This window comes from Ovis canadensis, chromosome 4, assembly GCF_042477335.2.
Source record: "Ovis canadensis isolate MfBH-ARS-UI-01 breed Bighorn chromosome 4, ARS-UI_OviCan_v2, whole genome shotgun sequence".
NCBI classification, from domain to species: Eukaryota; Metazoa; Chordata; class Mammalia; order Artiodactyla; family Bovidae; genus Ovis; species Ovis canadensis.
Genome location: NC_091248.1, coordinates 126,703,388 through 126,774,114, shown reverse-complemented (window position 1 = coordinate 126,774,114; position 70,727 = coordinate 126,703,388). Strand labels below are relative to the sequence as shown.

Here is a 70,727-nt window from a genome sequence, read left to right as displayed (position 1 = left end):
AAGGAAAACATATTTTGGTCAGATGACTAATGACAGTTAAAAGTTGCTGTTCTCTGAATCAGAATATCACCATGACAGAATGAACTTCTAGAGAGGAAAAAAAAGAGGGGGGGGGGAAATCTGAATTTTCTTGATAAGGAAATTCATTTATTATTTAAAATTATTAAGTACTTAAAATTTTGATGCTGGGAAAGATTGAAGGCAAAAGGAGAAGGGAGCAGCAGGGGATGGGATAGTTAGATAGCATCACTGACTCGATGGACATGAATTTGAGCAAACTCTGGGAGATAGTGGAGGACAGAGGACTCTGGCCTGCTGCAGTCCATGGAGTTGTGAAGAGTCGGACACGACTCAATAATTGAACTACAACAGAAAAGCTAAAATTTTAAAGTTTAACTTATAAGGCAAGAATGGCAACTACCAGCCTGTCAATTGCTGGGCACAGAAACAATTGTATTACTAAATACAGTATTTTCAACTGAACTTCTCTGGGCAGAAGGCTAGTTCTGACAGTATAATATGGTAACATTACCATTAAATGTTCTTTCCTCTTGGATTGTTGTTGTTCAGTTGCAGCTCTTAGCGACCCCGTGGGCTACAGCATGCCAGGCTTCCTTGTCTTTCATTATTGCCCTGAGTTTGCTCAAATTCATGTCCTTTGAGTCGGTGATGCTATCTAACCATTTCATCCTCTGTCTCCCTCTCCTCCTCTTGCTCTCAATCTTTCCCAGCATCAGGATCTTTTTCAATGAGTCAGCTCTTCTCATCAGGTGGCCAAAGTATTGGAGCTTCAGCTTCAGCCTCAGTCCTTCCAATGAATATTCAGGGTTGACTTCCTTTAGGATTCACTGGCTTGATCTCCTTGCTGTCCAAGGGGCTCTTAAGAGTCTTCTCCAGCACCACAGTTTGAAAGCATTAATTTATAGGTTATGGTCTAACTCTTTTTCTTTATGGTCCAACTCTCACATATGGACAACTATGTATGTAGCCATCCATACATAACTACTGGAAAAACAGTAGCTTTGACTAGATGGATGTTTGTTGGCAAAGTAATATCTCTGCTTTTTAATAGACTATCTAAGTTTGTCATACCTGTTTTTCCAAGGAGCAAATGTCTTTTAATTTCATGGCTGTAGTCACCATCTGCATTGGTTTTGGAGCCCAAGAAAATGAAATCTAACACTGTTTCCACATTTTCCCCATCTATTTGCCATAAAGTGATAGGACCAGATGCCATGTTCTTAGTTTTTTGACTGTTGAGTATTAAGCCAGCTTTTTCACTCTCCTCTTTCACCATCATCAAGAGGCTCTTTAGTTCTTCTTCACTTTCTGCCCTTAGAAAGTATCATCTGCATTTCTAAGGTGATTGATATTTCTCCTGGCAATCTTGATTCCACCTTGTGCTTCTTCCAGCCCAGTGTTTCTCATGATGTACTCTGTATATAAGTTAAAGAAGCAGGGTGACAATATACAGCCTTGATGTACCCCTTTCCCAATTTGGAACCAGTCTGTTGTTCCATGTCCAGTTCTAACTGTTGCTTCCTGACCTGCATACAGGTTTCTCAGGAAGCATTTAATGTGATCTGGTACTCCCATCTCATTAAGAATGTTCCACAGTTTGTTGTGATCCATACAGTCAAAGATTTTAGCATAGTTAATGAAGCAGAAGTAGACGTTTTTTGGAATTCCTTTGCTTTTTCTATGATCCAGCATATGTTGGCAATTTCACCTCTGGTTCCTCTGCCTTTTCTAAATCCAGATTGTACATCTGGAAATTCTCAGTTCACACACTGCTGAAGCCTAGCTTGAAGGATTTTGAGCATAATCTTGCTGGCATGTGAAATGAGTGCAACTGTACAGTAATTTGAACATTTTTTGGCATTACCTTTCTTTGGGATTGGAATGAAAACTGGCCTTTTCCAGTCCTATGGCCACTGCTGAGTTTTTCAAATTTGCTGGCATAACGAGTGCAGCACTTTAACAGCATCATCTTTTAAAGTTTGAAATAGTTCAGCTGGAATTTAATCACCTCCCCTAGCTTTGTAGTGATGCTTCCTAAGGCCCACTTGACTTCACACTCCAGGAAATCTGACTCTGGGTGAGTGACCACAAATAAGAGCTTATTAAGGTAACGACTTTTTTTTAATTCTTGGCCTTCAAAATTTGGGGGGATGGTGATGACATTTTACTGAAGCATTTTAATGACTGCGGTTTTACAAACTGTTTCAAGAAAATGCATATTTTCAGAAGCAAATTCAAGATGGTCATACTCATATTTTTTATTTCTAAACCCTAATGACAGAGGATGAGATGGCTGGATGGCATCACCGACTCAATGGACATGGGTTTGGGTGGACTCTGGGAGTTGGTGATGGACGGGGAGGCCTGGGGTGCTGCAGTCCATGGGGTCGCAAAGAGTCAGACATGGCTGAGTGACTGAACTGAACTGAATGTTTTGGGGCTTCCCTTGTGGCTTAGCTGGTAAAGAATCCGCCTGCAGTGCGGGAGACCTGGGTTTGATCCCTGGGTGGGGAAGATCCCCTGGAGAAGGGAAAGGCTGCCCACTCCAGTATTCTTGCCTGGAGAATCCCATGGACGGAGGAGCTTGGTGGGCTACAGTCCACGGGTCACAAAGAGTCGGACACGACTGACATGACAATTCCAAAAATCGTTGTGTGACATATCATTTGTCATTGGCTGAATGGAAATTGTGAAAGTGGTCTATGATCTTTCTACAATATGTCTACAAAATCACTGAAGCCAGTTATTTTCTATTACATCTTCTTAAGGCATAACCATTTTCGGATATAGAACTGAAGAGCGTAAACAAATTATAGTATGCTTGTTCTCATTGCTTTCACCGTATTTGTTCCTTAGTCGATAATTTTATACATTTCTCTTTACAAGTTTTACATTCCATGAACGTTTCTCAAAGTCCAGGTCAATATGTGTGTGAAACCTGGGAATCTTTCATCAAATAAGGAAAGAGGTGACACAGTTGAAGTAATCCTTAATCCTCTATGTTGTCAAACCTTAAAAAAAAATTAACGTTGATTCTTCATGTCCAGAAATACATACTGTGGTAGCATATTTTGTAATTTCAATAACCTTTTTGGGCACAACAAAGTATAAATCAGGAAAAGATTTGGGGAATGCTTCTAAGATAAATCAATATTTAGAATTCATAGCTTGGGCTAATGTCAAAAATCCTTTCTCTTCAATTGTTGAAAACTGGTTATCAGTCTACAGTAATTATTTCTACAAGCTTTAAAAAATATTACCCTTCACAGATCCCAGGTTATGAGCCACTGTCTTATTAAAAGGATTCGTGTAAAGTCCATTGTTTAGAGAGAAGAATGTATACTGGGTGTCTCGTTTTATCTAAACTCTCCCCTTTTTTCCCCCTGCTGTCTCTATATTTTTAATCACATCTCAATCAAAGATGATTTATCATGTCTTGTACATGACATTTTTGTCCTTGTGAAATTTGATGTAGCCATGTTCACATTCTGCATTTAATTTTACCCTTCTAATATGTGAAAAATTACCAAATAGGGCTTTTTCTTTTTAAAGAGCCACAGACTAAATGGAATTAGATAATTAAACCTTAGTTTCTAAAGATTACTTTGTGTTATGAATGCAATTTCACCAAATAATTCTATAGTAATTAGAATTGTGATATGATCTAATCTTTATTATTTTGCCCTGTGGACATATTTATATTTTTTCTGAACACCTGTAGGCTCATAAAGGATATAATAAGTTATCCAGGTAACATTCTTTCAATATTCATATTAACTGGTAATATGTTTATTTGAAAGTTTTTATTTATTACATAGACTCAACACACACCTTTTATAACTGTCAGTAATTATTGTAGCATTTTACTTTGGCAATATTAAACATACATTCATTGTATACCTCAACTGACTATTAGAATTTCAACATCTAAAGCAGATCAACAGAGTTGCCACCTCAAGTTAAAACTAGAATTTAGAATACTTAAGTTTGAAAGTAGAGATTCATATACTAACAGTGAATGGCATACCATGTTGATGTTACTGAAGGTTGGTGCACTGATGGGATGCGATGGAAATCTATCCAACAGTACAGTCTTACTCATTTACAGGTTTAAGGCTGCCAGAAATGGTATTGCGTAAGCATTCACCTATTCCACTTTGCAGTAGCCAAGGCTGAAGCCACAGCTAAACAGCAAAATTTGGCCAAACACTGAACTTGAAGCCAAAGAGAAAACAGTGCCCTCCCAGGACATGTGCATGCAGTTCTCATCGGGGAATATGCAAAAGGCCTGGGAGTTGTACAGTGATCAAATTATTATGACTGCAGATGGAAATCCAAGCGGCTTATTCACCTCAGTTGAAAGAATGGGTGTTATTTTTTAATTATTTAAATATTTTTTATTTATATGATGCAAACAGGTTGAAATCATTTTCTGTTTTTGCCACCAGTGACCACCAGAATTCTGAAATTGACACCTCTACATTTTCTTTTTTTAAAATTGGCCGTGCCATGCACAACATGTGGAGTCTTACTTCCCCCATCAGGGATTGAATGTGCACCTCCTGCATTGGCAACATGGAGTCTTAACCACTGGACTGCCAGGGAAGTCCCTACTTTTGCCTTTTGTCTTTCTCTAGTAACATTTATTATACTTTTTCGTGCTTTGCAGAATGTTTGAAATATACAGCAATGTAGAAAGAAGACAGGGGCTTCGCTGGTGGCTCAGATGGTAAAGAGGCTTCCTGCAGTGGCAGAGACCTAGGTTCAGTCCCTGGCTCAGGAAGATCTCCTGGAGAAGGGAATGGCTACTCACTCTAGTATTCTTGCCTGGAGAACCCCATGGTCAGAGGAGCCTGGTGGGCTACAGTTCATGGGGTTGCAGAGTCAGACAAGACAGAGTGACCAACACTTTCACTTTTTCATAAAGAAGACAAAAGCTACCTATAACTGCACTTATTCAGAGATACTCGCTCAGCCTTTTGGTGTCTATCCTTCCAGGCCTCTTTTTTCCCTCTGTATGTTTGTTTGTCTGTTTGTTTAACATAGTTGGAACCGTAAGTACTATTTTGCAAGCTGCCTTTGTTACTAAATATACTTGAATATCTTCCCCAGCATTAAATATTCTTTAAAGATATAAATGAATTGCTCACACAGTATTTCATTGCAGAGGTTTTAATAATTTATTTATACATTTAGGTTCAAATTTTTACCAATACATACATTTAAGATGAGTCTCCTTTTCCTGATCTTGGGAGGCCTCGTTCTGCAGCAGCTTGAAGCAGGGTTTCAGTTCTGGCCAGGGATTAAAGTCAGGTTGCCGCAGTGAGAGCACCCTATCCTAGCCACTAGGCCAATGGTCAGTGACAAAACCTTGGCCCTTCAGCTTTACAGAAAAGGATACCCACAAAGATGGAAAGTACTAAAACAAGTAAAGTGTTTATTAGGAGGAGAAAGAGTCGAATACATGTGGATAGACACATAGGAGGACTCAGAGAGAGTCACGCCCTGCTGCTGCTGCTGCTGCTGCTGCAAAGCTGCTTCAGTGTGTCTGACTCTGTGCGACCCCATAGATGGCCACGCCCTAGTGGTAGTTTAAATCACTTGCAGGGCGCATTCTTCTGGGTTTTCTTCGGCCAGTCATCTTGCTTTATCTGGTTTTGAGTCCATATTTGGTTAATCTCAGGATCCTCCCATGTGTGCACACGCATCCCTCAACCAAGATGGATTCCAGCAAGGAGGCCTATGGGTAGACTTGACATCACTCCCCTTTTGACCTCCAAGGAGTTTTCTAGTCAGGAAGGTCTCCTTGACTTCAAGAATAAGAAATATGTGGCCTCTTATCTTATCTGGGCAGGGCTCAGCTTGCTCCCTCGACTGCCCTGCTATTTTCACTTTGGTTGTTGGTCTACAGGAGACGAACTCCAACTGCTCATCCTGGGGGGTGTGGGGTGGCCATCTATCTCCTGTCTCAGTTCATAATTTTTATAAGCTTTTTTGATCATTTCCTTAGATGCAGTTGCCATGAATGAGAGATTACTGGGCAAAGTATGATTATTTTAGACTTTTGAGATATATGACTAGATTTCTATCCAGAGAAGTTAGGCCAGTTTACATTCCCACCAGCAATATATAAATCTCACTTTTGCTTTATTTTTGTTGTTATTGTTGTGTCTTTTAATGTTCCAAAGTTTTGTTTTGGTTTTGGCTACACCGTGCGGCATGGAGGATCTTAGTTCCCCGACCTGGGATTGAACTCCTGCCCCTTCAGTGGGAGTGGGAGTTCTAACCACTGGACCACAAGGGAAGTCCCCCAAAGTTTATTTCTATGTATTCAAATCTGTCAGTGTTTCCCTTTATGCCTTCTAAATTTGTGTTTTGTCATGTTAATCTAGAAGTATAAAGAAAATTCTTAAATTTTCTTCTGGTTATGGGAAAAAAAAAAAAAACTTCAAGTCTTTCCCTTGCATGATTTGTTATAGCAACAACCTCTAACATTTATTGAGTACCAAATGTCAGGGACCGTTCTTTGCTCTTTAAATATGTTATATAATCCGATCTTCTCAGTTCAGTTCAGTCACTCTGTCGTGTCCAACTCTTTGCAACCCCATGGACTGCAGCACGCCAGGCTTCCCTGTCCATTGAACTCCCGGAGCTTGCTCAAACTCATGTCCATCGAATCAGTGATGCCATCCAACCATCTCATCCTCTGTCCCCTTCTCCTCCTGCCTTCTCAACTAGTCTATAATAGAGATAACATGCCTTTGTGAAATAATTCTCCCAAGGTGCAGGACTAAGAAGTGCACAGGTCAGGATTCAAATACAAGTTCCTTTAACCTCCCAGCCCCAATTTTTTCTTTTTCTTTTAGCTTTATTGAAATAGAATTGATTTACAATGTAGTGTTTAATTTCTGCTGTACAGCAAAGTGACTCAGCTATACATGTACATATGTATTCTTTTTCATATTCTTTTTTTCTTATGGTTTATCAGAGGATATTGAATTCAGTTCCCTGTGCTATAGAGTAGGACCTTGTTCTTTATCCACAGCCCAAGCCCTTTTTTTAAAAAAAAATATTTACTTATTTACTTCGTTGTGCCAGGTCTTAGTTGCAGCACTCAGCATCTTCAGTCTTCAGAGGCATGAGGAATCTTTGCTAGTGGTATGTGGGATCTAGTTCCCTGACCCGGTACTGAACCCAGGTCCCCTGCATTGAGAGCATGGAATCTTAAATACTGGACCACCAGGGAAGCCCCCACAGCCCAAGTTCTTGACCACATTGCTGCACTACTTTCTTTATGGCCTTTAAACCAACATTAATGTGAAATTGTTAAATGAATGAGGTGAGAAGAGAGAGCCTACCAGAGATGGCTGAAGATGGCTACAGATTTTTCATTGCAAAGACATTATTATTTAAAACATTCAGTAGTATGCAGTATTATCTTTTTCCTACCAGGTATAAATGGATAAGGGCTTCCCAGGCAGCTCAGTGGGTAAAGAATCTGCCTGTGATACAGGAGATGTGAGTTCAATTCTTGGGTCAGGAAGATCCTCTGGAGGAGGGCATGGCGACCCACTTCAGTATTCTTGCCTGGGGAATCCCATGGAAGAGGAGCCTGGCGGGCTACAGTCCATGGGGTTGCAAAGAGTTGGACACGACTGAAGCGACTGATCATGCATGCATAAACAGATGAACAACTTTTGGGTTTTGGAAGAGTCAGCAACGACCACTGACATCACAACATTTCTTTTAAGTTTTATGATCACTTATGAGTACCTCCAAGTGCCAGCTATTGTACAGGGGATAAAAAGTAGAGTAAGACAAACTTTCTCTCCTTGGGGGCCATGGCTTTATTTAGGAGTGGGAAGTGGCAAAAAAGCAAATAATTTCAACTCAACGCATAATGTGTAATTATATACTGTATTCATTTCCTAGGGTGGCCACAACAAAGTACCACAACTGGGTGGCTTAAAAAAACAGAAATTTAGTTTCTCACAGTTCTGGAAGCTGTAGTTCTGAAATGAAGGTGTCCGCAGGGCCATTCTTCCTCTGAAGCTCCAGGAAGGGAGCTTCCTTGCTCCTACCTAGCTTCTGGGGTTTGCTGACAATTCTTGGTGTTTCTCGACTTGTAGACACATCGCCATCACTACGGCTTCTGCCAGTGTCATCCCATAGTGCCCTTCCTGTGTCTCTGTGTCCCTGCTTCTCTTTTCCTCCTCTTTTTTTGTCTTTTTAAAAATATTTATTTGGCTCAGTTGTGGTATGCTGGGTCTTTTAGTTGTGGCACCAGGGATCGAACCCAGGCTCCTGTATTGGGAGTATGGAGTCTTAGGCACTCTACCAACAGGGAAGTCCCTCTTCCCCCCTCTTAAAAGGACACCAGTCACACTGGATCAGGGGCCCACCCTACTCCCACATGACCTCATCTCAACTTGCATCTTAGTCATATCTGCAAAGCCCCCATTTGCAAATAAAATCACATTCATAAATACCAGGGATTAAGACTTCAACATGTCTTTGAGGGCATGTAATTCAGCCCATGACAGATATAAACATGACATGAAAGAAGCTGTAGTAGGTAGCATATATCACAGGAATTTTTTGCACGTCCTGGGAGCTTCAGGGAGCAGGTGACATGATAGCTGGGGCCTCATGCAGAAACTCGGGGCCTTGCCCGTGGTCCACTCTGCTTCTGCGCTATTCTCGCCCTGTGCCGGGGCTCTGCAAATGTCCCAATTTCTCTTGGGCTCAAGTTCTGAGTGCTGCTGAAGAATGTAGCCTCGGAGAAGACCATCTTTGTCAGTAAATGAGGAAAAGCTAGGAGGAAGACTGGAGACAGCTTCCTCTAGGAAAAGATGGAAAACTTAACCAGTTTGAGTGGTTTTCCTAGTTCAGAGTTACCATGAATACAATAGTGTTTTAATGAAAAATTTGAATACTGGTTTTAGAGTTTAAAAGACATATCCCAAGCCTAAGCCAGGAAACTCTACATTCAATTAAGTATAACCTGCCAAGTATGGACTCATATCTAGAATATGTAAAAAACTCTCAAAACACAACAGTAGCAAAACAAACAAAAAATGAAATTAGAAAATGGGTAAAAAAACATAAAGAGACAGTTCACCAAAGAGGATATGTGGATGAGAAATAAGCACATGAGAAGGTGTTTCTCATCATTATTCATTAGAGAAGCACAAACTCAAACCACAATGAGATCATTGCACAACTATTAGAATAGTGAAAATAAAAAATAGTAATCTTACCAAATGCTGGTGAGGATGCTGGGAAATGATCTTTCATATGTTGCTGGTAGGAATATAGAAGGGTTCAACCACTTTGGAAAATAGTTTCTTAAAAAACTAAACAATTCCAATACCAAAAAAAAAAAAAACCCAACCCTAAACAAATAACATTCCATATAACCCAGCAATTATAGTCCTGGGCATCTGTCCCAGAAAAATGAAAATGTACCCCCACTCAAAAACTTACATGTATGGGACTGTTTATAGCAGCTTTTTGGGTAATAGTAAAAAAACTAGAAACAGCTACATCATCCTTCAAAAGGTAAATGGTTAACCAAACTATGGTACATCCATACCATTGAATACTACTCAGCAATAGAAAGAAATGAAATATTGATAATGAATAAAAACAACTTGGATGGATGTCGAGAGCATTATAATGACTGCAAAAAGTCAATTTCAAAAGATTGTATGCTATGACTTCATTTTTTATAATGACAAAGTTACAGATAGTTATAGATACGGTGAGCGTGATTATGAAGGAGTAGCCCAAAGGAGACCTCTGGTGATGGCATAGTTTTTTTCCTCCATTGCAGGCTGATCACATGAGCCAACCCATGTGATGAAACCCCTAGAACTTTACACACAGTGCCAATGTCAGTTTCATGGTTTTGACAGTGTACTATAATAATGCACTTTTCTCTACTACCATTGCAACTTTCTGTGAATCTAATCATTTCAAAGTAAAATGTTTCCTTAAAACTTAACACATCTGAAGCAACCTAGATGTCCATCAACAGATGAATTTATGGATAAAGAAGTTGTGATACATATATACAACGGAAAATATGACTTGGTCATAAACAGGAATGAATCTGACTCATTTCTAGTGAGGTGGATGAACCTAGAGCCTGAAATAAGCCAGAAAGAGGAAAACATCGTGTATTAACACATATATATGAAATCTAGAAAAATTATACTGATGAACCTATTTGCAGGGTAGCAAATAGTGATGCAGGCATAGAGACGTGTGGCACAAAGTGAGAAAGTAACATGGAAACATATACATTACCATATGTAAATAGATGTGTGCTCAGTTGCTCAGTCGTGTCTGACTCTGCAACCCCATGGACTGCAGACCGCCAGGTTCCTCTCTCCATGGGATTTCCCAGGCAAGAATACCAGAGTGGATTGCCATTTCCTCCTCCAGAAGACCTTTCCCAAACCAGGAGTCGAACCCGAGTCTCCTGCATTAGCAGGTGGATTCTTTACCACTCCACCACCTGGGAAACCCCAGTAACTTGATCAATTTATGTAAATGCACCTTGAAACATTCAAGCTATTTAAAGGGTGTAAAGGATGTTTGCCTCTGTGCCCTTGGCTCAACTTAAGATGTAAGGCATTAGTCAAACTGACGGAGTACCTGTGTGACCAGCTCTGGTTTCTGCCATCACCTCTTCAGCACTCCTCCTCCGCCCCAGTCCCTATCAGTCACCACTATCCCAAATTGGGTGCTTATTCCTGAGCAGATCTCTATCATTTTCCTATATATATATTACTGATAAATAATATATAGTGTTTTATATGTCCTAAAGTCTTTGTAAATGGTACCATACTGTGTGTAATCTCTAACATGTTTTTTTACTCTGCATTATGTTAATACTATTCATTTGTGCTGCCTTTAGCTATAGTTCATTAATTTCTACTGCTAGTTTTCAGAATATAGGAAAAAAAAAAACCAGCCCATAAGATATCTATCCTCTGGGTGATTGGACATTTAAATTATTTTCCTGTTTTTACTTTTAAAATAATGCTCCTTTAGAGATCCTAGGATATGGCTCTTGTGTATATGTGCAAAAATAGCCCTGAGATAAGAATTGCCAGATGACAGGATATGCACATTGTCATAAACATATTGCATTTGCCTGACTAATGGTGAGATGGAACATTGTGGTGCATTTATTGCCTACTCATTTTTTTTTCTTTTCTGTGAATTTTGCACATTTTCCTCTAGGGTAGTTTATGATTTTTAGCAGTTATTTATATGTGTTTATATGCTATTCCATGTTGCAAATATTTTTTTCTCAATCTGTGACATAGTTTTGTCTATTATGTCTTTCAATGGAAAAAGTTTTAAATCTTTTTTTTCAGTTAACTACAATCGATTTATGGTGAGAGTTGGACCATAAAGAAGAACTGATGCTTTTGAACTGTGGTGTTGGAGAAGACTCTTGAGAGTCCCTTGGGCTGCAAGGAGATCAAACCAGTCAATCATAAAGGAAATCAATCCTGAATATTCATTGGAAGGACTGATGCTGAAGCTGAAGCTCCAATACTTTGGCCACCTGATGGGAAGGGCTGACATAAAAAAGATCCTGATGCTGGGAAAGATTGAAGGCAGGAGGAGAAGGGAAGGACATTCTAATCTCATCGAAGACGAGATGGTTGATGGCATCACTGATTTGATGGACATGAGTTTCAGCAAGCTCTGGGAATTGGTGATAGACAGGGAAGCCTGGCTTGCTGCAGTCCATGGGGTCGCAGAGTCAGGCACGACTGAAGGACTGAACTGAACTGATAGGAACAGTTGATTTGGGCTTCCCAGGTGGCTCAGTAGTAAAGAATCCACCTGCCAATGCAGGAGATACAGGAGATGTGGGTCAAATCCCTGGATTAGGAAGATCCCCTGGAGAAGGAAATAGCACCCACTCCAGTATTCTTGTCTGCAAAGTTCAATGGACAGCGGAGCCTGGCAGACTAGAGTCCATCGGGTCGCAGAGAGTCGGACACATCGTAGTGACTGAGCACACACACACAGACGCATGCACGGTTGATTTACAATATTATATTAGCTTCAGGTGCACAGCAGTGATTCAATCTTTTTATAGATTGTACTCCATTTAAAAGTGAAAGGCAGAGTAAATTTAAGATCCATTTCATATTTAGGTTATAGACCTTTTCCTGGATTTTACAGACTGAAGCGTGTTCCTACTTTAAGTCCATTGGGTCAACGATGCCTTGCCCCGGCCTGACATCCTAAGGATGAATACCGAGCCTCCTCACCCTTGGCAGAACTGTTCTCAGGGGTGGCCTGCACCCTGAGTCCCCAGCAAGAGGGACTCCCAGTTGCCCACAGGGGAGACCCGGTCGTTAATCCCCCTTGATTTCTCACCTCCTTCACTTGATTCCTGGGACCACTTCACAGGTAACCCCTTGAACATAATCCTTGACTAGGGAAGGCTTTGGCGAGGAATCAAACCCCTGCACTAACTCTCATTGTCTCTATCTCATTAAAGAGCAAGTCTCCTCTCCTTCCATTTGCAGTTGACGTTGCATTTCACCCCCGCACCTTCTTTCTGTCTCGGTCTCCCTCCCCTGGCTCTCCCAACACACTGCCAGGACTGGTCATCCAGGTTGCACCCGATGCCAGGTCCGCACAGAATGGGCGGCTCCCGCTCCTCCCGGCCGCAGGGGGCGCTGTGGGGCGGAGATGCCTGTGAGTTCCAGCGTGCACCGCGCCCGGGCCGGGCCTTCGGGTCGGAGCGGAGCGCGAGGCCGCCACGGGGGAGGTGCCGCGGGGCCACCAGGAGCTTGGCTTGGCGGTAGCCCGGTCGGGCACCTGGTGGGACCGCGAGGGCCCATGGCCGAGCCGGCTCCGGTAAGACGGGCTCCCCCCGCGCGGACGCCCAGACCCAGGCTCGGGGAGGGTCCGCGGGTTCCGGCTCGGTGGGTCAGCGTCCTGGGGTCCTCGCGCGGCGGACGCGGACCAGTGGGCGGGGTGTGAGGGTCGCGCTAGGCGCATGGTGTGGGGACTGGACCCTGGACGGAGCCGGGGACCTCCGCTCCTCCGTGGCCAAACCCTGAACAAAGCCGAGCGTGAAACTGCAGAGTCTGGGCCATGGGCGCCCGTGAGTGATGGGGCCAGACGACGGAAGGGATCAAAATTCTTGTGCGGCCAGCGCTGGGTGTTAAAGTTCAGTCGGCTTTTACATTATAGTTACCGAATTTAGAATAAATATTTTTTAAAGTTTAGATTCTGAATGGTTGAAATGATAGCTGGCAGGGTCAAAATTAAGCCCTAATGTGTTGAAGTGTGTTGAGTGTAAGAAGGAAGGAGGACACGTTGGAAAGAATAGAAGTCGAATATAAAGACCTAAGTAGGATATACATTATTTTATTTAGTGTTTTGTTGAAATTGAGATTTTATGTCTTTCCGTATTTTATAAATTTACGTATTGAGCGTTTTTACACCGAGTTCCACAAGCAAGTTTCAGATGGAGGAGTAATTTCGTCTGCAAGTCTTACTGCTTAAGAAATACATTTCATAAGGCTATAGCTGATTACTAAATGAACTCATGAGATCATTACTTTTAAGGTATTGTTAAAGACCTTAGCAAAATAAAACAGCAACAACAACAACAACAAAACTGAAAAATATAATAAATAATCTCAGCAAAAACTGTAATTCCTACATACTTAAAAGATACGCAACACGTTTATAGTGAAAATTACAGATGTAGGCATACCTCAGAGATATTTTGGGTTTGGTTTTAGAACTACTGCAATAAAGCAAATATCACAATAAAAGAAGTCTTTTTCTCTTTTTGGTTTCCCACAGTGTATAAAAATTATGTTTACACTATAGTCTGTTGAGTATGTAGCAGCAATATGTCTTAAAAAGCAATGTACAACCCTTAATTAAAAATACTCTATGGCTAAAAGTCCTCACCATCATCTGAGCCTCTAGGCAGTTGTAATCTTACTGCATGTTGGAGTGTCTTGCTCCATGTTGATGGATGCTGACTGATCAGGGTGGTAGTTACTGAAGGTTGGCATGACTGGCAATTTCTTAAAATAAGATAACTGCAGTTTGGGGGATGGATTGACTCTTCCTTCCAGGTATGAGTTCTCTGTAGCATGTAATGCTATTTAATAGCATTTCACCACAAGGAAATGGCAACCCACTCCAGTGTTCTTGTCTGGAGAATCCCAGAGACCGGGGAGCCTGGTGGGTTGCCGTCTACGAGACAGCACAGAGTCGGACACGACTGAAGCGACTTAGCAGCAGCAGCACTTTGAAAATTAGAGTCAGTCCTCTTGAACCTTGCCACTGCTTTATCAGCTAAGTTTATGATATTCTAAATCCTTGTCATTTTAACAATCTAAATGGCATCTTCAGGAGTAGATTCTTCAGATTCCATCTGGAGAAACCATTGTTTCTGCTCATCCATAAGATGCCTCTCCTAATTTGTTAAACTTTTATCATGAGTTTGTAGCAGTTCAGTCACACCTTCAGCCTCCACTCTGAATTCTAGTTCTCTTGATGCGTCCATCACATCTGCAGTTACTGCCTCTGCTGAAATCTCGAACCCCTCAAAGTTATCCATGATGGTTGGAATCAACTTCTTCCAAACTCCTGTTAATGTCGATATTTTGACTTCTTTTCATGAATCATGAATGTTCTTTGTGGCACCTCGAAGGATAAATTTTTTCTAGATTTTCTATTTACTTTGCCCAGACCCATCAGAGGAAGTACTTTAGCCTGATGAAATGTATTTCTTAAATAATAAGACCTGCAAGTCGAAATTACTCCTTGATCTGAAGTTTGCCTGTAAAAGTGGGTATAAGAAGGGGTGGAGCTTTAGAATTACTGTAAAGTAGTGAAGGAGCATTATCTGAACTCAGAGGGAAGGTTATCACACCAAGTGGGAATAGGTAGGGTTCACCACAGGGTAATCTAAGGCAGCTAGAAGGTGTTAAGGGGATGTATGTGTGCACTTTGTATATTCCTACTCTGTTCAGTTCTCATAGTAGCAACCAGAACTCTCAAATTCCTAGGAATGAATCTGGCAAGACTTATATAAGATTTGTACAAAGAAAACATTAAATTTTACTAACACAAAAAATCTAGGTAAAAGATGTTTCTGGATTGGAAGATGTCATAATTTAGAGATCCAGTTCAATAAAAATTTATATATTTAGTATATTCCCATCAGAATCCCAATAGTATTTCTCTGTTTATTTAGAAGAGAAAAGAGACAAGAAAAGTCATGACAATTTCCTTTAAAAAAGGAGGGGAGGTGATGTGAGTGAGGCTCAATGGAATGAGAGTGTGTACATACATACATACATATATATATACATACACACACACACATATATATAAATGACTGACTTGTACAGCAGAAATCAACACAACATTGTAAAGCAAGTATCCTCCAATTAAAAATAAAAGATCAGGATCTAGGTGGTGGTAGATGTTGGACACGACTGAGCGACTTCACTGGAGATGGCCATATCCCTTTAAATGGCAAATAATTTGATAAAAATTATAAGAATTAAACAGTGCAGTATTGGAGCAAGAATACACAGAATCACCAGTGGAACAAAAATATAACCAAGTATAAGTGGAAAACTAGTTTATGAAAAAATGATCCCAAATCCATGGTAAACAAATAGACTAGTCACTATGTTTTATGACAGCTGAATATCTCTTTGGAAAAAGAATTCTGTCCCTTCTTGTTATGATATATATAAAAATAAGTCCCAGATGGAAAAAGATTTCATTCTAATAAAGTCATAAAAAACATTACAAAGATTTCAGAATATCTTTTATAATTTTAGAATAGGGAAAGTCTTCTAAGTCATCTATTAACCCTAATGTAAGAAAGTTCGATTCATGGGGTCGCAAAGAGTCGGACACGACTGAGCGACTGAACTGAACTGAACTGAAGAAAGTTAATTCAGACGATAAAAGCCCACTAAAATGCTGAGCCAAGGATGAGAGCAGGCATGCACAAAGATATGTGGGGAACCCCCTCCCCCCCCCCGCTGAAATATGAAATAAGGTTGCAGAGTCTCACAAATGCAAATTAAAACAATGAAATACAATTTTTTACCTGTCACATAGGCCAATAAATAAACAAGCGAAGTTTAAGAACATCTGTGCTGGCAAAGATGTAAAGAACCTTTACACCTTTGGACTTGCCTTGGTGGCTCAGTGGTAGAGAATCCACCTGCCAATGCAGGAGACACAGGTTCAATCCCTGGTCCAGGAAGAGCCCGCATGCCACGGAGCAGCTAAGCCAGTGCACCACAACTATTGAGCCTTCACTGTAGATCTCAGGAACCACAACTACTGAAGCCTGTACACCCTAGAGCCTGTGCGCCACAACGAGAGAAGCCACCACGACGAGAGGTCCAAGCACCACAACTAGAGAATAGCGCCTGTTCACTGCAACTAGAGAAAAAGCCCACGCAGCAACCAAGACCCAGCACAGCCAAAAAACACTAAATCTTATTTTTAAAGTGGGCCCTACAAAGCATTCTAAAGGAGCTCTTTAAACAAATGTCTCTCTTTATTGGCAAGAGTTAAGTGCTGGATTCTTTTTGGAAGGCAATCTAGTGATATCTCGTAAATAGAAGGCGTTTCTATCCTTCGATTTAGTAGTTCTCATTTTTAGCCTTTTCCTGCAGAAGTAAAACCACTCATATATAAAGAAGCATATCAGAGCATTGTTGGTAATTCATAAAGGAAATGGAAAATATGTATCATCAGTGGGGTATGTGTACTCATGAATAATGCAATTTAGAAAAACCCGATTTTGCCTATATTAATTGACCTAGGACTTCCCTGGTGGCTCAGACAGTAAAGTGTCTGTCTACAATTCGGGAGAACTGGGTTCGATCCCTGGGTCAGGAAGATCCCCTGGAGAAGGCAATGGCAATCCACTCCAGTACTATTGCCTGGAAAATGCCATGAACAGAGAAGCTTGGTAGGCTACAGTCCATGGGGTCAAAAGAGTCAGACACAACTGAGCAACTTCACCTTCACTTTTCAGGAAGATGACATTGAAAGAAGTTACACAGTGATTTGTTCCCACTTTTGTTTAAAGGAAAAATGAAGGAATTCCATTCTATACATATGCATTCGGAGCTGGATGAAGCATAGAGAAACAAGTGGAAGGGGTGGTTGTGGTCACCAAACAGAACCACACGATGGGAGTAGGGGAGGAGTTGTTCCCAAGGGAGAGGCTGCCTAACAGACAAAAACACTACACTGTGAAATTCTTAAATTGATGACAAGGAAGTGGGGTTTTGAAGCAATAATGACTGTATAAGCCTGCTGTGCTGCAGTCCATGGGGTCACAAGGAGTCGGACACGAGTGAGCAACTGAACTAATGACTGTATATGTATTATGTCTATAATTTCAGTTACCTCTGACTTTTGAGGATGTGGCCATTTATTTCTCAGAGCAAGAATGGCAGAATCTAGAGGCATGGCAGAAGGAGCTTTACAAGCAAGTAATGAGAGCCAATTATGAGATTCTCCTCTCTCTAGGTAAGAAGTCTTTAACTCTGGCTAATGCATGGAGGGATTGGGGGCAGGAAGAGAAGGGGACGACAGAGGATGAGATGGCTGGATGGCATCACCGACTCGATGGACGTGAGTCTGAGTGAACTCCGGGAGTTGGTGATGGACAGGGAGGCCTGGCGTGCTGCGATTCATGGGGTTGCAAAGAGTCGGACACAACTGAGCGACTGAACTGAACTGAACGCATGGAACTGGCTCCTGTTAGGGGTCTCAGTCACTTGATAACCCCCTTTTCTCAGTTTGCCAGGTTTCTCAGAAATTAACTCAGAAAGGCACTTTTACCCAGAGACTTTCATTAATATCTGTAAGTATTGCTAACCCTTACTCAAGGGTAGATGTTGGTACATGAGAATACTTATGACTGTGTAATATAACATGGTCAGAGGTGACTAAATATATGGCAGGACTTTTAATCACTGTAGACTCAGAGGTTGCCATGATTTTCCACATGGACACATGCCTTACCCATATCCATAAACTACCCTGTGTATCTTTAACCTATGATGTTCCTCCGTGTGTGTGTGTGTGCTGTGGTCAGTTTTGCCCGACTCTGCGACCCCATGGACTAGCTGGACTCCTCTGTTCATGGGATTTTCCAGGAAAGAATACTGGAGTGGGTTGCCAGTTCCTCCTCCAGGATGATGTTCCTACCTGTCAGCTTTTACAGTCGTGTCCATATGCCTCAGGAAAGCTAATGTTATCTTTTTTTGCAATGTGATTTCAGAAGGCAATACACACTAAGCTGTTTAACTGCAATTGTTTCTGGTAGTTATTCTAATGGTGTTCCTTTTAGTCTTTTTGCTTAGTCTTTATAACTTTATTATTAAATATGATTTTTTAAAAAATCAGTCTGTTTGGAAGAGCTTCAGAATGGAAGATAAAAGTCTCTTGCTTCACTCTCATCCCATCCCTGCCCCCACTCAGTTCATTCCTCAAAGGCAATAACTTTTAACCATTTCTGCATTAGTTCTTACTTTGGTTTCCTTTAGTCTATCATGCTTACACCTGTGTTTCTTAGTTTATCTAGTTAAGACAGCATTAAATCCTTACTGTGTACTATCCTTCTTCTAGCTCCTTCTCCAATTTTGATAGTTTTTTAGTGCCTCTATTTGTGACCTTTATAATTTAAATGATAAACTTCTAGATCATGTTTCATCAACTTGGTATCTCTTGATCCCTTTAGTCTATAAAGATAAGATAATTAGTTCTCCTATATTCCCTCTGCTTCTCCTGCTAACATCTACCAGCCAGACCACTTCTTTCATATTGCAGCATTTCTCTTACTAATGGAGTAGCCATCATGGTCAACAAAAGAGTCTGAAATACAGTACTTGGATGCAATCTCAAAAACGACAGAATGATCTCTGTTCATTTCCAAGGCAAACCATTCAATATTACAGTAATCCAAGTCTATGTCCCACCAGTAACGCTGAAGAAGCTGAAGTTGAACGGTTCTATGAAGACCTACAAGACCTTTTAGAACTAACACCCAAAAAAGATGTCCTTTTCATTATAGGGGACTGGAATGCAAAAGTAGGAAGTCAAGAAACACCTGAAGTAACAGGCAGATTTGGCCTTGGAATGCGGAATGAAGCAGGGCAAAGACTAATAGAGTTTTGCCAAGAAAATGCACTGGTCATCATAAACACCCTCTTCCAACAACACAAGAGAAGACTCTACACATGGACATCACCAGATGGTCAACACCGAAATCAGATTGATTATAATCTTTGCAGCCAAAGATGGAGGAGCTCTATACAGTCAACAAAAAGAAGAATGGGAGCTGACTGTGGCTCAGATCATGAACTCCTTATTGCCAAATTCAGACGTAAATTGGAGAAAGTAGGGAAAACCGCGAGACCATTCAGAAATGACCTAAATCAAATCCCTTATGATTATACAGTGGAAGTGAGAAATAGATTTAAGGGACTAGATCTGATAGATAAAGTGCCTGATGAACTACAGACTGAGGTTTGTGACATTGTACAGGAGACAGGGATCAAGACCATCCCCGTGGAAAAGAAATGCAAAAAAGCAAAATGGCTGTCTGGGGAGGCCTTACAAATAGCTGTGAAGAGAAGAGAAGCAAAAAGCAAAGGAGAATACGAAAGATATAAACATCTGAATGCAGAGTTCCAAAGAATAGCAAGAAGAGATAAGAAAGCCTTCCTCAGCAAGCAATGCAAATAAATAGAGGAAAACAACAGAATGGGAAAGACTAGAGGTCTCTTCAAGAAAATTAGAGATACCAAAGGAACATTTCATGCAAAGATGGGCTTGATAAAGGACAGAAATGGTATGGACCTAACAGAAGCAGAAGATATTACGAAGAGGTGGCAAGAATACACAGAAGAACTGTACAAAAAAGATCTTCATGACCCTGATAATCACAATGGTGTGATCACTCACCTACAGCCAGACATCCTGGAATGTGAAGTCACGTGGGCCTTAGAGAGCATCACTACGAACAAAGCTAGTGGAAGTGATGGAATTCCAGTTGAGCTATTTCAAATCCTGAAAGATAATGCTGTGAAAGTGCTGCACTTAATATCCAGCCAATTTGGAAAACTCAGCAGTGGCCACAGGACTGGAAAAGGTCAGTTTTCATTCCAATCCCAAAGAAAGGCAATGCCAAAGAATGCTCAAACTACCACACAATGGCACTCATCTCACACGCTAGTAAAATAATGCTCAAAATTCTCCAAGCCAGGCTTCAGCAATACGTGAACCGTGAACTTCCTGATGTTCAAGCTGGCTTTAGAAAAGGCAGAGGAACCAGAGATCCAATTGCCAACATCCGCTGGATCATGAAAAAAGCAAGAGATTTTTGCTTTCTTGACTCTGCCAAAGCCTTTGACTGTGTGGATCACAAAACTGTGGAAAATTCTGAAAGAGATGGGAATACCAGACCACATGACCTGCCTCTTGAGAAACCTATATGCAGGTCAGGAAGCAACAGTTAGAACTGGATATGGAACAACAGACTGGTTCCAAGTAGGAAAAGGAGTACTTCAAGGCTGTATATTGTCACCCTGCTTATTTAACTTCTATGCAGAGTATATCATGAGAAACACTGGGCTGGAGGAAGCACAAGCTGGGATCAAGATTGCTGGGAGAAATATCAATAACCTCAGATATGCAGATGACACCACCCTTATGGCAGAAAGTGAAGAGGAACTAAAAAGCCTCTTGATGAAAGTGAAAGTAGAGAGTGAAAAAGTTGGCTTAAAGCTCAACATTCAGAAAATGAAGATCATGGCATCTGGTCCCATCACTTCATGGGAAATAGATGGAAAAACAGTGGAAACAGTGTCAGACTTTATTTTTTTGGGCTCCAAAATCACTGCAGATGGTGACTAGAGCCATGAAATTAAAAGACGCTTACTCCTTGGAAGAAAAGTTAGGACCAACCTAGACAGCATATAGAAAAGCAGAGACATTACTTTGCCAACAAAGGTCCATCTAGTCAAGGCTATGGTTTTTCCAGTGGTCATGTATGGATGTGAGAGTTGGACTGTGAAGAAGGCCGAGCACCGAAGAATTGATGGTTTTGAACTGTGGTGTTGGAGAAGACTCTTGAGAGTCCCTTGGACTGGAAGGAGATCCAACCAGTCCATTCTAAAGGAGATCAGTCCTGGATGTTCTTTGGAAGGACTGATGCTATAGCTGAAACTCCAGTACTTTGGCCACCTCATGCAATGAGTTGACTCATTGGAAAAGACTCTGATGCTGGGAGGGATTGGGGGCAGGAGGAGAAGGGGACGACTGAGGATGAGATGGCTGGATGGCATCACGGACTCAATGGATGTGAGTTTGAGTGAACTCTGGGAGATGGGGATGGACAGGGTGGCCTGGCATGCTGCGATTCATGGGGTCGCAAAGAGTCGGACACTACTGAGTGACTGAACTGACTGAACTGATATTCCCTCTGCTTCTCCTGCTAACATCTGCCAGCCAGACCACTTCTTTTATGTTGCAGCATTTCTAATACTTACATTCTGTCTCATTACCATAATCAAACTTTCTAGTTTCTATGCAGTGTTTCTAAAACATTAATCCAAGATATTACATTATTTTCATTGTTACCAGTTAATTGAATCTATAGAGAAAGAAAAATAATCCAGTCATGATTACTGTGCCACCCAAAAAGAAATGTTCCAAGCATCAAGATCAAATGATGTGAAGTGGTGTATCATTGTGTGTTTGGTTTGCATTTCCTAAATGGTTAATCATGTTGAGCATCTTTTCATTGTATATCTTCTTTGGAGAAATGTTTATTCAAATCTTAATAGTTGGCCCATTTTTTAAGTTTTTTTTTTTTTTTTAACTGTTGGGATATGAGAGCTCTCTATTTCTTCCGAATACTAGACCCACATCACATATGTGATTTGTGCCTATTTCCTCTGGTTCTTGGGTTGTCTGTTTTTGATGGTGTCCTTGAAGCGCAGAAGTTTTAAGTTTTGATAAAGTCCAGTTTATTTTTTTCTTTTGTTGCTTGAGCTTTTGGTGTCATATCTAAAAAACCATTGCCAAATCCAAAGTTACAAAGATTCACTCCTATGTTTTCTTCTAAGAATTTTATAGTTTTAGTGCTTATATTTAGGTCTTTGATCCTTTTTATTCCCCTTCTTTGATCCATCTTGAGTTAATTTTTTTTTACACGGTGTGAGGTAGGGATCCAACTTGTTCTGCATATAAATATCCAGTTGTCCCAACACCATTTTTTGGAAAGTGTACTTTTCCCCCATTGAGTTATCTTGACAGCCTTTGGAAAACTAATTGACCATATAAATGGCAGTTTATTTCTGGATCCTCAATTCTGCTTCTATGATCTCTATGTCTAGCCTTATGCCAGTACCACACTGTTTTAATTACCATTGCTTTACCATCAGTTTGTCAGTTTCTACCTAAAAAGAAAAAGCAGATGGGGTTTGGAGAATATTGTCATCTTAACAATACTAAGTCTTCCAATTCATATCATTTCATTTATTTAGGACTTTTTAGAATTACTTTCCACATTTTATGATTTTTATTGTATCTTATTTTCTTTTATTAAATTTATTTGTAGTATTTTATTCTTTTTGACATGGTTATACATGGACTTGTTTTCTTATTTTTTTTTTAGGAAGATGGTTTTATTTTAAAAGATGCAGAGAGATCAACCCAGATGAAGATTGAGAATAGGTATTTGGATTTGAATAAAAGATCGTGATTCCTTTTTTCATGAGAGGAACCTTGGAATTAATTTGGGGTTGAAGTCAAATTTCAGAGGGCTAGTGACGAATCTGGCACAGTGTGATCAGTTTCTACATATACATGATTCCTCTCTGACATTTTATCCCTAAAGCATTACCCAGCTTATCCTCTTTCTCTGATCTGGACCTTTCGTTAATCTTCCTTTAGCAATCCATGAAGTACATTTTGGTTCTTTAAATATCAGTTCAGTTCAGTTCAGTCACTCAAGTCGCGTCTGACTCTGAGACCCCATGAACTGCAGCACGCCTGGCCTCCTTGTCCATCACCATCTCCCCGGGTTCACTCAGACTCATGCCCATCGAGTCCGTGATGCCATCCAGCCATCTCATCCTCTGTCGTCCCCTTCTCCTCCTGCCCCCAATCCCTCCCAGCATCAGAGTCTTTTCCAATGAGTCAACTCTTCCCATCGGGTGGCAAACGTACTGGAGTTTCAGCTTTAGCATCATTCCTTCCAAAGAAATCCGAGGGTTGATCTTCAGAATGGACTGGTTGGATCTCCTTGCAGTCCAAGGGACTCTCAAGAGTCTTCTCCAACACCATAGTTCAAAAGCATCAATTCTTCAGTGCTCAGCCTTCTTCACAGTCAAACTCTCACATCCATACATGACCACAGGAAAAACCATAGCCTTGACTAGATGGACCTTAGTCGGCAAAGTAATGTCTCTGCTTTTGAGTATACTATCTAGGTTGGTCCTAACTTTTCTTCCAAGGAGTAAGCGTCTTTTAATTTCATGGCTCTAGTCACCATCTGCAGTGATTATGGAGCACCTAATGAACTCCCCAGGTCATTAGGTGCCCAATATGCTACTGGAGATCAGTGGAGAAATAACTCCAGAAAGGATGAAGGGATGGAGCCAAAGCAAAAACAATACCTAGTTGTGGATGTGACTGGTGATAGAAGCAAGATCCGATGCTGTAAAGAGCAATATTGCATAGGAACCTGGAATGTCAGGTCCATGAATCAAGGCAAATTGGAAGTGGTCAAACAAGAGATGGCAAGGGTGAATGCTGACATTCTAGGAATCAGCGAACTAAAATGGACTGGAATGGGTGAATTTAACTCAGATGACCATTATATCTACTATTGCGGGCAGGAATCCCTCAGAAAAAATGGAGTAGCCATCATGGTCAACAAGAGTCTGAAATGCAGTACTTGGATGCAATCTCAAAAACGACAGAATGATCTCTGTTCATTTCCAAGGCAAACCATTCAGTATTACAGTTATCCAAGTCTATGCCCCACAAGTAACGCTGAAGAAGCTGAAGTTGAACGGTTCTATGAAGACCTACAAGACCTTTTAGAACTAACACCCAAAAAAGATGTCCTTTTCATTATAGAGGACTGGAATGCTAAAGTAGGAAGTCAAGAAACACCTGAACTAACAGGCAAATTTGGCCTTGGAATGCAGAATGAAGCAGGGCAAAGACTAATCTAGTTTTGCCAAGAAAATGCACTGGTCATAGCAAACACCCTCTTCCAACAACACAAGAGAAGACTCTACACATGGACATCACCAGATGGTCAACACAGAAATCAGATTGATTATTCTTTGCAGCCAAAGATGCAGAAGCTCTATACAGTTAACAAAAACAAGACCAGGAGCTGACTGTGGCTCAGATCATGAACTCCTTATTACCAAATTCAGACTTAAATTGAAGAAAGTAGGGAAAACTGCTAGACCATTCAAGTATGACCTAAATCAAATCCCTTATGACTATACAGTGGAAGTGAGAAATAGATTTAAGGGACTAGATCTGATAGATAAAGTGCCTGATGAACTACGGACTGAGGTTTGTGACATTGTACAGGAGACAGGGATCAAGACCATCCCCGTGGAAAAGAAATGCAAAAAAGCAAAATGGCTGTCTGGGGAGGCCTTACGAATAGCTGTGAAAAGAAGAGAAGCAAAAAGCGAGGAGAAAAGGAAAGATATACCCATTTGAATGCAGAGTTCCAAAGAATAGCAAGAAGAGATAAGAAAGCCTTCCTCAGCGATCAATGCAAAGAAATCGAGGAAAACAACAGAATGGGAAAGACTAGCCGTCTCTTCAAGAAAATTAGAGATACCAAAGGAACATTTCATGCAAAGATGGGCTTGATAAAGGACAGAAATGGTATGGACCTAACAGAAGCAGAAGATATTAAGAAGAGGTGGCAAGAATACACGGAAGAACTGTACAAAAAAGATCTTCACGACCCCGATAAACATGATGATGTGATCACTAATCTAGAGCCAGACATCTTGGAATGTGAGGTCAAGTGGGCCTTAGAAAGCATCACTACAAACAAAGCTGGTGGAAGTGATGGAATTCCAGTTGAGCTATTTCAAATCCTGAACGATGATGCTGTGAAAGTGCTGCACTCAAATATGCCAGCAAATTTGGAAAACTCAGCAGTGGCCACAGGACTGGAAAAGGTCAGTTTTCATTCCAATCCCAAAGAAAGGCAATGCCAAAGAATGCTCAAACTACCACACAATGGCACTCATCTCACACGCTAGTAAAATAATGCTCAAAATTCTGCAAGCCAGGCTTCAGCAATACATGAACCATGAACTCCCTGATGTTCAAGCTGGTTTTAGAAAAGGCAGAGGAACCAGAGATCAAATTGCCAACATCTGCTGGATCATGGAAAAAGCAGGAGATTTATGCTTTATTGACTATGCCAAAGTCTTTGACTGTGTGGATCACAATAAACTGTGGAAAATTCTGAAAGAGATGGGAATACCAGACCACATGACCTGCCTCTTGAGAAATCTGTATGCAGGCCAGGAAGCAACAGTGAGAACTGGACATGGAACAACAGACTGGTTCCAAGTAGGAAAAGGAGTACTTCAAGGCTGTATATTGTCACCCTGCTTATTTAACTTCTATGCAGAGTACATCGTGAGAAACGCTGGACTGGAAGAAACACAAGCTGGGATCAAGATTGCCGGGAGAAATATCAATAACCTCAGATATGCAGATGACACCACCCTTATGGCAGAAAGTGAAGAGGAGCTAAAAAGTCTGTTGATGAAAGTGAAAGAGGAGAGCGAAAAAGCTGGCTTAAAGCTCAACATTCAGAAAACGAAGATCATGGCATCTGGTCCCATCACTTCATGGGAAATAGATGGGGAAACAGTAGAAACAGTGTCTGACTTTATTTCTTTTAAATATATATATATATAAAATTGAAAGAAAGTTTTACTTGAAAATAGAGTAAACTTTTCTTCTAGGGGACCAGGGTCATATATTAGAGAATTGTGTAACTATTTTCATTTGTTCATTCATTGCAACCCCTTCTATTCTAGCAGAATTCAACTGTGTTTTCGGTTGTAATTGTAATGTTACCAAAGGTACTCCTCAGAGAATGTTTTAGCTGAAGCTATGTACATTGAAATTTCCTAGAATAGTCATTCTTGTTCTTATTTTTGTATACCCTGTATTCCCAAGATATTGCCAGTTGTCTCAGGTGTTGTTCCAGCATTCTCAAAGCACACTACTTGTGAGTTTTAATAAACCCATGACAGAATGCAGCATTGCTAGCTCTACAGGGTCTAAAACAAAATTAAACATACAACTCATGTAAAGGTCCCAGTCAGTTAGGAAGCAGTGTTACAAAATGTGGGCAGTTTTGCTTCTTTGTGTATACCTATACTCTATTTTTCAACCATCTCTTCTCATATATTTTACCAGGTGTAGATTTAGGAAATTTAGAAACAACTTACTGTGCTTCTAAATTTAGTGCTCAAGGAAACCAAACTACTCCATCTGACTTTTCTGTACAGATAATGGACTTCCCAAACCAGAACTAATATCCTGGATTGAGCAGGGGAGAGAGCTCTTTAAGAAATGGGGAGAATCACAGGAATCAAGAAACATAATTTTTTCCGCTGCTGATTTGCATTTTGATCCAGTTATTGAAGGACAGTCATTTTCAGGTGAGTTTTAAGATGATTTCTTAAGGTTCTGTCCTTAAGACATTACATTCACGTTTCTTATTTCCAGTTCTTTGGCGTTGCTTTCCTGTTTGACTCAGCTGAGGCTTAACATCTGGTATATTCCAGAGAAAGGCAGTAAAGCACAGTAGCTAGGATCATGGGTTCTGGATCCTGAGTCTGGGTCTTGCCTTTTCCTGGGCAAGTTATTCATTGTCTCCTGGTGGCTCAGATGGTAAAGAATCACCTGCAATGTGGGAGACCAGGGTTTGATCCCTGGGTTGGGAAGATCCCCTGGAGAAGGGAATGGCTACCCACTTCAGTATTCTGGCCTGGAAAATTCCATGGACTGTATAGTCCATGGGGTCACAAAAAGTCGGACACAACTCAGGAACTTTCACTTGACCTATAAAGATTTAAGTATTTACATAATAGGATTAAATGAGTTGATATATGTAGATTGTTAAAATGATACCTGGCAACACAGTAAGAGTTCAGCAAATATGCGCTATTCTTAAGGCAGCGGGAATCAGCAACTCCTCTGTTTCTTGTCATGATAACAAAGTCTAAGATTTTTGGATTCTTAACAGTCAGTATTAGAGCAAGGAAAAAGTGAGTCACTCAGTCGTGTCTGACTCTTTGTGACCCCATGGACTATATAGTCCATGGAATTCTCCAGGCCAGAATACTGGAGTGGGTAGCCTTTTCCTTCTGCAGGGGATCTTTCCAACCCAGGGACTGAACCCAGGTCACCTGCATTGCAAGCAGATTCTTTACCAGCTTAGCCATGAGGGAAGCACAAGACTACTGGAGTGGGTAGCTTGTCCCTTTGCCAGTGGATCTTCCTGACCAAGGAATTGAACTGGGGTCTTCTGCATTGCAGGCAGATTCTTTAACAGAGTAAGGAAAGAGAAAGTCAAATGGGAACATCATTCCAAGAAATCTTGTCAATAGTTTACTTTTTAGCTGCCTCTTTCAGGAGAGTAAAGAGTTTTACTCACAAATTATTTCACTTTTTACCTCTGTTATCAGTTCTTCTAAGAAACCTTTTTACAAGATTGATAGGAATAGAGGTGAGGAGGGAGGAACAGCTGGTCTTAGGACAGCTCATGGATTACATATAACTATGAGTGAGTGAGTGAAGTCGCTCAGTCGTGTCCAACTCTTTGCAACCCTATGGACTGCAGCCTACAAGGCTCCTCTGTCCATGAAATTTTCCAGGCAAGGGTACTAGAGTGAGTGGTGGTGTTTAGTCTCTAAGCTGTGTCTGACGTTTTTGTGACCCTGAGGACTGTAGCACATCAGGCTCCTCTGTCCATGTGATTTTCCAAGCAAGAACCCTGGAATGGGTTGACATTTCCTTCTCCAGGAAGGAGATCCCTACCCAGGGATCAAACCTACATCTCCTTTGTTGGTAAGCGGGTTCTATATAACTGAGCCACTTGGGAAGTGCAACCATAGTGTTAGCCAGGGCTAAATGCTGCCAGGAACATTACCGTCATCATTTGAATGTCTGCACATCCAAATGGGACAAGACTGGTGGTCCCCAGGTCATAATAATGGTGAACATTTACAGAGTACCTGCAGCATCCCAAGCCCACACTAAACACTTTACACACATTAATTCGTACAGTCCTCATAACAGTTATGTATTGCTTTTTCCATTTCTAACAGGAAAAGGAACTGAAGCTGGAGATTAGCTTGACAAAGGCAGCACCGTGAAAAGACTGGATTTGAACCCAGTCTGATGCCAGAGCCTAGGCCCTACACTTGTGACCTAAGTGTCCTTTTTTCAATAATATTCTAAGATAGGTCTGTTCAGTTTAGTCCTAAACTAGGGCTCATGATTCTCCTGGTCATGAAATTGACCACCACTGAAAGGAGCTGCTGGTTTAATTCAGTGAAAGTTGGGCTCCTGGGCCACCGCAGATTACCGCTTCTGGCCACAAAAGCCTTAGCCATGACATAGGCTGGGACACTGACTGAATCTTGTTTTCAGTTTCAGGAAACCAACGAGCTGTGAGTTCAGAAAAAGCTCATTACTATTTCCAAGTAGATCCTCTTCAGAGCCACCGTTCCTGTGAACCCTTATCAGAAAAAAGTGAAGATGTTTCCTTCAGGCCTGACCAAGCCGTCGCCCTTGTGAACCCACAGAGACATAACACTTGGGCTCCGCTCCCAGCGGTCCACAGCTCCAGGGAACCCATCCAAAGAGATAGAATCGCCAGCCCTAGGGCCCTGGGTCTCCCAGGCTTCCAGAAAACCGCCTCAGGGGAGGGCCTCCAGCAGTCTTGTGCCTTTTGTGGGGAAAGCTTTTGTAATGAGAACCTCTTAGAGCGGCACCAGGGGAGCCACTTGAAGGCCTGGAAGAAACTCAGCAAACAACCTGAGGCGCAGCAGCCTCGGAGCCAGACTCACTTCCGCTGCCCGGGATGTGGGCGGGGTTTCCGCCGGAAGCCGAGCTTGCTTGGCTCCCTGGCGGTCCGGGCTGAGGAGAGCCACCTGCTGGGCCTCGAAAGTGGAGAAACGTGTGGCCGCCGCCTGACGCTGTCAAGGCCGCCTCCGTACGCCGAGAGTGCCTCCCGGGCCCCCCCGGGCGTGGAGAGGCCAGTCTCCCCGAGAGAGGGCGCCGGGGTGGCCTCTGAGCGGGCCGAGCTCCCTCCGAGCTCGAACCTGGCTGCTCAGGAGTGTGGCCGCTGGGCTGGGGGGCCGGAGGCCCTCAAGCCTGGTCCCGGAGGGGAGAGGCCGTGCTCCTTTGGTACGTGCAGCCGGCGTCCCTCCCAGCGGTGCGGCCTTTCCGACCACTCCCACCTGCACAGCGCGGAGCGGCCCTGCCGGTGCGCCGAGTGCGGTCGGGCCTTCCGCCAATGCGGGCGGCTGCGGCTCCACCGGCAGCCGCCCTCGCACGAGCCGCCCTGCTCAGGCCCGGAGTGCGGCCTGGGCTTTCGCCTGAGGAGCCCGCTGCGGGCCCACGGGCTGCGGCACGGAGGTGACAGGCCGCTGGCGTGTGGCGAGTGCGGCCGCGGCTTCGCCCATCCGTGCAAGCTGCGCGAGCACCTGCGGGTGCACAGCGGCGAGCGGCCCTTCGGCTGTGCCGAATGCGGCAAGAGCTTCCGCCTCAAAGGCATCCTGAAGGCGCACGAGCGCACGCACAGCCGCGAGCGGCCCTTCCAGTGCGCCGAGTGCGGCCGGGGCTTCACGCGGCCGTCCAAGCTGGCTGAGCACTTCCGCGTGCACAGCGGCGAGCGGCCCTTCGGCTGTTCGGATTGCGGCCGCCGCTTCCGCCTCCAGGGGCAGCTGCGGAGCCACCGGCGCCTGCACACCGGCGAGAGGCCCTTCCCGTGCCCCGACTGCGGTAAGAGGTACCGCGTAAAGGCCGACCTGAAGGCGCACCAGCTGCTGCATGGCGGCCCGATGCCCTTCTCCTGTGAATGCGGCAAGGGCTTCGCCAAGCAGTCCAAGCTCGTGGAGCACGTCCGGACGCACACAGGCGAGAAGCCCTTCCAGTGTCCACAGTGCGACAAGCGCTTTCGCTTGAAGGCGCAGCTGCTCAGCCACCAGGGCCTGCACAGCGGGGAGAGGCCTTTCCGCTGCCCCGAGTGCGACAAAAACTTCCGGGAAAGGGGCCACATGCTCCGGCACCAGCGCATCCACCGGCCCGACCGGCCGTTTGCCTGTGCAGACTGCGGCAAGGGTTTCATTTACAAGTCGAAACTGGCCGAACACGTGCGAGTGCACACGAAATCCTGCCGTGTCCGCAGAGAGCCTGACGTTAAGAAAAGGCTCAGCCAGCTGTTTGCGATGATCGAGGCCGACTGGAGTTGAGGCTGAGGAGGGCACTCAAAGTGTTCAGCAGGGTTGGTGTTGCCTGGGAAGCCACAGCCGAACCCCACATCTGGTAAGACAGAGCAAGAATGGAATGCAAGTTAGGAATAGGAGAAACCACGAAGATTCTCTCATTTAAAACATCACCAGCTATTTAATATATTTTTTAATCCATTGGTAAAAACAGGTATTTGTTCTTCCCACCATCTTATGGGGTAATTTCCCATGACATGCTAATAAGCTAACTCTGAAATCCCGACTTGAATTTAGGCAGCCGGAAAGCCCTCCAGTACTGTTCTCAAAAGCATGGGGTGACTGTTAAATGTCAGCTCTTCTCTTCATGGTATGAACATAAGCAGGGGTTTCAATCCAGTGAATTTTGTTGCAGGTCTGAAATGATACTGGGTTTGGTTTAATTCATTTACTTGAAGCCAATAGCAATAAAATGAGTTCTCTGAATTGGGATGTGTCGATGTGAATGCTGAAGTGTCATAGCAGGTTCCACAGTGATTATGCATAGTTACCCTTAAGGAAAAGATGATAATTTAAGAAAATTTTGGTTAAGCTGAAGAAAAAACTGAAGGTGCTAAGTTATATGGGACTAGAGTTTGTTTTTTGTTTTCAGTTGGAATGTAGTTGATATACAATGTGTTAGTTTCAGGTGTACAGCAAAGTGAGTGAGTTATACATACATATATATGTATGTGTGTGTGTCTATTTTTTGAGATTCTTTTCCCTTATTAGTTACTACAAAATATTGAGTATAGTTCCCTGTGCTATACATTAGGTTCTTTTTGCTGTATATATTCATCTCAAACTCCTAATTTACCTCCTCCTCCCCCAGACTAGAACTTATATAAGAAATGGAGACAGGAGGTAGGTTTGGGAGTTTCAGAACACAGATGCTATTTGCACCTGAGAGTGAACGAGATTTCCAGGAGTGACTTTCTAGGCAGATGACTAAAGTCTTGAGTTAAGACAAAGTAATAAAGCTAAGCAGGAAGCATGACAGGCAACAACAGTTCTGTGTAGAGAGTTTTCAAACAAACGTTCAAAGTAACATAATACAAATAGAAATACAGGAAAACACCCCATTTGTCACATTCGGTGGAGGTTGCAATGTTTATACCTCAGGGAGAGAGTTGCACACCATCCAAAGAATTCCTGACTTTAGAGGCTTCATGTTTCACTTTAGAGAATGGCTGACCTGCACTTCTGCAGGATGACAGAAAATGAAACATCAGTAGACTGTAATAGACATTACTATAAAGCAATGATTGGGAGGTTAGGAATCTCTTGGTGGTTCAGTGGTTAGGATTCCATGGGCTCTCTCTGCCATGGCCTCAAATCAATCCCTGGTGGGGGAGCTAGAATCCCACAATCTTTGAGGTGCTGCCAAGAAGAAGGAAAAAATAAAAGCAATGGTTCACAGATGATTTTTTCTCTGAAACACTGCATCCAAAGATATTCTGGGAAAAAAGAATTACATAGCTGATAACTAAATAAGTTAAACAGTTCCCTCCTACACACACATAATCTACGGCTGTCAAGAGGAAGACATTATGTATTATAATACTGTGAATTTGTTTGACCATGGGATTCCTTTCTCCCCCATCTTCCCCCTATCCCAACACTGTGATCTGTGGACATAAGAGTTCTGCAGGACTCAACTTTGGAAAACGTTACTGAAGGATAGCCCTGCCTCTAGCCAAGTAGCCCTTAGTCGTTAATAATGAGAGTATCAAAGGATGAAGGCCTTCAGTTTTAAGTAACAAAATAGAACTTCAAGTCAGAATAAATCTTTTATTTTAGCACACTGTGCTATGTGACAGACACTAACAAATTTGTGTTAGATATTACATAATATTAGATAATATTAAGAAGTGATATGATTTAGGCAGGTTTATGGGATTCTCAGATGGATCAGTGGTAAAGAATCTGCCTGCCAATGCAGGAGACACTGGTTCGATACCTGGGTCAGGAAGATTCCCTGGAGGAGTAAATGGCAACCCATTCCAGTCTTCCTGCCTGGAAAATCCCGTGGACAGAGGAGCCTGGCAGGCTACAGTCCATGGGGTTGGAAAAGAGTCGGATTTAGTCTCAACTGAGCACACACATCACTGCAGATGGTGACTGCAGCCATGAAATTAAAAGACGCTTGCTCCTTGGAAGAAAAGTTAGGACCAACCTAGACAGACTATTCAAAAGCAGAGACATTACTTTGCTGACTAAGGTCTGTCTAGTCAAGGCTATGGTTTTTCCAGTAGTCGTGTATGGATGTGAGAGTTGGACTGTGAAGAAAGCTGAGTGCCGAAGAAATGATGCTTTTGAACTGTGGTGTTGGAGAAGACTCTTGAGAGTCCCTTGGACTGCAAGGAGATCCAACCCGTCCATTCTGAAGGAGATCAACCCTGGGATTTCTTTGGAAGGAATGAAGCTAAAGCTGAAACTCCAGTACTTTGGCCACCTCTTGTGAAGAGTTGACTCATTGGAAAAGACTGATGCTGGGAGGGATTGGGGGCAGGAGGAGAAGGGGACGACAGAGGATGAGATGGCTGGATGGCATCACCGACTTGATGGGCGTGAGTCTGAGTGAACTCCGGGAGTTAGTGATGGACAGGGAGGCCTGGCGTGCTGCAATTCATGGAGTCGCAAAGAGTCGGACATGACTGAGCGACTGAACTGAACTGAGCACCTCATAATTACTAGAGATACATGGTTATGTCAGTGGTGATCACGGGGCAGCCAGCCTCAAATGCATGAGGAAAGAAGGGTCAGGGGCCCTGATACAGATGAGGGCCCATGATGAGGGAGCAGGAGGAAGAAGAGGAGGAGGGGTCCCTGTGGGGAAAGGGAAGGAGGAGGATGTGATAAGGTAGAGACTTTGAGGGAGACTGAAGGCCAGGGCCTCCAGTTTGGTGTTCTCACATACTGCCTGTTATAACTGGTTTGACCTGGGACTTCCCTGGTGGTCCAGTGGCTAAGACTCCATAATCGCAATGCAGGGGGCCTCAGTTCGACCCCTGGTCAGGGAACTAGATCCCACATGCTGCAACTAAGAAGTCGCATGCCACAGCTAAAGATCTTGCATGCCACAGTGAAGATCACAGATCTGTGTGTCACAGCTAAGACCTGGCAGAACTAAGTAGATCTTAAATATGTACAGAATTGGAGGATCTCAGAGGCAGTAAAAGATCCAGAGTGTTTGAATCTTATTAGAAACTGGAAGTGTTGTGGAGGAAGTTGAGAAAAAGGGCACCACCCAGCTAAACCCAAGTACTCCAGGTTGCCCACATTACAAATGAAAAAGATCCAGAGTGGTGTCTAAAGAATTGAGGGATTTCTGGGAACGAAGGTATTATTTTAAGCACAAGTTTCTAAAACTTCTCTTCCTTACCCAAAATTTCTAAATCAATGCTACCACAATCTGGTGGAATCTGTGACTTGCAAAAAAAAGAAAAGTTCTGTCTTCTACAAAGGAATGGGCTTCCTGGGTAGCTCAGCTGGTAAAGACTCTGCCTGCAATGCAGGAGACCTTGGTTTGATCCCTGGGTGGGGAAGTTCCCTTGGAGAAGGGATAGGCTGCCCACTCTAGAATTCTTGAGCTTCTCTGGTAATTCAGACAGTTAAGAATCCACCTGCAATGTGGGAGACCTGGGTTTGATCCCCAGGTTGGTAAGATCACCTGGAGGAGGACATGACAACCCACTCCAGTACTCTTGCCTGGAGAATCCCCACGGACAGAGGAACCTGGCGGGCTACAGTCTATGGGTTCCCAAAGAGTCAGACATGACAGCGACTAAGCACACACCACACGCAAAGGACTAATAAATATGACTGGCCCAACAATGATCATATTAAAGTGACAGAATGGTTTAAACACTTTTTTCCCATTAAAATCAAGAAGATCACTGCTGAGCTATTACTTAACATTATGGAATGCATCATATGATTGTATACCTGAAACATCTGAGAGAATCAGTTAGATAACCGGGTGGTGGCGGTGGTGGTGGTTAGTCACTAAGTCGTGTCTGACTCTTTAAGGCCCCATGGACTGTAGCTCACCAGGCTCCTCCGTCCATGGAATTTTGCAGGCAAGAATACTGGAGATGGTTGCCATTTCCTACTCCAGGGGGATTGATCCTGCATCTCCTGTATTGACAGGCAAACTCTATCACTGAGCCACCTGGGAAGCGCTGAAGAGGGTGGTGAAATAGTTATTTTTAAGACAGGGCAAGAAAGTTTTTAAACATAAAATTGTCTCTCTGCCCTGGGGACTCCTAGCCATCCATTGGTTAGATCTCTGAGCTTCCACTGCTCAGGGTGGCCTGGTCAGGGAACTAAGGTCCCACATGCCATGCAGCATATCCGAAAGAGAAAAGTTTCCCTCTGCCATTACCCTCCCTCTAGCGTGCATTGTGCACCTGCGTTACACACTAACTAGACCGCCTTAGAGGACACAGGAGTGCCTACTCGCAGTTTCCTCCTGGTACCGGCAGTGTAACACCTCAAGAGTTAATATTCTTTTCTCTGTCCTCTAAGGGGTCACAGTAACGCACTAGTTGCCTTATTGGTTGGCAACTAGTACTTTGATGTGTAACCTTTGTCTCAAAAACCTGTATAACTGTGTTTTGACTTCTGACGGGTGAAACAGTCTTCAGAACTCTCTGAAGGACTGTCTCCATTGTGATAATCCTCAGGTTGGTTCAAATAAAAATGTCTATGTCTTCTATGAGGTCAACTACTGATTAGTTGTTTTCACAGACGAGAAGGAGTAGAGTACCAAAAATTGAGGCAGAAAAAGGACAACCTTACACAATGCACCTCCCTGATTTATATGCCTATCAATTTTAGGTCCAACCTTGTGTAATTATCAAAGGAGAAAGAGGCCAGAGTTTAAATTTTAGCAGTCCCAGTCAAGACATCCTGGGAGTCATGGACACCTACTGGATGAACATCAGGATTAAAAAAACTAAGATCATGACATCTGTTCACATCACTTTGTGGCAAACAGAAGGGGGAAAAGTGGAAGCAGGGATAAATCTTATTTTCTTGGGCTCCAGAATCACTGTAGGTAGTGACTGCAGGCCATGAAATTAGAAGATGCTTGCTCCTTAGAAAACTATGACAAACCTAGATGGTGTTATTAAAAAGCAGACATCACTTGACCAACAGAGGTCTGTATAGTCAAAGCTATGGTTTTTCCAGTAGTCACGTAGAGATGTGAGAGTTGGACCATAAAGAAGGCTGAGCCCTGCCAGAGAATTGATGCTTGGGAATCATGGTGCTGGAGAAGACTCTTGAGAGTCCCTTGGACTACAAGATCAAACCAGTTAATCCTAAAGGAAATCAACCCTGGATATTCACTGGAAGTACTGATGCTAAAGCTGAAACTCCAGTACTTTGGCCACCTGATTCAAAGAGCCACTCAATGGAAAAGACTCAGATCCTGGGAAAGACTGAAGGCCAAAGGGGAAGGGGCGGCAGAGGATGGGATGGTTAGATAGCATCACCGACTCAATGGACATGAATTTGAGCAAACTCCGGAAGATAGTGAAGGACAGGGAAGCTTGGCATGCTGCAGTCTCTGGGGTCGCAAAGAGCATTTAGCATTTAGCGACTGAACAGCTAGCTGAAAGCGCCTCGCTACCAGGATGCCTCTGGGGATTCTTGGCTCCTCCTGCCTGCAGGCGGCGCTGTGGGATCCCAGTCCCTAAGCCAGACCAGAAAGGCGAAGTTCCCAGGATGGCTTGCGTGTCGTCAGGGCAACGGGCGCGGAGGGGCGCAGGCCCCGCCCTCTCCTCCTCTCAGCGGCCGCTAGAGCCCGATTCTCAGCGGCAGTAGCGGCGGGGCCTTTGGAAAGGGGAACTTGCGTCCGGCAGAGGCCTGGAATACCGCCCGGCACCGCGCTGGTGGTTGGCTCAGCGGCCACCTTCCGGATCTCGGGCTACCCAGACTGCAGGTGTCATCAGTTGGGAGCAGTAACCGCTCGGCCTGGCAGAGGGGTCAGTGCTCGGTCGCAGGAGTAAAAGCCTGCTCCGGCGGGAGCCGGCCAGGAGGAGGCGCGGTCCTGGATGCTCGAACTGACTGAAATCTGCAGCTTTAGCCGATAGCGTGTGTTGCCCAGAGGGGCTGTGCAGGGAAATCCATGCTCTCAGCCGTGTACACGTAAGCTCCTTGCAGCAGAGAAGTGATTAAAAAAAAAAAAAAAAAAACTTTGTTACCCATGCGGGGTGTGACCCCAGTTGGAAATACTTGTTGAATCAATGAATAGAAGAGGCCTATGCATAGCCACTGACTTTACAGTCAGTCCAGGGCTTTCTGAATGTTCCTGTTTCTCTGAAGCTCAGTTTGTGTGCTGGGAATACTGTTGGTAAAGATACAGCGTGGGAGAGAGAGCTGAAGGAATTACGGCTGAGAAAGGGAAAGAGATCCCATAGGGGGCATATAGTATAATACTATTAATACATTGCAATTATAGGGAGTGTAGTTCTTTAGAAAATGATAATGATGGTTGCAACTCTTATTTTAGTTTCAGATCTTTCGAAGATCCCCAGGGGTGACAGTAACTCAGGTTCCAGATACTTAGTTTAAATCGAAATTAATATTTCTCAAGGAACAGGACAATTTCTTACTGTCTTTCACACTAACACACAAAATAAATGATATTTAGAATAGAATCTTTAGAGATCATAACCCAACTCCCTCATTTTAGAGATGAGTAAAGGGAGTTACAGAGAGGTTGAAGTAACTTACCCCGGGTCACATAGCTCATGATTGAGAATATAGCCTGTTTCTTGAGTTCCAGTTCTGTGCTCTCCTCCCTTCCCTTCAATACATATTTAATATTTATTGGGACTTCTTTCCTTTAGTAAATATTAATACTGACAGTATTGTTTCTCTTGGGCTGGGGCTCCTTAATTAAGCTTCTGTTTCACATATTCTAAGTTGCCAGGAAGCTAGAGGGCATTTTCCTTATTCCCCTTTGTCATCTTCTGGGGAAAGTGGTGTTTTGATTTTATTGTGCAAATGGTCTTGAAAAGATTGTGGATGATTTATCATTTCTGACATTCCTAACATGCTCTCGGGGCAAATAGTTTTCAGTTTAAATTTCATTTTAGTGGAGACAGACTACTAACTGTAGAAGTTTCTGTAAATGTAACTTTCTTAGAAACATAAATGTGTTTCAGATTTCTCACAGGAAATGTTGAAGACAGTTCTATGTGTCCTTTATCACACTTTTTTTTTAAACACATTTACACAACTATGCCATACTATAGGTACTTACATGACTGTGTCTTAGGCGATGCACTCAAATGTCCTTTTTATTGAATCAAACTCTTTGTTTCAAGTTGTGTTTCTCTAATTAGAAATGAGTGTCTCTGGCAGTTCCAGTGACTACTTCTTTATGAATCCCCTGCCCCCCCAACTGTTCCTGTAAAACAAGGGCCTATATGTTGAATGTTCCACCTCTGTCAGGGTATAAATCTGCTTTGTTTGGAACAAACATTAAATTTTGGAAAGACGACCAGAAAAACCATCACAAGCTCTTTCTGGTCATGCAAGCCTTGCCCATTTTGCATGTTGGAAAGTCTGGCTTCTCAAGATGTATGTCATAACTTCCTGCCTGATACAAACAAAGGTAGAAGGCTTTTAAACATTACTGAGAAAGAAAGAAATGTGTTTGAGTGTCCAGGTGGCAGTGCCCTGTGATGACATGGTAATCTGTTTCTGAGCACAGGAGTAGGAGAATCTGGATAAGCAGCAAAATGAATTTTACACGTGTGTGATGAGAGGTATGGAGGAGACTGATCTCTGTAGACATGAGGTGTTTTGTTGAAAATTTGAGAGTAATTCATGAAATCAAAGGATAAGCAAGTCTCAGCAAGTCATCCATACTTTCTGTTTGCTACTTGGTCAGCCTTTAACAAGACAACAAACTTGACCTACCCATCCAGTGTCTTTAAAAGTCACATATATTTTTATTCAAGTCACTTTTGCAGTTGAAGATTCAACAGTGATGGAGTCATCCACATAGTGGTGAAAGAGTGTAACTGGACTGAAAATCATCCACTTAGAGTTTTCATGCTGATGGTGCTGATGTTAAAGGTAGAATATGCCATCTTTGAGAAGAGAAAACTACCCATACTTTTGCTGTTTGAAAATTGTGTTATAACTACCTCATCCTTTGAGAATGATTTACATGGGGGAAAAAACACTCTCCTTCCTGATGGATATGAATGAGGAAGGATGCAGCCCTAAGAAACGCTGAACCAACACAACGGAAGCGGAACTGAGAGATCAGGAAACTTCACCCTGGTAACATTGTTTGAGCTCTGTATTAGGCAGTTCCTAAGCTTATTCTGTCCCTGATTCTTCACATGTGTGAACCAGTAACATCTCCTTATCGTTTAAAACATCGTGGAATTGCATTTTCTCTTAAAAAAGGGAGAGTCCTAAAAGACATAGAAATTGTTAACAGGATGGGAGTTTGTGTGTAACTGATCCTAAAATTTGGATTCTGCTCCATAGAAAAAGTAGAGTAAAAGGAGTAATGACTGTCCTGGTCTGAGAAGGTGACAGTCTTTATTAGGTAGTAGGTGTCATCTCTAGTGCCTTGGGACTTAGACCATGTGCATACTAATATGGAGCATTAGGGAGTTGTCAGGGTGAAAAAAAGGTTCAGATGTTGCAACTTGCTTGTTTTCAGCCCTCAATAAGTTTCTAGAAAAAAGAGACAGCCTTAGGCTGTCAAGGCCTTGATACTTCTCAAGGTTCAGTTCAGTTCAGTAGCTCAGTCATGTCCGACTCCTTGTGACCCCATGAATCGCAACATGCCAGGCCTCCCTGTCCATCACCAACTCCCGGAGTTCACTCAGACTCAGGCCCATTGAGTCCGTGATGCCATCCAGCCATCTCATCCTCTGTTGTCCCCTTCTCCTGCCCCCAATCCCTCCCAGCATCAGAGTCTTTTCCAATGAGTCAACTCTCTGCATGAGGTGGCCAGAGTACTGGAGTTTCAGCTTCAGCATCATTCCTTCCAAAGAAATCCCAGGGTTGATCTCCTTCAGAATGGACTGGTTGGATCTCCTTGCAGTCCAAGGGACTCTCAAGAGTCTTCTCCAACACCACAGTTCAAAAGCATCAATTCTTCGGCGCTTAGCTTTCTTCACAGTCCAACTCTCACATCCATACATGACTACTAGAAAACCCATAGCCTTGACTAGACAGACCTTAGTCAGCAAAGTAATGTCTCTGCTTTTGAATATTCTGTCTAGGTTGGTCCTAACTTTTCTTCCAAGGAGTAAGCATCTTTTAATTTCATGGCTGCAGTCACCATCTGCAGTGATTTTGGAGCCCCAAAAAATAAAGTCTGACACTGTTTCCCTTTCTATTTCCCATGAAGTGATGGGGCCAGATGCCGTGATCATAGTTTTCTGAATGTTGAGCTTTAAGCCAACTTGTTCACTCTCCTCTTTCACTTTCATCAAGAGGCTTTTTAGTTCCTCTTCACTCTCTGCTATAAGGGTGGTGTCACCTGCATATCTGAGGTGATTGATATTTCTCCCGGCAATCTTGATTCCAGCTTGTGCTTCTTCCAGCCCAGCGTTTCTCATGATGTACTCTGCATAGAAGTTAAATAAACAGGATGACAATATACAGCCTTGACGTACTCCTTTTCCTACTTGGAACCAGTCTGTTGTTCCATATCCAGTTCTCACTGTTGCTTCCTGACCTGCATATAGGTTTCTCAAGAGGCAGGTCAGGTGGTCTGGTATTGCCATCTCTTTCAGAATTTTCCACAGTTTATTGTGATCCACACAGTCAAAGGCTTTGACATAGTCAATAAAGCAGAAATAGGTGTTTTTCTGGAACTCTCTTGCTTTTTCCCTGATCCAGCGGATGTTGGCAATTTGATCTCTGGTTCCACTGCCTTTTCTAAAACCAGCTTGGACATCTGGAAGTTCATGGTTCACGTATTGCTGAAGCCTGGCTTGGAGAATTTTGAGCATTACTTTACTAGCGTGTGAGATGAGTGCAATTGTGCAGTAGTTTGAGCATTCTTTGGCATTGCCTTTCGTTGGGATTGGAATGAAAACTGACCTTTTCCAGTCCTGTGGCCACTGCTGAGTTTTCCAAATTGGCTGGCATATTGAGTGCAGCACTTTCACAGCATTATCTTTCAGGATTTGAAACAGCTCAACTGGAATTCCATCACCTCCACTAGCTTTGTTCATAGTGATGTTTTCTAAGGCCCACGTGACTTCACATTCCAGGATGTCTGGCTGTAGGTGAGTGAGTACACCATCGTGATTATCTGGGTCATGAAGATCTTTTTTGTACAGTTCTTCTGTATTCTTCTGTATTCTTGCCACCTCTTCGTAATATCTTCTGCTTCTGTTAGGTCCATACCATTTCTGTCCTTTATCAAGCCCATCTTTGCATGAAATGTTCCCTTGGTATCTCTAATTTTCTTGAAGAGATCTCTAGTCTTTCCCATTCTTTTGTTTTCCTCTATTTCTTGGCATTGATTGCTGAGGAAGGCTTTCTTATCTCTTCTTGCTATTCTTTGGAACTCTGCATTCAGATGTTTATATCTTTCGTATTCTCCTTTGCTTTTTGCTTCTCTTCTCTTCACAGCTATTTGTAAGGGCTCCCCAGACAGCCATTTTGCTTTTTTGCATTTCTTTTCCATGGGGATGGTCTTGATCCCTGTTTCCTGTACAGTGTCACGAACCTCATTCCATAGTTCATCAGGCACTCTATCAGATCTAGGCCCTTAAATCTATTTCTCACTTCCACTGTATAATCATAAGGGATTTGATTTAGGTCATATCTGAATGGTCTGGTGGTTTTCCCTACTTTCTTCAATTTAAGTCTGAATTTGCCAATAAGGAGTTCATGATCTGAGCCACAGTCAGCTCCCATTCATGTTTTTGCTGACTGTATGGAGCTTCTCCGTCTTCGGTTGCAAAGAATAAAATCAGTCTGATTTTGGTGTTGACCATCTGGTGATGTCCATGTGTAGAGTCTTCTCTTGTGTTGTTGGAAGAGGGTGTTTGCTATGACCAGTGCGTTCTCTTGGCAAAGCTTTATTAGTCTTTGCCCTGCTTCATTCCATATTCCAAGGCCAAATTTGCCTGTTGCTGCTGCTACTGCCAAGTTGCTTCAGTCGTGTCCGACTCTGTGCGACCCCATAGATGGCAGCCTGCCAGGCTCCCTCGTCCCTGGGATTCTCCAGGCAAGAATACTGGAGTAGGTTGCCATTTCCTTCTCCAGTGCATGAAAGTGAAAAGGGAAAATGAAGTCACTCAGTCGTGTCCGACTCTTAGTGACCCCATGGACTGCAGCCCACCAGGCTCCTCCATCCATGGGATTTTCCAAGCAAGAGTACTGCAGTAGGGTGCCATTGCCTTCTCTGGACTGAAATACTGAAGGTATTATAATTAGCAATAGCTCAGCTTACTAGCCTGAATTTTGATCCCAAGGTTGAAAGGAAAAAGGAATCAGAGCAAGACTTGAAAAAAAGGACACAGAGGAAACGCTACAGGTGGAAAAAGGTGTGTAAAGCTGGAGGGCAAGGCTGAATGCAGAAAATGATGCCACGAGCCAGTAGTCATTATGGGGGTGCAACCAGGAAGGGAAGAAACAACTGGCCAGAAAATGACTCGGAAAGAGTCTTCATAGATGACAACACCTGCTAAAGGGAAAAGGAAGACAAAGGCACAGGGCAAAGACAAGAGGTACTGCTGCTGCTGCTGCTAAGTCGTTTCAGTTGTGTCAGACTCTGTGCCACCCCATAGACGGCAGCCCACCAGGCTCCCTCGTCCCTGGGATTCTCCAGGCAAGAATACTGGAGTAGGTTGCCACTTCGTTCTCCAGTGCATGAAAGGAAAAGTGAAAGTGAAGTCGCTCAGTCGTGTCTGACTCTTAGCAACCCCATGGACTGCAGCCTACCAGGCTCCTCCATCCAATTTGCCTGTTACTCCAGGTGTTTCTTGACTTCCTACTTTTGCATTCCAGTCTCCTATAATGAAAAGGACATCTTTTTTTGGGTGTTAGTTCTAAAATGTCTTGTAGGTCTTCATAGAGCCGTTCATCTTCAGCTTCTTCAGCATTACTGGTTGGGGCATAGACTTGGGTTACTGTGATATTGAATGGTTTGCCTTGGAAATGAACAGAGATCATTCTGTTGTTTTTGAGATTGCATCCAAGTACTGCATTTCAGACTCTTTTGTTGACATGATGGCTACTCCATTTCTTCTGAGGGATTCCTGCCTGCAGTAGTAGATATAATGGTCATCTGAGTTAAATTCACCCATTCCAGTCCATTTTAGTTCGCTGATTCCTAGAATGTCGACGTTCACTCTTGCCATCTCCTGTTTGACCACTTCCAATTTGCCTTGATTCATGGACCTGACATTCCAGGTTCCTATGCAGTATTGCTCTTTACAGCATCAGACCTTGCTTCTATCACCAGTCACATTCACAACTGGGCATTGTTTTTGCTTTGGCTCCATCCCTTCATTCTTTCTGAGTTATTTCTCCACTGATCTCCGGTAGCATATTGGGCACCTACCGACCTGGGGAGTTCCTCTTTCAATATCATATCATTTTGCCTTTTCATAGTGTTCATGGGGTTCTCAAGGCAAGAATACTGAAGTGGTTTGCCATTCCCTTCTCCAGTGGACCACATTCTGTCAGACCTCTCCACCGTGACCTGCCCGTCTTGGGTGGCCCTACAGGGCATGGCTTAGTTTCATTGAGTTAGACAAGGCTGTGGTCCTAGTGTGATTAGATTGACTAGTTTTCTGTGATTATGGTTTCCGTGTGTCTGCCCTCTGATGCCCTCTTGCAACACCTACCGTCTTACTTGGGTTTCTCTTACCATGTACGTGGGGTATCTCTTCACGGCTGCTCCAGCAAAGCATAGCCGCTGCTCCTTACCTTGGAGGAGAGGTATCGCCTCACCGCTGCCCCTCCTGACCTTGAACGTGGGTCTCCTCTAGGTCTCCTGCGCCTGCGCAGCCACCACTCCTTGGATGTGGGGTAGCTCCTCCCGGCTGCCGTCTGTATCCTCGTGGGGCGGAGTGGGTAGCTCCCCTGGGCCACCACCCCTGACCTCGGACATGGGGTAGCTCCTCTTGGCTGCCGCCCCTCGGGCATGGGGTCCTCCCAGCTTCTGCCCCTGACCTCGGACGTGGGGTAGCTCCTCTTGCCCATGCTTGTGCGCTGTCACAGCAGGGCAGTTATTTTGTAGACTGTCCCTCAATCTGGGTGCACCTGATGTATCTTCATGATTATGTTCAGTTTATTTGCCTTCTGAGAGTTAGCCAAGATGTGATGCTGTGTTTATCTCATTGCATCTTATCAGGTGGCGTGTGTACATGTGTGCTAAGTTGCTTCAGTCGTGTCCAACTCTTTGCGACCCTATGGACTGTAGCCCACCAGGTTCCTCTGTCTATGGGATTCTCCAGGCAAGAATACTGGAGTGGGTTGCCATCCCCTTCTCTAGGAGATCTCCCTACCCAGGGATTAAACCCGCGACTCTCATATCTTCTGTGTTGGCAGGCAGGTTCTTTACCACTAGAGCCACCTGGAAAGTCCCCAGTAGGTATTACACTTACACATCCAGTTAGAGGGTGCAAATCTAGCTTTGCCACAAAGCCTTCCCCTCACTGAAAATGATTGTCTCATTTGGGTTTTCTGGGACTCCTCTGGTGGTCCAGTGGCTAAGACTCTGCGCTCCCAACACAAGGAGCCCAGGTCAGGAAACTATATCCCATATGCCTCAACAAGTTCACTTGCCTTGGCTGAAGATCCCAAGTGCCACAGCTAAAAGGTCCCGCCTGCTGCAACTAAGACCCAGTGCAGCCAAATTTTTAAAAAAGTAAGAAAAAACTACTCATCTGGGTTTTCTGTTCTGTGAGTGACACGTTAGCTTAGATGGATATTCAGCGTGGTATCAAGGGCAAGGTGGTACACCTTAAGTCAGAATAAGCTTTACCTTTAAAAGGAAGATTTTTTCCTCCTATTTTTCTCTAAAATGATTTTCCTTTTCAAAAAAAGAAAATCATACCTGTTTTTCTTTCTATCCAATTATTTAAAGTACCAATGAAAGTGGGGAAATGCTTCAGATATAACGTCAATGGAAAAAGAAAACAAACAGCATCCAAGACTGGATTCATAGTATCTCAGTTTGTAAAAGAAAACGTGGGTGTGTTTATTGTATATGCACACTGACAGAAAAATGATTGGTGATAAACCACAAAATTCACAGAAGTAATCTTTAGAATGTTTTCCTTCTTATATTTCTTTATTCCTTCCTGTACTTTCCAAATATTCCACAAATAACATGTATTACTATTTTTAAATAATTCATGAAAAGTGAGGTACTTAAAAGGTATTCTTCTCTGTTGAAAAACTAATATACATTGTTGTTGTTCCTTGTCTTTTTGTTCTCTCGTGAAGTTTTTCCTTCATAGCAAGATGATCACTCTTACCTCTCGTGTCCTCGGACAATCCCTGGAATATTGCTTCCCGAACTTGCATGTTCCACTTTCTTCTCCCTCAACACCCTCTCCATGGCTGATTTCGTCCACTCACGCTTCACTTGCCCATCATATACTCGTGTTTCTCCTAAATTGGTCAATCACCAATTTTTACACAGATTTCAGTTCTTCGTTACCACTTTAATATTACTATTTTTCTTCATCCCAGCTACCACCACCATCTCTCACCTGGGTTAGCAGGAGACCGTCTTCCTACCTGGCATTCCTGACTCTAGTCAGTCTCCACTGCCACGTGCCCACCAGAGTGATCTTTATAAAATGAAAACAACTCCATTGCACTCTCCCGCTTAAAATTCTTCACTGAATTCTTCTTTAAGTTAAAAATACTGACTTATTTGGCTGCACAGGGTCTTCCTTGTGGCACTGTGAGATCTTCTTTAGTGGCAGCATGTCAGCTCTTACTTGTGGCAAACCAGGGCTCCCTGCATTGGAAGTGGGGAGTCTTGGCCACTGGACCACCAGGAAAGTCCCAAATTCTTCATTGAATTCTTTTTGTCTGTTTTCTATTTTTGTAATTTCACAGGCTCTAGGGTGCACACGCTTCAGCAGTTGTGGTGTGAGGGCTCAGTAGTTGCAGTTACTGGACTCTATACCACAGGCTTAGTTAGTAATTGTGGGCACATGGGCTTAGTTGCTCCCCAGCATGTGGGATCTCAAAGGCATGCCAAAGAATGTTCAAACTGCTGCACAATCGCACTCGTCTCACACGCTAGTAAAGCAGTGCTTAAAATTCTCCAAGCTAGGCTTCAACAGTACATGAATCGAGAACTTCCAGATGTTCAAGCTGGATTTAGAAAAGGCACAGGAACAAGAGATCAAATTGCCAACATCAAAACAAAACAAAACAAAACAAAAAAACCAAATTGCCAACATCCGTTGGATCATCGAAAAAGCAAGAGAATTCCAGAAAAACATCTATTTCTGTTTCATTGACTACACCAAAGCCTTTGATTGTGTTAATCACACAAACTGTGGAAAATTCTTCAAGAGAGGGAATACCGGACCATCTTACATGTCTCCTGAGAAATCTGTATGCAGGTTAAGAAGTAACAGTACTGGACATGGAACAACGGACTGGTTCCAAACTGGGAAAGGAGTACGTCAAGTCTGTATATTGTCACCCTGCTTATTTAACATCTATGCAGAGTACATCATGTGAAATGCAGGGCTGGATGAAACTCAAGCCGGAATCAAGATTGCCGGGAGAAATATCAATAACCTCAGACACGCAGATGGCACCACCGTTACGGCAGAAAGTGAAGAACTAAAGAGCCTCTTGATGAAAGTAAAAGAGGAGGGTGAAAAAGTTGGCTTAAAGCTCAACATGCAGAAAACTAAGATCATGGCATTCAGTCCCATCACTTCATGGCAAATAAATGGGGAAACAATGGAAACAGTATCAGACTTTATTTTGGGGGGCTCCAAAATCACTGCAGTGGTAACTACAGCCATGAAATTAAAAGACGCTTGCTCCTTGGAAGAAAAGTTATGGCCAACCTAGACAGCATATTCAAAAGCAGAGACAATACTTTACCAACAAAGGTCCCTCTAGTCAGAGCTTTGTTTTTTCCAGTAGTCGTGTATGAATGTGAGAGTTGGACTATAAAGAAAGCTGAGTGCCAAAGAATTGATGCTTTTGAACTGTGATGTTGGAGAAGACTCTTGAGAGTCCCTTGGACTGCAAGGAGATCCAACCAGTCCATTCTGAAGGAGATCAACCCTGGGATTTCTTTGGAAGGAACGATGCTAAAGCTGAAACTCCAGTACTTTGGCCACCTCATGCGATGAGTTGACTCATTGGAAAAGACTCTGATGCTGGGAGGGATTGGGGGCAGGAGGAGAAGGGGACGACCGAGGATGAGACGGCTGGATGGCATCACGGACTTGATAGACATGAATCTGAGTGAACTCCGGGAGATGGTGATGAACAGGGAGGCCTGGCGTGCTGCGATTCATGGGGTTGCAAAGAGTCGAACACGACTGAGCGACTGAACTGAACTGAACTGAACTGGCCTGCAAGGAGATCCAACCAGTCAATCCTAAAGGAAATCAGTCCTGAATATTTATTGGAAGGACTGATGCTGAAGCTGAAGCTCCAGTACTTTGGCCACCTGGATGTGAAGAACCAACTCACTGGAAAAGACCCTGATCCTGGGAAAGATTGAAGGTGGGAGGAGAAGGGGATGACAGAGGATGATATGGTTGGCTGGCATCACCAACGTGATAGACATGAGTTTGAGTAGGCTGCAGGAGTTGGTGATGGACAGGGAAGCCTGGTGTACTGCAGCCAATGGGGTCGCAAAGAGTCGGACACAACTGAGCAACTGAACTGATGACAATATATGTGTAAGTCTGCACACTGAAAATCACTTGTCACTCAATACATGTGGAATGAGTAAATAAATAAAGTTGGTAGGGTCTAAACTCAAGACCATGTAGTTTGACCCCAGAACCTCTACTCCTAACCTTTCACAGCAAACACAGTGAATATTTTTTGCTTCTAATATAAAAGTATTCTGTCTTTAAGTTTTACTATTTAATTTCCACAAGGGCATAGGTCTTTTTAGTTATAGCTCCCAAATGTCTGGAACTTCCTAACATTTAGTGACAATAAAACTCGAATACTAAAATAATCTGTTTGGGACTTCCCTGGTGGTCCAGTGGTTAAGACTTCACCCTCCAATGCAGGGGGCGAGGGTTCGAACTCTGATTGGGGAATTAAAATTCCACATGCCTTGGTGCCCAAAAGCCAAAACATTAAAACAAAAGCAATACTGTAACAAATTCAATAAATACTTTAAAATTGGTCCATATCAAAAAAATCTTTAAAATATTCTGAGTTTGGGTCTTAAAACATCATCTTAAGAATTCTTAGAGTGCAGAGCAATGAGAAATGGTGGCCAAGACTACTGGCTTAACAAAAAAATGGCCGTGCAAGTTACCTGTATCTGCAAACTTGGAAAGAATGTCTTGTCACAATCTCCTGCAAAAATGTCAGCTTAGTCTTATTCTCAATGGTTGGCCACATCTGTATGTGTGAACATTTTGCTGTTTTGAATCACATCAAGGGCAATAAATACTGAAATCATTGGAAGATGCAATAAAAGTTGCAGCAGCTGAATAACATTACACCCTAAAAGAGAATGAGTCTTGTACCAAGCCTCAGCTATGCAAGGAATGGAGTTAAGGAATATGGTAAGCATGCTCAGGTAACTGCCTGAGCAGCTAAAGGAGGTCTGAGTGTGGGCGTGACCTCATTTCAGTCTCTCCTCTTCATGAGTCAAGGTGGACCCTTCTAGAAAGAGCTCAGTTCCTTAAAAAAAAAAAGTAAGAACAAGAGGGAAATGAGTATGATGTGATATTAAGTTAAAAATGTAGAAAAGTCCATGCTAATTGTATCTCTGGCTACAGTGGTGTTTGCCTGAAGAGGCAGAGTTTTCTGAAACATGAATCCCTTTATTTTCAAAAACGTCAGCTTTTCCCCTCTCCTGAAAGAGAACTGTATCAGAACCAGGGGAGGGTAGTCAGGACCATACCTGAGTTCTCCAGCACAGAGAAGAAACAGATTCATCCCACAGGGGTTAAGTCCCCAAGAGATGGATCATCAGCCTCGTGCCTCCAGAGCATGCAGATGTGCAGCTGCCCGGGTTCAGTTTACAGGTTTCTGACTGTATATTCTTGACCTGTGAAAACTGACACAAGTGCCAAGCTTGGTAATGACACTGTCACAGATCCACCTGGAGACTAGAGAGGCCGCTTCTCTAGAGCGTGCATTTGAAGCACATGTTGAAGTTGAACTGTAAGCATAATCTAAGTGTTAAATGGCAGCCCTGGGGACAAGCCAGGAGCCAGCTCTTTGTGGAAGCCTTCCTCTATTCACAACTAGCTATGAAGATCTTGGAGATAATCAGGAAAATCTCTCTCCCTGAACACAGATTCTCCCAGCTTACTTGTTCCCATAACCAAATTGGGTGACATTTGGGGATAAAGAAAAAACCAAGGAGCTTTTCAACTTGATAAACTAATGTTTTGCTGTTGAGTAAGCTTCTGTCATACACTAAATGTTTTTTTAAAAAGTAAATATTACTTTAATCTCACAACTAAAATGATACTGATTTCATGTATGTGTGTGTATGTATATATATGTATGTATGGCATATTAAGAGGTTTCATCTCATACCTTGTATCAACAAAGGGTCTTAGTGAAATTGGCAGTATTTGTGCCACATCTGGACAAACGGGATTCTAAATCCTCAGTTTCATAAGGATTCAGAGGAAACTACCAAGAAAGATAAAAATTCTGGCTTGGGACACTATCTTTTTGAAGAGTTTCTTAAAATGATATTGAACTGTTTGACATTCTACATGCATAGCATTCTGACAAATCACTTAGTGCATACTCACCCTGTCCTTGAAATTAATTAAGTAATGTCTTCCTGCCTTACAAAAAGTGAGAGGGGTACTATCAGATTCAGTAGTTGGATAGAAATTCACTAAATTTAATAAAACTTTCTAACTGCTAAAGTCTGTTGAGTAGTTAGCTTTCTTTCTTCCTGACAATCTGTATACACAGAAAAATACTTCTAGATTCTCCAGTTTTGTTTTTTGACCTGTCTTCTGTAACTCTTTAGGTATATGAGTTTCCAGGTGTTACAGAAACCTCAAACCCCGAGACACATCACGGCTCTACATACAAAAATCATTATCTTAACCTAGTTTGTTTCCTCTTAAATTGTCAGGAGGGAAGACCTGAAGTCCATAGTTAGAATTCTATAAACCGCTGTACTGCCTATCCGATATGTCACTTTTGCAGAAAATCAGGAGAGAAATTGATAACATGAAGCAAAGTTTAGACACGCACCTGATGGCCTTTTCCTAGATAAAACCCGAGAAAGAAGGTTTCTCCCAAATCCTAGTTCTGGATTCACTTTTACTGCAAGCTACTCCGCCCTCAAAGCCAATCTGTGTTTTCATCCAGGAAGGAAACGCAAACTTTCAGTCGCTCAAGCAGAAATCAAAAAGATCACGAACAGGGAGCCGAGTGGGGAGTCCCGTTCCCTCTCCCACCAGCTGACTAGTTCAGGCCCCTACTCAGTTTAGCCCTTGAGCCTCGCGGGGTCCTCTAGGTAAGCTCAGATGTCCCTTCTGCCCCTAGCTACGCTAAGGACACGTGTTCTTCCAGCCCAGTTCCGCCGCCTGGAGCCCCGCCCACCTAGCGCTTCCCAGGCCCCGCCCGCAGCGTCGCCAGCCAATCGCTGCCCGAGGCGTAGCCAGGCCCCGCCCCTCGGGTCCCGGCCCTCCGCCTTTGTTCTCCCCAGCACCCTCTCTCAGCCTGTGCGCTCCCGGTAAACCGAGTGGCAGCCGCTGATTGGAGGCCGAGGAGCAGCCAATCAGAAGGGGGCACCTCACGTTAGCGCTCTGAGCTTTAAACTCGCGAGCCGCGGGGTGCGCGGAGGAGGCCGGGGAGGAGGGTCCACGCGGCGGGTGGTGCCGCGGCACTCGCGGCCCGCGCCCCAGATCGGACTGGGATTGGCCGGCCCGCGTCTTTCCCCGCCCCCTGTTAATTGCCAGGGAGGTCTTCGGGGGGGGGGGCGGTTTTTTCCCTCTCGCTTGGCTCCGCAAGACCCGAACCCGAGGTTCTGGAGCGACCAGTGGCCGCCGGTGCAAGGAGGCCACGCTCAGCACCACCGCGATGAGGCCCCGGAAAGCCTGGATGCTCGTCCTGCTCCTGGCCCTGACGCAGCTGCTGGCCGTGGCGAGCGCCCGGGGCCCGGACGAAGGTGAGCGGCAGCGGCGGCGTCTGGCCGGGCCTGCGGGCCGCGCGCTCCGGGGTGGGGGCGCCGCGCGGACCAGCGACTTGCTGGAGTTGGAAGGTTGTAGCGGGGCGACAGGATCGCTTGGGAGACCCGGGAGAGGAGGGCGGCGAGGAGACTGGGGCTGCCACCGAGGCTTGGACGCGGAGAGGGTGTGAAGTGCCTTCTTTGCACACTGGCTTCTTCGCCCTGCTCCGATTTTCCTCGAGTCCAGGCTGACTGCCCACTCCTGGGAAGGGGAGCATTTGAGGCTCACATGCCCAAGGAGTGGGAAGGGAGAGGGGCCGCAGGTTTCAAAACAGGGCGAGGGTGTGACGTCCCGAATGGGAGCCCTGGGGACAGCCGCGGGCAGCAAGCGTTTTACGCCTGAAAAATGTGGTCTGTAGGTTTGGATAGAAGTAATTCGAGGGTTCTGGTTTGAGGGGGAAAGGGATGGTTTGGTTTGCGTCTTTTGGAAACCGGAGGTAGCATTCCTTCGGCAAGCATGTATTCGGCACCGACTGTATGTGCTAGTCACTGCGCCTGGTCCGGGAGTTAGGGCTCAGTGTGGCCTCTGCCCATAAAGCGCCGGCTCTGGGAGGAACATTCGCTACTACCAGCCATCGGTCCTGCATTTTTCTTTGGAATAGGCTAGCTAAAAATAAGTGATGTGTGAGAACTTTGAGAATTAGAAAACTTAAAGACTTATATTGCTAGAGAACAGGACTACACATTACTGGCCTTAACTTCTTCCTCTGGCCTTTCTCTGGATAACTAGAGTGTTTTTCCTCTTGAGTTTGTTCCAATATAAATAACCCCTCTTTTCTGATAGTGTGTAAGGGAAGTGCGAACTTTATACTCTTTCAGATTGAGTAACTTTTAGATAAGTTTTATTCAAGAGTCTTGACCCACACAGAGAAGGAAGTTGAAAACCAACTCTTGGTGAAAAGAACACCTGCCCACAGGGACCAGAGAGCAGTGTCACCTACAAGTGTGTCTTGGGACCTTTATCCAAATCGCGGGTGCTTATTTAAATACGGAGTCCCAAAATACACCCAACCGGAAGAACACAAGGGTGGGCCCTCAGGTCAGCATTTTAAACACATTTCATTGATTCGTGGCCAAAGTAACCTTTGGGGAGGCACGTTAATGTTTGAGGACCAGTGGAGGTGGATGGTAGTTTCGGAGCATAGCAGAGTAGCCTTGTCTTGGTTCTGATCAGATGATTCTGTCTTGCGGGGAGCCTCAAGGGGCCTGGAAGAGTGGCAGGCGTGGATGGACACCATGGGTATTAGGATGAGTGAGTCTGTCATTTGCCACAGGCCGCTAATGCACTGGAGGCCCTGGGAGGCAGTTGCCTCTAGGGTGAGCCTATGGATTGTTGTGGTCAATTGGTTGGAGTGGGGCTTCTAGTGGTTACCTGACTCTTTCCCATCCCTCGCCCTTCACATTTAGCTTCTGGATTTTATTTTGGGACCACACTTCCCTTTACCCCAGATGGTCCCAGTCTTAAGGGGTTCCCCCCTTTTTTGCTTCCTGTGCATTTTATTTATTTTTGCTGCACTGCACCCCTTGCAGGATCTTAGTTCTCCAGCCAGGAATCCAGCCAGTGCCCCCTGCAGTGGAAGCTTGGAGTCCTACCCACTGGACCACCAGGGAATTCCCCGCCTCTTGTGCATGTCAGACTCAAACAGCACAGTGGTGTCTGGGCCCGTCAGTGCCCCCAAGAACGGTTACTAAGTAGAACTCAAGCCCTGATGGGTGAGCCTCCAGTTGTCAGGCCTCTTACTTGTTCTCACATCTTGCCAACCAGAAGATTATAAAGGAGATATTTTGATGTGGGTCGTTGCCTGCTTTTCACTTCTGGGAAGTAATTATCAAAGGAGGTTAAAAAAAACTTAGGGCATTCTGGGAAGAAAGTCTGATGGGCCAGCAAGGCATAGCAGCTGAGTGGTCAGGACCCTCCCCTCAGTAGCCTTGTGCTCCTGGGCAGGTGACTGAAGTTCTGTTTCTTCATTGGTGAAGTGCATGTAGTATGTTTCCCCAGGGGGACTCAGAGAGTTGCATAAGAGCTCAGCACAGTGCGTGGCCCATGAAACACGATCAGTTAGATGATGTTATTCCTGAGTCTGTTGTTATGCCGACTGAGGATGCAGGTGAGGAGATGCTGGAAGGAGTGGTATGTGTCCACGCTGGGTGGGATCCGGCCTGGTCAGGTGCCCTGCTGGTAGTGGACTGGGGTTGTAGTGACCTGGTTAGGAGAGGCCCGCATTTTAGGAGTGGCCTTGGCGGATGGGCCCAGCAGCATGCAGAGATGATGCCGGAAGCCCTTTGAAGAGGGGCGCTTGGAGGAGGAAGGCACCCTTCCAGCCCCTTCTGTCCTAGAGTGTCCAGCTTTAAAAGTGGAGCCCTGTAAGAGGTGGTTTCCCCGTTAAACTGTGAGATATCTTCCTTGTTGGGATGCGGGGGATGGGGGAGTTCAGTCCGGGGGAATACGGAGCCAGCAACCTCTCCAGATGCAGAGGAGTCAACCCTGGGAGTTGTTGACAATTCGGGGAGCAGCGGAAGGTGGGGGCCGTGCCTTAATGTGCTTGAGGATCCTTCGTTACGTAGGGAACATTCTGTCATTTTGTTTGTCCTTAAAAAATGCAGAAGGAAAATCCGTTCTTAAAAAAGTTTCGATAAAGGAGTTCCCTATCAGGAGCTCTGTCACAGCATAACTCATGGTCCCATTTAATCTGAGCGCCCCATCGCTGTAGTGCTTGCAGACCTCTGCGGCCTGGGGCTGGGTTGGAAACCTCTTTGCTTTTCCTTTTTGTAAAATTCGCCTTATCTCTGTGCACTGAACTGGCAGCCGAGTCCCTCTTCCTCCTCAAGCTGTTTCCTCGCTTGAAGAGAGGATTAAGTTCTGAGCTTTCTTTCCAGCCTTCCTCCAGTCTTTCCATCTGCCTGCAAAGAAGCTTGATTCTCAGCCTGAGCTGAGCACCGTGGCAGCTGCGCTGCCCTGGGGCCTGCCTCACTGCCCGCAGCAGCTCCCAGATCTGGGGCAAGGTGTGTATTGTCTCCTGGGCCCCTGGCCGGAGCAGAGAACCTTGCCCAGCACCCCCGCATTGAGCCCCTGGGTTTGCAGTCCCCATGCAGGTCGTTTTGGGTGGGACTTTCAAGTGAGGGGCCGTCAGCCCAGCCTTTTGGAAAGCCGCTATTAGGGTTCCATAGGCCAACAGAGGTCAGCTGGTACTTGCCCTGCCTAGTTGCTGTGGGCAGTGTTCCTAGAAGTACCAGGAGCCCAGAGCCAGCTGGTGTAAACCTGGAGGTTCTCAAGAGCATCAGGTCCTTAGATCTCCCTGGGACTTCACTGGTGGTCCAGTTGTTAAGATTCTGAGCTTCTGATGCCGAGGCTGCACGTTCTATCCCTGGCGGGGGAACTAAGATCCCAAATGCTCACCACGTGGCCAAAAAATATATGTATATAAATTTAAAGGAAAAAAGAAAAGAAATGAGCTTAGGCCACCAGCTTGGGAGGTGGGGATGGGGTTGAGCCCAGTTGTCTTCCTCTGGGTCCTGCCCCTTCCGCATCCAGGGAGCCTGGTTCTCATTGCTCTCCCCAAGCCTCCTGCTGACAGTGCTGGGGGTCTGGGGCTTCTGTAGGCCTGTCCAGCCTGCAGGGCCCCCGCTGTGGAGGAGGCAGGCGGCAAGGTGGCTGGAGAAGCAGGTGTGCTGACAGGCTCGGGGAGGGCGGGAAGAAAACTGGGGCCCGGGGAAGCAGCCTGGCCCAGGATACACAGGTGCCTTCTCAAGTTGGTGGCATTTCGGTTTGGATTTTAGAGCTGTTTTCTCCAGCCCCCACAGTGGAGGACAGGGGCTTGTGAAAGGAAAAAGCTGTGGGTGTTTGAAGGGACAAGTGTGGAGGGAAGTGGGGCTCGGGGGCGGGGTGGGTTTTCAGCTTGCTTTGGTAATAAGTGTACAGGTCGGTAGATCTTGATGATAACAAGCAAAGCTGCCGCCCTGCCCAGAGCAGCCCCTGGCGTGTCTGAGCAGCTGCAGAGGCAGCAGTGGGTCTGGTCTGGGGGGGTGGGGGTGGGTGCTGAAATAGGGCAAGTCCCAGGGAGCTCCCAGGTCCCCAGACGGGTTCTCTAGCCCTAATGCCAGCCCTGCTGTCCGTGTTGGTTTCTCTCCTGGGAAGCATCTCCAAAAGGAAATAATGGGCCCCTTGAAACGTTCTGCCTTTGGAGTTGATGAAATCATGCTGCCTGCATTTCTGTTTGCTGATGTGGAAGCACCTGGGAACCTGGGTAAAGAGAGCTGCAGTTCAGGGTTCCGTACCTGTAGTTCAGCAGCAAATCCAGTCAAGCCCTGTTGGTGATAAGATGTGCTTATATTCTTGTGTTCTGGGAAAGAGAACTTTGCAGGCGTCCCACAAAAGTATGAACAGGAAACAAGTGTGGTTCTCAGCTTTTCATTATGAACGATGGACTGCTAATCCATCTCGGATTAGGAGATACGTATAAAAAATATCCCATGGGTTTTCTAATCCTTCAGGGGAAGGTTGATGTGTGGAGGAAGGAGGTGGGGAGTCATGTTTTACTTAAAAAGTCAGCCCAAGTAACCTCCAGGGGGAAGGAGTTGAGAACCAAGATTTGTTTCCTGTTTGTACTGATTTGGGGGGCTAGGCAGTCATCCGTGGGGGCGAGGATGGGAGCTTGGAGGCAAGTCCTTCCTTCTGTGGAAAGCAGAGAGGGTGAGGAAGGGGAACATGTCTGTGGAAGTTAGCCTGGACCTTGAGCACGGACGTGGGGGGACCCACAAAGGGAGGAGCCCTAACACACAGCTTGGATGTGGGTGAGGGGCCTTGTTGCAGGGCGGATCAGACCTGTGTGCCAGGAAGGAGGGTTCCCCCATCTGACAGGGGGCTGGTCCCACCCCCGCCAAGTCCTGCTGCAGTGTTTAGACTGAATTCTAGACCTGTAGTTAGTTTTCACCATCTTTTAGCCATCACCTCCCTTTAAGTGAAATCTGAAGTGCCCACCCCACATGCAGATGTCTGGGCTCCAGGAGGCCCACGGTCACCGCCTCTTCTCATGGTGGTGACCCTCAGGGACCACTCAGGACTTGTGACCATTTTGAGGGTGTGGAGTCCTGGGAAGACTTTAAAGGAGGAAGGTCATCAGTTTTTAACCTGCCTGGGCATTTTCTGCACAGATTCTTCTGACAAAGAGGATGCCGTCGAGGAGGACGAGGAAGAGGACGAGGATGATGATGATGACGACGATGACGACTTGGAAGTTAAGGAGGAAAACGGCGTCTTGATCCTAAAGGATTCGAACTTCGATAACTTTGTGGCCGACAAAGACGTGGTACTGCTGGAGTTCTACGCTCCGTGGTGAGGACCCGCGCCCCGCCTCGTTTCAGGTCCAGTTGGTTAAAAACGTGAACACGTCCTCTGCTAGTTACAGCTGCGGGTGGCTCACGAGCTGTGATGACACAGACCTGCGGGGGTGACGGATGCGTCCCCCCAGCTGCATGCAGACTGGACCCTGTGGGGACCAGCCCCGCTTTCCCATCTTTCACCCTCGTGGGGCAGCTCGCGGTGACTATTGGGCTCCCTCTCCCACCTCTCTTCTGCTATTTTTCCATCTCATAATCCTGTCTTCGCTTTCTCCTGCCCTCCTCAGTCCATTTGGGAGAAAAAAATAGTCAAGATATACATAATGTTGTCTGATCAGCATAGTATGAGATGCTTCGTATAAAGTATCTAAACAGTCCTTAGGGCAAACCTGTGAGGTTACATCATTCCTGGTTTATAGATCAGCTGTTCTCAAGCATTTTGGTCTCAGAACACCTTAACCCCTTAAATATTGAGGACCTCAGCTAGCTTGCTCGGAGAAGGCAATGGCACCCCACTCTAGTACTCTTGCCTGGAAAATCCTATGGATGGAGGAGCCTGGAAGGCTGCAGTCCATGGGGTCGCTAAGAGTTGGACACGACTGAGCAACTTCACTTTCATCTTTCACTTTCATGCACTGGAGAAGGAAATGGCAACCCACTCCAGTGTTCTTGCCTGGAGAATCCCAGGGACGGGGGAGCCTGGTGGGCTGCCGTCTATGGGGTCGCACAGAGTCGGACACGACTGAAGCGACTTAGCAGCAGCAGTAGCAGCTAGCTTGTTATGTGGGTCACGTTTATCAGTAGTTACCACATTGGAAATTAAAACCAAAAAATGGAAATAATTCATTTCTAAATGGCAGTAACACCTTTATTCATCAGCATCAGAATGCTGACATCACTGTTGGTCCAATAGCCTCTGGAAAACCCCGTCATCCACATCTGAGATGAGTGGAAAAGATGGCATCTTTCAGGGAGAGTTTTCTCTTCACATGGGGGTGTGGAGCTCTTGAAAGTACCTGCCCTCGGTGGAGCTGGGATTCACCCTGGGATTGTTTGACTTCGGGCCATCTCAGCCTCCCCCGTTTCGTGTTTCTCACTAACCGCAAACATTTCTGGTTCCAGTGCCCCAGTTTTTGTGCATCCAGCTGGATTTAAGCCTCCAGTTAACCTGCTTCTCCGTCCTGAAATCTCATTCTCAGGTGCGGGCACTGCAAAAAGTTTGCTCCAGAATACGAAAAAATCGCCACCACCTTGAAGGAGAATGACCCTCCCATCCCTGTGGCCAAGATCGACGCGATCTCAGAGTCGGCGCTGGCCAGCAGGTTTGACGTGACTGGCTACCCCACCATCAAGATCCTGAAGAAGGGGCAGGCGGTTGACTACGAGGGCTCCAGGACCCAGGAAGGTGAGGGCCCTGAGCTGCCAGAAGAAGTGGGGGCCGGGGCTCCCTTCCCCAGGAAGGGAGAGGCTGAGGGGAGGGCAACTTGGATAACAGAGAGGAAGCCCAGCCCAGTGGACTGGCAGCAGTACCTGCTGGAACGTCCGCGGTGACTCTGATCAGAATAAGCTTGTCCTGGACAAGAAAGGGGTACACTTAACAGCTGTGAAATTCAAGATCCGGAGCCACTGTGTTAAAGGCCATGGATCTTGCTAGTGTTCATGGACCAGTGTCTAGCTGGGCCCGACACCCAGGGCACGGGGTGCGGGACGTGCTGAGACAGACTGCCAATCCTCGCCCAGAGCTTCTGACTCAGTGAGCGTCAGGTCTGTCTCAACAGTCTTTGTTTCTTGTGAGCCCCAGGGCTGGCCAAGCCCGCGGGTCCAGAGCTCACAGAACCACTGGTGTTTCTAAAACCAGGTGCGTGGAGCCAAGTGGCATTTCTAAAACCAGGCCTGTTGGAGCTCTACCTGGCTCGCATCAGGCACTACATCGGTTTCATTAAATGAATAGACAGATAACACCGTGGTAGCCTTCAGCATTTTGAAGGCTTAAAAAAATAGATTGCTCTCTGCTGCATTTTCCACTCCCAGGGTGGCACAGTGGGCATTTCACCAAGTAGGCTTGGGGTCTTTCTTGCCATTGCACAGCCCTGTGTCCCCCACAAGGGGCCCCCTGGCTGGGCCTTGGGCTCCTCATCCAAGCGTGAGTCACGTGGACTTGATCTCAAGGTTCCCTTCCAGCCATTCAAGAGTCTGACCAGAGCAGGCATGTGTGTGTGTTTTGGGGTTGGTCCGCCCTCGCCACCTCACAGCTAGGAACGTGGCCCAGTTTGGCATCTTGAGGGCAGTGTTTGCGCAGCAGGCTCCCTGGGTGCCAGACCTCCCATGTGTCTTCAGAAGGGGGGCTCCCCCGAGTTGAGGCCCCCCCTCTCCCAGGCCTCGGTCTGCCTGTGCCAGGAGGCACTGCTGTTCGCGCTCCAGTCTGAAAGCTGGTGCTTTGCCGCAGTGCTTCTTGGACCTGGGCTTGGCAGATTCTAGGGCCACAAAAGCAGAGAAACAGTGGGCAGCCACTGCTCCTGAGAACCGCTTGGGAAGTGCTTTGTGAGCATATATTTAGTGTCCGCTGCCTGGCATCTCTGGGCACCTAGGCGACAAGCGGGCCTTTTCACAACCACTTGGCAGGCGATGCTGGTGCAGCCTGGGTGGCGTTGCTCCTCCCACTTTTCTCAACTGCAGTTGAATTTTGTGCTGTGTGTAACGTGCCAGTGCTCCATGTGCGTGTCTAAGCACAGATGTATTTGTACGTCTTAAGAGGAATGCTCCCAAAACTGTTACTAGGCATATGCTGTTGAACACTGGGAGGTGACCTCTCGGGGTGTGCTTAACAGTCTCATTCATCAGGCTGGGCTAGACTGCCTTGAGCAGTGTGTGTGGACGTGTGACGGGTGGTTGTTGGAAACCTTGGACCTTCGGGCTCTTCTCTGTGGCTCCCAAACTGCGGAGGGGCCCTGGCTATAGATGGGCTTTGTTGTTCAGTAGCTCAGTCGTGTCCGACTCTTTGCATCCCCATGGACTGTAGCACGCCAGGCTTCCCTCTCCTTCACCATCTCCCGGAGCTTACTCAAACTTATGTCCATTCAGTCGGTGATGCCATCCAACCATCTCATCCTCTATGGCCCCCTTCCCCACCCACCTTCAATCCTTCCAAGCGTCAGGGTCTTTCCCAGTGAGTCAACTCTTCACATCAGGTGGCCAGAGTATTGGAGCTTCAGTATCAATCCTTCCAGTGACTTTTCAGGGTTGATTTCCTTTAGGATTGACTGGTTTGATCTCCTTGCAGTAGATGGGCTTGGGTTTCAGGAAATCAAGCGTGTCCTGTTCTGTGGCCTTATGTTCTCTCTTCCCCACCCTCCCCACCTGCCCCTGCAGCCAGGGGCCTTCACGTGCTCAGTCTTGTGGGATTTCTTCCAGAAATTGTGGCCAAGGTCAAAGAGGTCTCCCAGCCCAACTGGACGCCTCCACCAGAAGTCACGCTCGTACTGACCAAGGACAACTTCGATGAAGTGGTGAATGATGCCGACATCATGCTGGTAGAGTTTTATGCTCCCTGGTAAGATGGTGTCGGTTTTCCGTGACCAGATACTGGTTAGGCCCATCCTGTACCCACTGCAGCTCGGGGCAGGAGACAGACCCCTGCATGTGAGGCAGAGCCAGCCGAGGAGCTGGCAGGTGCCAAGTGCCCACCATGCACCCGGTGAAGTGGGCGCGGCTGGGAGGGGTGGTTTTAGAGTCTTTGCTGGGGGATAAGATAGGTTGAAACTCCCCTCTCCAGCTGTCCAACCAACAGAACTATCGTGGCCTCTCCCATCTCTTAACCCATGTCAGGCTTCCACACCATCTGCCTGGGGGCTTCTCTGGCTTGGCAGATCTCTCCAAGTCACCCGGGAACTCAGGCTGGGTGTCTGCGCATCCCGTAGCTAGGACGCTGCCTCCACTCTGGAACAGGTTCCTGACAGAGCTGCTCGCTCTCGCAGGTGTGGACACTGCAAGAAACTGGCCCCCGAGTACGAAAAGGCTGCCAAGGAGCTGAGTAAGAGCTCTCCGCCAATCCCTCTGGCGAAGGTTGACGCCACAGCGGAGACAGACCTCGCCAAGAGGTTCAACGTCTCCAGCTACCCCACCCTGAAGATCTTCCGCAAGGGGAAGGCTTTCGATTACAACGGCCCACGGGAAAAATATGGTAGGTCCACCACCGCCTCTGGGCCCGGTGTGGGGAGCTCCCAGTGCCTTCAGGCGCCCCGGAGCCCCGAGCCCCCAGCCCCACTCAGGCATGCGCTCTGCTTCCAGGGATCGTCGACTACATGATGGAGCAGTCTGGGCCGCCCTCCGAGCAGATCCTGGCCCTCAAGGAGGTCCAGGAGCTCCTGAAGGACGGAGACGACGTCATTATCATCGGGGTCTTTAAGTCGGAGAGTGACCCTGCCTACCAGCTGTACCAGGATGCAGGTGAGGAGGGGCCTCAGGCCAGTGCACTCACGCCCAGGCCTTCTGGGGCTGCTGCTGTTGTATAAGACCCCTGGGCGTCGATTTAGGCCTGAGGAAGGGTCAAGATTGCATGTGTGGGAACGGGCTTTCCTTTCTGAGGTTGGGGATTGGTTCTTGGTTGCCTTAACTGCACGTGAGTGATGCAGTCTCTCAGGAAGCTGACAAGAGGGCTGTGCTCTCTCCTTCCTGGGTCTGAGAGGAGGGCAGGGGCCCAGTCAAGTTCATCCAAAGTCATTACCTCCCTCCCTCCTCTGCCGGGGCCCCTTCCCAGAGCCAGCCCTGCTGCCAGGGGAGGGTCTTGACCAGAAAGGGAGGGTTTCTGCGTCAGACCTGGGTTGGAGTCCTGGTTCTGTCGGTGGTTAACCGCCCCGAGTGGGCAATCAGTGACTCGGTCAACCTGGAGATCTCATAGCCAATAGGGAGTCCTGTCTTGTGTGGAAAGTTGCTACATTAGTGGAGATAAAGTGGCAGAAGTGCTCAGCCAAGTGCCCGGTGATGCCAAGTGCCCAGTGAGGCTGGTCTGGGAGGCGAAGTTAACCACCAGCACGTCTCAGCGGTGTCCCATGAGGGCTGGGTCCTCGCTGCCCTGGATGGCCCCTGGGTGATGAACCAAAGACGGCCTTTGAGGGACAGTCAGGCTCCTCCTGGTCTTCCCCAGCAGCTCCTGAGTCCCCTGGGCCCCTCACCCCATCATACATGCCACAATGGCTTGGTTTTCTACTTGGAAGTCATAATCATGGTCTGTTAAATGCCCTGCTTGCCGCTCAGGGTTAATGTCTGTGCCGCACGGTCCTTGCTGCGCGTGTCAGTTGCAGAGTGACGTAAAAGTTACAGTGGAGCTGAAGCCCGTTCGTGCTTCCCCAGTCTTCACTGATTCAGGAACCGGGTCATCCAGCTGTGCTAAAAACTCGCAGAGGGGGTCTCCTCGTCCACCCAGGGCCACAGGCAGCCACGGAGCCCCCAGCCCTCACATCTGGGTGCCTATAGATGCCCAGGGATCTTGTCAAAACGCAGGTGCTGGTGCTCAGGGCTGGGGGGGCCCCGGTGCTGCCTGTCCAGCCGCCGCACGTCCAGTCTGACGCCTGTGGCCCCTCGTGGCCAGGCGGGTTAGGCTCAGGCAAGGGTGACAGTCACAGGGCCTGGTGTGTGGACTTTGGGGAAGGAACTAGAGACAGCCCCAGGGACTCAGGGCTGACGGGGCAAGAGCAGAGGGGGTCCTGGCAGGAGGATGGAGTTTGTGAGCGAGAGGGCTGGGCAGGAAGCTCTTGAGGTGATGCTGTCTCCTCCACGGCCACTTGGTCACAGATAGCCACATGCCTGGCGGCTTAGAACAGGTGGGAGACACCTGCCAGACTCCTCTGGGTGGCTGTTTCGTTCTTAATGGTGGTCTGAGAGCTCCCTGACCTGTTTCTACAGGAGGGACTGGGGCTCAAGTCACAGCAAGTGGCTCGGAAATTGTGATTTGAGTCCAAGTCTGTCTATGAGCTTGTCCAGGCTGCTCCCTGCTTCCCCTGAGATGTGCCGTGCCCTCAGCTGCCTGTTCTGTAATCCAGTCACAGGCCTGCCCTCCTGGGACCGCAGACTCTGCTCAGGGTGGATCCAGAGGCCTTGGTGAGGACAGAGCAGGGGACCCAAGGTGATGCCCCTGCGGGGTCCAGGGAAGGGGTTGATAGGCTGGCCCACAGGCCGAACCCGGTCCTCACGTGGTTCTGTAAGTTCCCTGGGGACACAGCTTTGTTAGCACAGACCTGAGTTGTCAAGACCGTGGGGTCCACGAAGCTGAAACAGTTCCTGTCCGGTCCTTAGGAAAGTTTGCCAGCCCCATTCTAAAGTTATCTCCATGGGGTTGCCTTTGGGAGTTTCCCGAGACGTAAATAAAAATATGTAGGGCTTCCCAGGTGGCGCAATGGTAGGGAATGTGCCTGCCAATACAGGAAACTCAAGAGATGCAGGTTCGATCCTTGAGTCGAGAAGATCCCCTGGAGGAGGAAGTGGCCACCCACTCCAGTATTCTTGCCGCAAAAGTTCCATGGACCGAGGAGGCTGACGGGCTACAGTCCATGGGGTCACAGATAGCCAGACACAACTGAGTTCAGCACAACATATCCATAGAGCAGAAAAACTGCAGCCTGAACAGGCCACTTGAGAAGTGAGCCCCTGAGCAGATGGAGGGTTCTCGTGCCAGACACAGGAGGGTCAGGCTGGCGGCCTGGGTTAATGTGCTTCTCAGCATTGGAGACCACAGTCAGTCCGAGAGATGAAGTTTTTCTGTGAAGGTTCCAATCGTTTATTTTTATTCTTTTTTTTTTTCAGATTTATTATAAAAATAAATTCAGAGATACATAGATTTTAAGGTATTACATCTATACCAGGTTTTTAAATGCAAACTCCTTTAAATGTCTAAGCTCTGGATATTATCCACACAGCGTTCATGGTTAATTACACCATTTTCTGGGCATTTGCTTTGGGTGATGTGGGTAGAGTTGAATCTAAATCATTTAAGCGATTTAATAAACTGTATTATTATTCTGTCAATTCCTCAGCTAACAACCTGAGAGAGGATTACAAATTCCACCACACTTTCAGCACTGAAATAGCAAAGTTCTTGAAAGTCTCCCTGGGGAAGTTGGTTGTCATGCAGCCTGAGAAATTCCAGTCCAAATATGAGCCCAAGAGCTACGTGATGGACATCAAGGTGGGTGAGGGGTGCCAGCCCCGGGGCGTCCGATCGTCCTGAAGTTCTCTTGGTCAGGTCAGGGTTCACGGGGGGCGGGGAGGGGCGGGGTGCTCACATGCCCGGTGGGTCGTGGGGCTGAGGCCCTGGCGCAGCTCCACCTGCTTCTGCAGGAGGGTGGCCCTCTCTCCATACCTCGGAATGGGCCAGCTCCTGGCCAGGCCGTGCTGCTCCGTCAGAGAGAAGCCTCACTCACCGGCAGGCGGCTTGGGTGCTGAGGGCTACAAAGCACTGATAGGCCTCTCTGTTCACTGGGTGGAGCTGTGGGGTGTGGCCTGTGGACCTGGCCTTTCCTCCTTGGGGCCCCCGCCCTCAGTCTTCCTAAAGAGGTGACACACTCATTTCAAGAAGGGTGGGTGAGCTTCGGTCCCACTTCATGTTCCAAGTGCTTCCCAGGGGCCCTGAGCTCCAAGGAACAGATACTGTCATTCGGAGGAAACCTTACCCTGATAGCTCAGTTGGTAAAGAATCTGCCTGCAATGCAGGAGACTCCAGTTCAATTCCTGGGTCCGGAAGATTCCCTGGAGAAGAGATAGGCTACCCCTCCAGTATTCTTGGGCTTCCCTTGTGGCTCCAGTGGTAAAGAATCTGCCAGCAATGCAGGAGGCCTGGGTTCGGTCCCTGAGTTGGGAAGATCCCCTGGAGAATGGAAAGGCTACCCACTCCAGTATTCTGGCCTGGAGAATTCCCAGAGTCCATGGGGTTGCAAGGACACGACCAAGCAGCTTTGACTTTACATCTTGAATCCAGATGTTTTATTTGACAGAAAGAGACTGGGATGCAGAGAAGTGAACTAACACCTAGAGGGTCCCACAGCCGGTTAAGAGGAGACTAAGGTGACAGGCAGGTGTGCTCCGACCCCAACCAAGACATACGGGAGTGGTCTCATCACTCCCTGCCCCTCTGGCTTCTTGTCTGTTATCCAGAGATACTGACTCTGGATCCATAGAGGAGCCTGATGAACTTGGGATCTGGGGGCCATGGGAACCAGACACAGTTCTGTGTGGTGTGCCTGCTCCCAGGGAAGGGGTCTGTCTGTAACTTTCAGTAGATTCTTGAAGGAGCCCTTGACCCTGAAAGGCTGAGATCCACAGTCTGTTAAACACATCACTGCTACTTTGCTCTTTTTGCTTCTGCCTGATCTTACATTCAACATTTTTTTTATTAATGGATTGGTATCATTTATATACCAGTTTTGTCCCCAGAATTATTTAAGGGCTGCTTTGTAAAAAATGTACATAACAGATAACATGCAATTTTAAAAAATGGATCTAGGCATTAGGACAAAGGGAAGACAAGGGCAGGACGGATAAGATGAAGCCAGTTGTAAAGTCAGCACACACAGCCTGGAGATGAGGAGACAGTCTTCTGTAGACGTGAGTGAGGAGGGCTCAGGCATTGAGTTCGCATTTGGGCCTGTGGGTGCTGAGTGCTCCGCTGTGGAGCACATACATCCTGGGTGCCCCCGGAGTTCGCCTTCTCCGCGACGGGCAGTCCAGGGCCGTCCTGATGAAAGAAGGCCCCGCTGCTCGCTGTGTCTCGTCCCTGCTGCCTCCCTGACCGTCCATCCAGATGGGACTCAGGCTCTAGGGGAAAGAGGTGGTCATCCACCACTTCTGCCGGGCAGATGGCCTCACCCTGCTAGGCCTCAGTTTCCACATCTGTGGTGCACGTGTCTGGCCCCAAACTCTTCCCCAGACCCCCCGGGCTTTCTGTCGCCAGTGGTCAGGGGTGGGCTTTCTGCAGGCAGAGCCCAGAGCCCCAACGGCCACTTTGATCATCTCATCCTGTAGTGTCCCCGACAGGCTACTGTGGGGATCAGCTGGAGGAACGTGAGACCTTGTGCCCAGTTCAGCTCACCTTTGTGCCTTTGTCATCTGGGAGCCAGGCCTCCCCCCAGCAGATCCCGACTGACCTGGTCAGCCAGCCCTGACCCAGAGGGAAGGGCGCCCTGGCTACCCGAGGGGTTCACTGGGGGAGTAGGGCCCCTGTGATGTCCCTAGTGAAGTTGCTGTCATGTCTGCCTCTTGTGACCCCATAGGCTGTATCCTGCCAGGCTTCTCTGTCCATGAGATTTTCCAGGCAAGAGTACTGGAGTGGGCTGCCATGCCCTCCTCCAGGGGATCTTCCCCACCCAGGGATCGAACCCCGGTCTCCAGCAGTGCAGGCAGACGCTGTACCCTCTGAGCCACCAGGGAAGCCCCGTGACTTCCTTAGGGGCAGACTTTTCCCCGAGCCGGTGGCAGACAGCTGCGCCTCACCTGCCCCTCTCTCGCAGGACTCCACGGAGGCCGCGGCCATCGCGGAGCACGTGGTGAAGCACACGCTGCCCCTGGTCGGCCTCCGCAAGGCCGCCGACACCAAGCGCTACGCGCGGCGCCCCCTGGTGGTCGTCTACTACGGCGTGGACTTTAGCTTTGACTACCGCGCGGGTGAGCCCCGGGCTGGGGGGTGCGGGTAATGATGGCCTCGGGGGTCCTCCTCCTCCTCCTCCTCCGGGGGGAGTCGCCACCCCCTTCCCTCCCCGCTTGAGCAGGGGGGCGGCTAGGAGTCCCGTTGGCCCTCCTTGAGCCGCGGGGACGATTGGGCCGGACCAGATGCCCGAGCCCTCGGTCCCTTCTCAGCCACTCAGTTCTGGCGGAACAAGGTCCTGGAGGTGGCCAAGGACTTCCCTGAGTACACTTTCGCCGTGGCCGACGAGGAGGACTTCGCCACGGAGTTGAAGGACGTGGGGCTGAGCGAGAGCGGGGAGGAGGTGAACGCGGCCATCCTGGACGAGGGCGGCCGCAGGTTTGCCATGGAGCCTGACGACTTCGACGCCGACGCCCTGCGCGACTTCGTCACCGCCTTCAAGAAAGGTGGGCCCGCACCCCACCCACCCACGCCCGCAGCCAGCTTCTGCAGCCCCTGCCAGCTTGCCTTTGGGACCCAGGCCTGTGCTTCCCCCGGGACCCAAGGGTGCACAGCAGGGGAAGGGGAGAATCCCTGTTCGTTTGCTCCCTTTTCTCTCTCTTTTTGTAATAGAAACAGGTGTCTTAGAATCTCAGAAAACCTTATTTTAAAAATTAAAGTGCAACAGAGAAGTTTCTTGTATGTGGGAAACTTGCTTTGGCCTCGAATGCAGCGTCTTCCTGATCTGATTGAGCACGGGGCTCAGGGTCCCCATTGCCCCCGCTGGGTGGGCAGACCTCCCTGCCCATCCTGTCTGCTCAGTCTGTTGCCCCCACCACCACCCCAGGCTTCCAGCCTGCACACCGCCCTCTTAGTGACCCCTCTGTACTGGAAGCCTCTCTTGTGACCGCCCCTCTGAAAGAGGATCGTATCTGCTAGGCCTCTGGCGTGACTGGTCATCTGCCTCTGGCCTTTGCCGGGACTGGAAAGTACAGGATTTGGGGGAATCAGAGAACCAGGGACTGGGCTCTGGAGACAGGGCCCAGCCTGGCCTTGGCGATGTCTATCTGCCCCAGCCTCCTGCACTTCGGGCCAGCCTCCCTACCTGGTCCAGTCGCGGCCACCGGGGGCCGGCCTGTCGGCTCTCACACCCGCCCTCGCTTGCTTTCCCCGCAGGAAAACTGAAGCCAGTCATCAAGTCCCAGCCTGTGCCCAAGAACAACAAGGGGCCGGTCAAGGTCGTGGTGGGCAAGACCTTTGACTCCATCGTGATGGACCCTAAGAAGGATGTCCTCATCGAGTTCTACGCACCCTGGTGCGGGCACTGCAAGCAGCTAGAGCCAGTGTACACCTCCCTGGGCAAGAAGTACAAGGGCCACAAGAACCTGGTCATCGCCAAGATGGACGCCACGGCCAACGACGTCACCAGCGACCACTACAAAGTCGAGGGCTTCCCCACCATCTACTTTGCCCCCAGTGGGGACAAAAAGAACCCAATTAAATTTGAGGATGGAAACAGAGACCTGGAGCATTTGAGCAAGTTTATAGAAGAACATGCCACAAAACTGAGCAGAACCAAGGAAGAGCTTTGAAGGCCCTGGGGGTCTGCAGAGGGCGAGCGCAGGAGGGACCAGACCCAGCGAAGCTTCCAGCGGTCACTGGCGGGGCCCACACCAGCTGTGAGCCTGGCAGGCTTGCTCACAGGCAGTATCTCAAAGTGTTGGTTAGGTGTGTGTTTTAATTTTTTTATACTCTGGTCTTTAGCCTTCATGCTCTGAATACTGAATAGATATGAATGACTCAGTAGATTAGTCCAGAATTTTACAGAGGAGACGTCTATTTTTATTGTTATTTGGGGTTTGATTTTTTTTTTAACTTTTCACCTTCTTTAATATATTTCTTCAAAGCAGGCAAGTTGAATCTCTTCTGTGTGCATTTTTTTCCTTTTTTAATTTAAAATTTAAGAAACCTTTGCCAAATTGTGTTGCTTTTTGCCTTTTATTTGATCGTCTTCTGAGGAATCGTTAGCTGAAGATGGGACTGTTGTTTTGTTTTGTTTTGTTTTTTCCCATTGGGGCACGCACAAAGTGAGAGTGGTCAACAGGCTCCCTGCCAAGGATGTGATTTCGGCCTGACTCTGAGCCGCCGCCTGACCCAGGAGAAGCAGCATCTCTGCAGGCCTGGACATCGTGCCTTCTCCTCCCAAACTGAGGACCGCGGGCGGGAGCCTGTCGCAGGTGCCCCTAGGCCCTTGGAGCCAGGTTCCAAGGCTCAGCCTCAGAAAGGTCACGCCACTAAGGCCGGCAGCGCCGCCCCCCTTCAGAACCACCGTGTCCGAGGCGAGATAAGCCAGGGCCCAAGTGGAGACTTCGGGATGGCAGGAAGGATAGGGTAGGTAGGCTGACGTGGTGGAATAAAAAAATGATTGAAAATGAGCCTCCGTCACTGTCTTAGAGAACACGATCTTGTCCCAGAGTCTTGGCGCTGTGGACACGGAGAAACCCTGTCTGGGCCTGGAGGGGAGGCTCCCCGCCCACCCACCCTGCAACGTGCTGGTGGTTTCACCCCAATCGTGAATATCTGGGGGTGGGGGGTCCTGACCTGGGCGAGGCCATCGGTGGGCCCTGCTCCTGTGTGCGGGTGGGCAGTGGTGGAGGACAAGGCTCTGGTGTGCCTGGGAGCCGGGCAGAGGGGACCTGCCAGGATGGGAAGCTGGACCGGCCCTCAGAGCTCTGCATGATTTGTGTGATGAGAGCTTCACTCGGGAGTTTTTGCCCAGGTGTGCTGTCTGCGCTCACCTGCTCCTAATTTTGCTGAGAGAAGAACAGGTGAGCTTGTGGCTGCTCTGAGCAGAGGCCGGTGTGTTTGCTGCAGGAGCTGGGCGCAGCAGAGCAGGGGGCAGCCCTCATGGGAAGGGGCAGCCCCGATGAGCCGTCCCAAATGATCCACTTGCTAGTTGAGTCTGGCCAAGGTGGACTGGGGACTGGGCGGGTGGGGGTATCTGGTGAGTCCCCCACTGTGACAGGTGGATGAGTAGGGCTCCTCCCACCCACCCCACCCCACCCCCCACTTTGGGCCACAAGCTTACACGAGGCAGTGTGGATGTGGAGCTTGAACCTTGTCCTTCACCCCAGAGGCACTCAGGCAGCTCACCTAGGCCTCCGTGCTGGTCGGGGAGACCTCATACAGCACACGTGGAACTGCAGAGGAGGCCTGGGTGCTGGGAGGGGTGAGATGGCCTCTAAAGTGGAGTTGGAGCTGAGACCTGAGGATGAGTTGGGTGGAGCCCAGCAGAGGATGGGAGGGAGTCAGTTCAGCGTGTCCTGGGACTGGGAGCATTTGCTGGACGTGTGTCAGAAACACATGGTCTTGGGCTGGGCCTTGGACCTGCCAAGTCGGAATCTGCCCTTTTAAGAGGAGCCCAGGAAACTTTCACACAACCAATGCAAAGGCCCTGAGGCAGAAGTCAAAGTATCTATCTGCTTCTGAAATTCAGTCTGGAAGCCAAGTGGCCCGATGGAGGATTGGGTGAGGTCATCTTGTACTGATTGTAGAGAACAGGCCCCTGGGAAAGAGCTTACCCCAGGCTGGTGAGGAAGCTGATAGGCTGGTGAAGGGGACTGGCAAGGCAATTGATGACAGTCCAGTGTGATCAGAGCCGGGGTGAAGACAAACTGGCCCAGGGAGCCCAAGCTGGGAGCCTGCACCAGCCCTTCAGAGAGGCTGCCCCGAGAGCCCAGGGGAGGGTGAGACCTTTCCAGGTTGATACAGCAGGTGCAGAGACACTGAGCCGCATGGCAAACAAGGGAAGCAGGGATGCGAGAGGAGCTGAGGCTGGAAGATGCGGGGCCCTGTGGTGGGGTCCTCTTGCAGGAAGTCAGGACTCTGACCTTGTCAGGAATTTGTAGGGAATCAAAGGTCGCTATAGTCAGAGCGATGGTTTTTCCAGTGGTCATGTATGGATGTGAGGGTTGGACTATAAAGAAAGCTGAGTGCTGAAGAATTGATGCTTTTGAACTTGGTGTTGGAGAAGTCTTGAGAGTCACTTGGACTGCAAGTAGGTCAAACCAGTCCATCCTAAAGGAGATCAGTCCTGGGTGTTCATTGGAAGGACTGATGCTGAAGCTGAAACTCCAATACTTTGGCCACCTGCTGTGAAGAACTGACTCATTAGAAAAGACCCTGATGCTGGGAAAGATTGAAGGCGGGAGGAGATGGGGACAACAGAGGATGAGATGGCTGGTTGGCATCACCAACTCTGGACATGAGTTTGAGTAAACTCTGGGAGTTGGCGATGGATAGGGAGGCTTGGCGTACTGCAGTCCATGGGGTCGCAAAGAGTGACTGAGCAACTGAACGGAACTGATAGTTTGGGGTTTTCTCAGTGAGTCGGTAAAGAATCCGCCTGCCAATGCAGGAGACAAAGGAGAAACTCGGGTTCCATCCCTGGGTTGGGAAGATTCCCCTGGAAAAAGGAATGGCAACCCACTCCAGTATTCTTGCCTGGGAAATCTCATGGACAGAGGAGCCTGGTGGGCTACAGTCCATGGGGCCCCAAAGAGTCGGACATGACCGAGCATGCACACACTGATGATTTTAAGTAGGTAAGTGGTGTGATTGGATCGAGGTAATCATGGGAGTAATAGGTAATATTTATTGGACATTTAGCAAAAGCCGGGCCCTGTGTCTAGCAGTTTGCTGGATTATCCCACTTCAGTGATCTGGGAGGGAG

The 70,727-nt window shown here is 46.6% G+C and overlaps 2 protein-coding genes and 1 long non-coding RNA gene across 3 annotated transcripts; 2 read left to right on the top strand and 1 right to left on the bottom strand.

Annotated features, from left to right (window-relative positions):
* Window positions 1-12,747: 12,747 nt before the first annotated feature.
* Window positions 12,748-31,094, top strand: ZNF786 (zinc finger protein 786). Its single transcript, XM_069588657.1, has 4 exons — window positions 12,748-12,918; window positions 17,475-17,601; window positions 26,661-26,813; window positions 28,810-31,094. The coding sequence occupies exons 1-4, from the start codon at window positions 12,751-12,753 to the stop codon at window positions 30,633-30,635; spliced, it is 2,274 nt and encodes a 757-aa protein (XP_069444758.1). The 5' UTR covers window positions 12,748-12,750; the 3' UTR covers window positions 30,636-31,094.
* Window positions 31,095-44,924: 13,830 nt separating this feature from the next.
* On the bottom strand, window positions 44,925-50,414 carry LOC138438952 (uncharacterized). The gene is made up of 3 exons (XR_011256513.1): window positions 50,070-50,414; window positions 48,745-48,900; window positions 44,925-45,992 (listed from the first exon to the last, which is right to left on the bottom strand). It is a non-coding gene; the product is annotated as an uncharacterized lncRNA (long non-coding RNA).
* An 85-nt stretch (window positions 50,415-50,499) lies between these two features.
* PDIA4 (protein disulfide isomerase family A member 4) lies at window positions 50,500-68,427 on the top strand. The gene is made up of 10 exons (XM_069588656.1): window positions 50,500-50,988; window positions 56,200-56,380; window positions 57,585-57,790; window positions 59,797-59,935; window positions 60,360-60,565; window positions 60,673-60,831; window positions 63,414-63,565; window positions 65,883-66,036; window positions 66,229-66,462; window positions 67,172-68,427. The coding sequence occupies exons 1-10, from the start codon at window positions 50,901-50,903 to the stop codon at window positions 67,585-67,587; spliced, it is 1,935 nt and encodes a 644-aa protein (XP_069444757.1). The 5' UTR covers window positions 50,500-50,900; the 3' UTR covers window positions 67,588-68,427.
* Window positions 68,428-70,727: the final 2,300 nt, after the last annotated feature.

Bases quoted from the DNA above. Each gene is read 5' to 3' on its own strand.
- ZNF786 (XM_069588657.1), top strand. From the start codon at position 12,751: ATGCCTGTGAGTTCCAGCGTGCACCGCGCCCGGGCCGGGCCTTCGGGT. The intron at 12,919-17,474 runs GTAAGACGGGCT...CTATAATTTCAG, and splicing joins CCATGGCCGAGCCGGCTCCG to TTACCTCTGACTTTTGAGGA. The intron at 26,814-28,809 runs GTGAGTTTTAAG...TCTTGTTTTCAG, and splicing joins TGAAGGACAGTCATTTTCAG to TTTCAGGAAACCAACGAGCT.
- PDIA4 (XM_069588656.1), top strand. From the start codon at position 50,901: ATGAGGCCCCGGAAAGCCTGGATGCTCGTCCTGCTCCTGGCCCTGACG. The intron at 56,381-57,584 runs GTGAGGACCCGC...TCTCATTCTCAG, and splicing joins CTGGAGTTCTACGCTCCGTG to GTGCGGGCACTGCAAAAAGT. The intron at 57,791-59,796 runs GTGAGGGCCCTG...GATTTCTTCCAG, and splicing joins GGGCTCCAGGACCCAGGAAG to AAATTGTGGCCAAGGTCAAA.